Source organism: Molossus molossus, unplaced genomic scaffold (assembly GCF_014108415.1).
Source record: "Molossus molossus isolate mMolMol1 unplaced genomic scaffold, mMolMol1.p scaffold_m16_p_10, whole genome shotgun sequence".
Classification (NCBI taxonomy): Eukaryota; Metazoa; Chordata; class Mammalia; order Chiroptera; family Molossidae; genus Molossus; species Molossus molossus.
In genome coordinates, this window is record NW_023425345.1 from 78,639,626 (window position 1) to 78,695,597 (window position 55,972).

At 56.3% G+C, this 55,972-nt stretch overlaps 1 protein-coding gene across 2 annotated transcripts; it reads left to right on the forward strand.

Annotated features, from left to right (window-relative positions):
• Positions 1-18,339: 18,339 nt before the first annotated feature.
• KRT80 (keratin 80) lies at positions 18,340-40,997 on the forward strand. 2 transcript variants are annotated; one of them, XM_036252997.1, is made up of 9 exons: positions 18,340-18,738; positions 24,420-24,628; positions 29,367-29,427; positions 29,690-29,785; positions 36,109-36,273; positions 37,353-37,478; positions 38,140-38,360; positions 38,842-38,897; positions 38,988-39,084. In XM_036252997.1, the coding sequence occupies exons 1-9, from the start codon at positions 18,439-18,441 to the stop codon at positions 39,020-39,022; spliced, it is 1,269 nt and encodes a 422-aa protein (XP_036108890.1). In that variant the 5' UTR covers positions 18,340-18,438; the 3' UTR covers positions 39,023-39,084. The 2 variants fall into 2 exon arrangements, with proteins under 2 accessions (XP_036108890.1, XP_036108889.1); XM_036252996.1 differs by having other exon boundaries at positions 18,341-18,738; positions 39,023-40,997.
• The last annotated feature ends 14,975 nt before the right edge of the window (positions 40,998-55,972 follow it).

The window sequence follows — 55,972 nt, forward strand, 5'->3', positions numbered from 1 at the left end:
GGAAAGTGAGGGAAATGCTCTGGGAAAGTCCCCAAGCTGGAATGTGACGGATGAGCCTGTCACTCAGGGCCCAGACAAAGCCAGGGACAATGCCAGGCCAGGAGGCCGGCGGAGGGACGCCCTAGGTGACTAAAGCAGCCCGGTAATGATGGCTGCCCCTCGTTAAGCACTTACTAAGTACAAGACTCCAAGCTAAGCTATTTATAGACGCTGTCTCAGTTCATCCTTCCCATAAGTTTGTGGGGCAGATACAGTCTTCGTTTTACAGACCGAGAAAGGCAGGCCAGCGAGATGGAGCACCCCACGCGCATCACTGCTAACCAGCGGCGGGGCTGACATGCAGACCCAGACCTGCCAGCTCCAGGGCCTGGGCCCTCCCCATCCCACCCCTTGGCCACCCCAAACTCTAGGTGGGGGTTTCACTTCCCTTCCAAAGTGCCTTGAGGAATCCACATTGCCAAGAGCATAACCTCTCCCAAATGAGGCCTCCACACTCTGGCCCTTGCCTGCATCCTGCCGTCACCCACCCCACTGTGCCTCACATTTCAATCCTGCCCTTCTCCAAGTCGAGCCCTCTGAGCTTAGCTTCTGCTGTTCACTCAGTCTCAAGTGACTGCCCCACTGTACAGATGAGAAACACAGAGGATTAGGAATGTTAAGTAAGTAGCCCAAGGTCATGCAGCAATTGAGCCTGGTTAGAACCCAGGTCATTAGAGCATCAAGTAATAAAGCATTAATTTGTGTTACAGACAATTAGGGAATGGGAATTAGCAGGACATGCTGTTAGTGATGCAGAAGGCAGAGGAGAGGAATCAGGTAGGTTCTGGGGTGGAGGGGGGCCAGGCTAGGCCTTGAGGAACGGCAGGGGAGAAAAGTACAGAGAGGAAGGAAGAGGCTTGTCAATGTCACATGGGGAGGCAACGTGACATGACGGGAAGGCTGTGGAATGGGGGTCAGGAGCCTCACAGTGTCCCAAAAATATGTGTTATCTTGGGCAAAGGCCTCTCCTCTCTGTGGGGTGCCTTGTCTGTAAATGAAGAGTAGAGCCTTGATGATCTCTGGAGTTCCCAACAACACTGACATCCTAGAATCTTGTACATGTTGCCACATCTTGAAACACAGGCTCTGACCCCAGACCCACTGACATGGGGCACAGGCTTGCACACCAAGAGCAGACAGGAGCCAACATGGCACCTGACAGGGCACACCCGAGGGCTGGCCCAGTTACATGCCAGGAGTCATTCGTGCATCCCTCATCTCCACGCATTCTTGCTGTAAGCGTGTGGGGACTTGCTACAGTGGGACCCGTCCTGTGTAGCTAGAACACAGGGGTGAGTGAGTCAAGGTGGAACTGTGGGCCCATGGGGAGGAATAGGATATGCCCACCACTCGCTAAAATTCTAGACCCCGTTCATGCTCAGGAAAGAGGAAGGGAATAGGGGTCCTTGGGAAAAGGGCAGAGAAAACTTCCTGTGATTAAAAGTGGGGATATTAGGACTAGAAAAAGTGGTCTGCCAGATTGGAGGACATTTGGAGAATGAGAAGGGTTTCCCAATCAAGACAGCATTGCACCCAAATAGAGTACCTTACAGACCATCAGCAAGGGAACCTGTGGGTGTCTATGGGACAGCACAGATGCTGCAGGAGGGCTCAGAGCGCTGGGGGCTGAAGGTGCATCACCAGGGACTGTGGACACCTGTATGTGCACACACACACACACACACACACACACACACACACGCACACCTGCATGAAAACCCCCAAATCAGGTGGTCCCTCTCCCCTAAGACTGAGCCCTTCAAACTACTCTCGCTCTTGAGAAAACATGCCCTTCGTGCGACCATGACATGCAGCCCAGGAAGTCGGAAGGTCTTGCTGTCTCACCTTGCTCCCTCTTGCTTCCTTTCTGACTCAAGATGTGTCAAACAGAAACAAGCCCACCCACCTCTGTGACTGACTTCCACCCCCTGGAACATGAGCTCACCTCTTACGGTTTCTGCCTGTTAACCTCCGACCCTAGCCCTTAAGCACCCTATCTTCTGAATGCTAAATGAATGCTCTGAATGCTAAATGAAATGAGGGAGCACTTGGGGGCCCACACGGTCCTCCAGTGGCCCACCTCCCTGGACCTCAAGATTTGTGGCCGAGCTGGAGACTCAGATGCTCGTACCAGCTTCCCTGCTTACTGGCTGTTCCACAAGGTCATGGTGATTACAAGGGAACTGCCTCCAAATACTCAGCACAGAACAGGACACAGAAGAAGCCCTCAGTGAGGAGTGCTACAGTTGCATTAACATGAACCCCTCATTTTAACTCCCCCTTCCCTATCCCACCACCCCATCTCTTGAGTAGGAAATCCTTCTTGAAGCCTAATCTCAAGCCGTCATCCCATGACACGAGCCAGTGTCCCGCCTTCGTTGGAGTCTGGGGACTGAGGTGGACGAGCCCACATTGGCTGGCTGGAGAAGCCTCCTCCCTGGAAGGAGGGAGATTACAGAGGCGCCAGGCCCAGGGCTCTGCCATGCACCTGCCGCGGCTCCAGCAGAGATCAGGGGCTGGCCAACCTACCCCGCCCCATGATCTCATGGCTGCGTTTGCCAGGTGCTGGCTCAGGGAGCAGGTGCTGACAGCAAGGTCCGGGAATGGAGCCCAAGGACAAGATATGTGGGCCAGCAACAGAGTCGTCCCCACAGGGCTCAGACTCGAGGTCCCTCTGACCTCCACGTGTGGCCTTTGGCTAATGACCCATCATCTAGGTTCCTGCTCCCAGGCCCCTTCATGCTTCCCAGTAGCCCCCCCACACACACACTGTCTACCTCTCCCCACAGGACAATGAATGAGGGGAGAAGAGGCTCCCTCTTCTTCTCCAAGGATCAGCCTCTAACTTCTCATCTCTTGCAGTGTCTCTCTACTCCAGCCTGCTGGCCCTGAATGATGCTGCTGTTTGAACATGTGGAGAGTTTGCTGGGCGGGAGACGAATGGCCAAATACTGTCATTCCTGAGGCTGCGGCAGGCACACACCTAAACGCCAGTTATAAAATGACGATGAATCCCCAAATAGATGCCTCTGTCCCAGTTTCGGGGCGTCCCTCGAGGTAAGAAAGGACCAGGAGTTAATCCCAGTCCCAAAGCTCTCCCATGTGTTGATCCTTAACCCCTCCTTCTCCAAGCCACCCCAGGGTGTCCTCCCCAGACGCTCCCCGCCCCACACACAAAATCCAGGGTGGGGGGAGGAGAGCTCACCACCCAGCCCAGCTTGGACAGGCTGCAGCTCCTGGAACTCAGCACAGGAGAGCTGGTGGGACCCCCAGGCCTCAGGCCTCGTGCTGCCCAGGGCGAAGAGTCAGCAGCTCCAGGGCCTCCATCTGCCTCCTGACTCACAGCGGAGCCCTCTGCATGGGCCTGGAGTCCGTCCCACAGCGGCTCTTTCTCTCCCGCCTCACTCCCGCCCCATCACATACACTCTGTCCCATCACATACACTCTGTCCCATCACATACACTCTGTCCCATCACATACACTCCCGCCCCATCACATACACTCTGTCCCATCACATACACTCTGTCCCATCACATACACTCTGTCCCATCACATACACTCCTGCCCCATCACATACACTCGGTCCCATCACATACACTCTGTCCCATCACATACACTCGGTCCCATCACATACACTCTGTCCCATCACATACACTCCCGTCCCATCACATACACTCCCATCCCATCACATACACTCTGTCCCATCACATACACTCTGTCCCATCACATACACTCCCGCCCCATCACATACACTCTGTCCCATCACATACACTCTGTCCCATCACATACACTCCCGTCCCATCACATACACTCTGTCCCATCACATACACTCTGTCCCATCACATACACTCTGTCCCATCACATACACTCCCGCCCCATCACATACACTCTGTCCCATCACATACACTCCCGCCCCATCACATACACTCTGTCCCATCACATCTGCCCCCATCACATACACTCTGTCCCATCACATACACTCCCGTCCCATCACATACACTCCCGTCCCATCACATACACTCTGTCCCATCACATACACTCCCGCCCCATCACATACACTCTGTCCCATCACATACACTCCCGTCCCATCACATACACTCTGTCCCAGCACATACACTCCCGTCCCATCACATACACTCTGTCCCATCACATACACTCTGTCCCATCACATACACTCCCGCCCCATCACATACACTCTGTCCCATCACATACACTCTGTCCCATCACATACACTCCCGTCCCATCACATACACTCTGTCCCATCACATACACTCTGTCCCATCACATACACTCTGTCCCATCACATACACGCCCGTCCCATCACATACACTCTGTCCCATCACATACACTCTGTCCCATCACATACACTCTGTCCCATCACATACACTCCCGTCCCATCACATACACTCCCGTCCCATCACATACACTCTGTCCCATCACATACACTCTGTCCCATCACATACACTCCCGCCCCATCACATACACTCTGTCCCATCACATACACTCCCGTCCCATCACATACACTCTGTCCCATCACATACACTCTGTCCCATCACATACACTCTGTCCCATCACATACACTCCCGTCCCATCACATACACTCTGTCCCATCACATACACTCCCGTCCCATCACATACACTCCCGTCCCATCACATACACTCCCGTCCCATCACATACACTCTGTCCCATCACATACACTCCCGTCCCATCACATACACTCTGTCCCATCACATACACTCCCGCCCCATCACATACACTCTGTCCCATCACATACACTCCCGCCCCATCACATACACTCTGTCCCATCACATACACTCTGTCCCATCACATACACTCCCGTCCCATCACATACACTCCCGTCCCATCACATACACTCTGTCCCATCACATACACTCCCGCCCCATCACATACACTCTGTCCCATCACATACACTCCCGTCCCATCACATACACTCTGTCCCATCACATACACTCCCGCCCCATCACATACACTCTGTCCCATCACATACACTCCCGTCCCATCACATACACTCTGTCCCATCACATACACTCTGTCCCATCACATACACTCTGTCCCATCACATACACTCCCGCCCCATCACATACACTCTGTCCCATCACATACACTCCCGCCCCATCACATACACTCTGTCCCATCACATACACTCCCGCCCCATCACATACACTCTGTCCCATCACATACACTCCCGCCCCATCACATACACTCTGTCCCATCACATACACTCTGTCCCATCACATACACTCTGTCCCATCACATACACTCCCGTCCCATCACATACACTCCCGCCCCATCACATACACTCTGTCCCATCACATACACTCTGTCCCATCACATACACTCCCGCCCCATCACATACACTCTGTCCCATCACATACACTCTGTCCCATCACATACACTCTGTCCCATCACATACACTCCCGCCCCATCACATACACTCCCGTCCCATCACATACACTCCCGCCCCATCACATACACTCTGTCCCATCACATACACTCCCGCCCCATCACATACACTCTGTCCCATCACATACACTCTGTCCCATCACATACACTCCCGCCCCATCACATACACTCCCGCCCCATCACATACACTCTGTCCCATCACATACACTCCCGCCCCATCACATACACTCTGTCCCATCACATACACTCTGTCCCATCACATACACTCCCGCCCCATCACATACACTCTGTCCCATCACATACACTCCCGCCCCATCACATACACTCCCGTCCCATCACATACACTCTGTCCCATCACATACACTCTGCCCCATCACATACACTCTGTCCCATCACATACACTCTGTCCCATCACATACACTCTGTCCTCCCTCCTGCCTCTCAGCCCTCCAGGCCTCTGTCTGAAGGAAGCGGGGTGATGACAGGCCCTTCTTGCCCAGGAGCTCTGAGCGTCCGAGGTTTCTCTCCACTGCCCCAGAGCAGGCCCGGCCCTAAAGCAGCCAAGTACAGGGCAGGCCGACTATGGGCTGCCGTCCTTCCTACAGGCACCCTGACCCCCTTCTAGGGAGATAGCAGGCCTTACAGCATCGCCCTCCATTTCTCTGAACCTCCAACTGTCCCCCAGCTCCCACCCGCACTCCTCTCTCCTCTCTTCCTCCCGACACCCCACAGAGAAAACACCTGATGGACCACAGGCCAAACTGGGCCAGACTCCTGGGAGAGCAGGACCTGGCCCAAGGCTGCACCACATTTCCATGTCATCACCAAGTGGCACCAAGAGGGTTAGGCGGGTGGTAGCTGGACATCCCCACCCAGGAGGCAGGGCAAATTCCCAGGGTACCAGGTCGCTGAGCCAGGGCTCAGGAATGCTGCCGCTGGGATCGGGGCGCCTGCCCCCACCCCAAGCAAGCCGGGCCCTCCCCAACCTGCTGGACACCCCTGCTCCGGGCCTTCCCTGGCCAACCCCACCCAGCTCAGAGCACTCTTCACACGTAGGCCCAGGGCTTTCCCTGTATTCCTGTGCCCCTGCGTGCACGTGGTCCCACGGGTGTTCTCAGAGCCCCATTTTCCACGGCAGTGCTCGTCGCGAGAGTCCCCAGTGTTCATTAAACCCATTTTGCTGGAGGATCAGTCCCTGCCCTTGAGGAGTACGAAGGAAGGCTCTGGGGTCCAAGTCACATCTCTCTATCTGTAATTGTTTTCCTCTGGATAATCAAGCAACTGAAGAAACTCCCCACGATGAGCGAGTTTCTCCTCATGTTTTAGTCCCTGCCTGCCAGGGAGGCCCAGCCAAGGGTGTCTGGGGGCAGGAGTCTCCGGGGAGTACCTGGAAGAGGGAAGCTTCTCCCTTTGGAGCGCTGCAAACGCTTCTGAGACCCGGTGCCCTCTTGCCAGCCTCTAGAACCAGACTGGGTGCCAATGCCTGTCTCCACCAACACTCTCGGCATGTCCCTCAGCCGATACAGCAGGCTGCAGGGAGAGACAGACCTGGGGCCGAACCTCAGCTCCCGCACTTCCTAATTGTGTGGATGTATTTAAGTGTGCTGGCCCTCGATTCCCTATCTGTGAAATGGGCACAATAAGAAAACCACTTGAAGAGAGTGGTCAAGACTGGAGTTGGTACATGTAGATCAGCCTGAAGCGGGAACTATTGCCTCCCCATTTTGCAGAACAGGGCACTGCAAGTCACATTAAGGTCACACAGCCAGTTCCAAGGGTGCATTCCTTAACCCGGAAAACCTTCAGTGAGTCCCTGCTGAGCCAGGCGGAGTACCAGGCTTCTCTGCTTACCTGGGTAAACTGTGGCAGGAGGAGGCAGGCCTGTCGGTGGGAAACACCAGCAGGATGAAGTAGGTTCAAAGCTATGAGAGGCTGAACAACTTGCTACAGACTCACAGAAAGGGGCCAGCAGCCCCTCCCCAGGTCCTCCTTCAAAGTCCAGAAGGCAATTCTAACTTCATTTCAATAACAAAAGACATGTTGTGGGGTCAGTGAATGAGGCTTCAGTGGTGGACTCCACACGGGGTGGCTTGTCCTGGACTCTGTGCCGGCCTGGGCTGCCCAGCGCCCTCACCCCAGACCACGGCAGCCCAGGCCGCCACCCAGCCGCACCAGAGACAGGGCTCCTGCCCAGGAATGCTGTCAGCCCGCTGAAATTCCCAGCCCACACCGGGGCACCTGGAGGGCTGTCCGGGGCTGGGACTTGCTTCTCCCCACCCCCACTGGCACCCCAGCAGGAAATGTGTTGAGCTAGTCAACATCTCTGGCCACAGGCCCGAGTGTGCCTGTGGCTCTAAATGACGGGGCAGAAGCCAGGTCATTAGGCAGGAGAGATGTCATTAGTGCAGGTGATGCCACCGCTGCACAGACAATGGCAAACAGTCATTAACGGCTGTGTCACAGGGGTGAGGCCATGCTGGCGGGGTGCAGGCAGCTGCCGCTCGCCCCCCTCAGGCTGGCAGAGCACACCCTTGCACCCACACGTTCACACGGAGAAAATAGACACCCTCTTGCACACTCACGTGTTGACACACTCACAGACAGAAACACAGAGGCTGACACTGCCCAAAGACATCTCCCATGCACCGAGGAGCAGGGTGCCCGGATCCTTCCCCAGTCAGGTACCCAGACACACAGGTCTCTCCTTGCCCGGAAACAGACACACAGACTGTCAAGGGCCTCAGAGCAGAGACTCAGACCCCCCTCCCATCCCATCCACTCCCTGCTTCAAAGACCCAGCGCCCAGGAAAGAAGCACGCAGAGTGCAGACGCCGGCAGGCTACGCCCTGAAAGCTGGGACCACGTTGGCTTTAACACTGTAGCCCCTCCGCACCCCCAGCCCTAAAGGCCAGCACATGCCCTGCCTCCCTTCACATCCCCTCCAAGAAATGGGCTGCTGTAGGCCTGTTCCTGAGAACTCTTGAGGCCCAGTAGGGGAGCGGCAGGCAGGGGAGGCTGAGATCAGAGGAGGAGAGTACCTGAAATCTAGCCTCTGTCGCAGTTTTGAATCTTCCCTCCCACCCTTGCCTTCCAGTTCAAAGAATGTGGGTAGGGGACAGGAGGAGAGGCAGCCTAGAGGGGTGGGCACAGCGCAGTCATCAGACGGGTAAAGTGGAAGGGAACGAACTAGAGGCTGGGTCCTGGGTTCAGATCATGGTTCTGCCACTAACTGGGTGCATTACTTCCGTTTCTGCTGTAACAAATCACCATGAACTTAGTGGTTTAAAACAGTTCCATTAGCCCAGCCGGTGTGGCTCAGTGGTTGAGCACCGACCCATGCATCAAGAGGTTGCTGGTTCAATGCCCAGTCAGGGCCCAGGCCTAAGTTGTGGGCCCGATCCCCAGTGAGGGGCATGCAGGAGGGGGCCAGTTGATATTCTCTCTCATTGATGTTTCTATCTCTTTCTCCCTCTCTCTTATTCTCTCTCTAAAAATCAATAAAAGAAACAAATTAAAACAAAAAACAGTTCCATTATCTTACAGTTTGGAAGTCAGAAGTCCAAAAAGCATCTCAATGGGCCACATCAAGGTGCCAGCAGGGTGTGCTCCTTCTGAGGCCCTGGAGAGAGACCCTCCCCTGCTCTCCCAGCTTCTGGAGCCACCCCTCCTTGGCTCCTGTCCGTCCTCGGCCAGCGATGGTCAGTAGAGGCTGCTCACGCTGCTCCTCTGCCTCCTCTCCCACAAGGACCCTCGTGATGACACTGTGCCCCCCCAGATAATTCAGGATAATCTGTCTCAAGATCTTTTTTTTTTTTAATCCTCACCCGAGGATATTTTTCCATTTTTTTGTTCAGATAGAGATAGAGAGAGAGAGAAACATCAATGTGAAAGGGACACACACATCAAGTAGCTGCCACCCACACGACCAACCAGGGCCGGAGACAAACTGCAACCAAGGCACATGCCCTTAGCGGAAACCGAACCCAGGTCTCTTGGAACCACAGGCCAATGCTCTAACCGCTGAGCAAAACTGGCCAGGGCTGTATCAAAATCTTTATTGTAATCCCATCAGCCAAGTCCCTTTGGCTGTGTGAGTTAACGCAGTCGTGGGCTCTGGAGATTAGGACATGGACATGTTGGGGTCCATTACTCTGCTACCACTGGGTGAACTTGGACAAGTCATTTAACCTCTCAGAGTCTCAGCATCTTCCACTGTGACCTAGAAATCACCTCTCCCACAGGTGTGGTCTGGGGTTAGCAAGCCCCCTGTGCCTCACACTCGGCGGAGGGGCAGTGCCCTGGACCAGGAACACTGCCCTCTTTTCTGGCTTCCTGAGGGTAAAGGGGGAGCCCGTGCAGCAGGAGAAAGGTGGGTGAGGGACTGCAGGGGTGGTCTCTGTGGGCTTGGGCAGGTGCTAACGGTTGAAGTAGGGGTGTGGGAGTCTGTGAGGGTCCCTGGGCAGCAGTGAGGCCCTGGCACGAGGGGGCCAGCTGCATGGCTGTGGGCACGCACACCTGCCGTGACCTGAGATAAAGGAGCAGGGTGGGGCCAGGGCAGGCTGCTCCTGCTTCTTCCGGTCTTCCTCTCCCTCACCTGCTGCCAGCTGTTTGCAGGCCCCGGGGCCAGAGGGTGGGCAGAAGCCCCAGACCAGGCTGCTATTACCCTGCTAAGTGCAGACTGCAGAACGATGACCCAGAAGATAAACCGCACGTAGAGGAATCAGCCTCTGGAAAACACTCATTAGACCCCAATCCCGCCCAGCACTGTTTGCCCACTTGAGGCAACAGTGGCACTCAGAGAGGAGCTGAGGTCGTCAGATTCCCATCGGCCGGTCCTGCTCCATCCAGTGCCCGGGCCAGGGGCCCAGCCCTGAGCCCTGGTCCCCTGCTCCTCACCATCGCTACCCCTCCCTGGCCCATCCCCACCCCAACTCTTCTCTCATCTCCCAGACCCTAGCTCCTCCCAGCTTCTCCCAAAACCTCAGAGCTATGGGCTAAGACTCTGCTACACAGAGGAAGTTGTGGCTGGGGTTATGTTTGGAGATAGAAGATCCACATGTAAATCCCACACCTCTTGAAAAATGGAGGTGCAGGGTGCCCGACCTGTTGAGCAGCGTTGGGGAGATGAAATCAGGTTACCTGTGTGAGCACCTTTGGTAAGCCTGGGTACCAATTTGGGTAATGGGGACACACTGAAGGACTTCCTCCTCCTTTTGTCCCTAAGACACAGCGAGCAGGGCTGGCCCCAGATTAGCCTTCCACAGCCTCCTGGGAGAGTCCCCACATCCTGCTGCATCAGGAGACCCCCAGAGGTGCGGAGGAAGGAGGCAGAAGGCTGGGGGGGAAGACACAGCTGCCTGCACATGGCAGGTCCTGAGGAGTGGGTTCTGGGTGCGCGGCTCCACCACTGAGCTCCTACTGTGTGCCCAGCACCGTGCTCGGTCCTAAGGATACAAAGATGAACAAGCTATAAGCCACAATAGCTCAAGTTTTAGTTTCCAAGATCCATCCCGAGAGCCCCATGTGTGCCCTGTACGGGCACTGAGGACCCTGGATGAGTGGGACATCTCTGCGTGTGGGGTGGTCTGCGGGCTGGGGGCCACCCCCCTGCCGGAGGCTTCCCAGGGCTGGATGGCTATGTTGGCTGGCGCAGTGCCCAGCACCACTCTGGGCCACTGCCATCCTGGCAGGCTCACGGAGGCCGGGCGCTGATTGTTCAACAGGGAGCAGACTGTGGTTTCGGTCTATTATCAGGGCAGATAAAGGCAGTGGCTGAAGCTTAGGGAGCGGTTTGCGCTCACAAATTAAGACTCTCCAAGTGCCCTACCACTCCCTGTGCCGCCTCAGCCTGCCAGTCCCTCCTTGCTCCTCTCTGCAAGCGGCCAGGGAGGGTCAGCTCCGGAAGGCCTGTGTGCAGCGCAGAAACGGAGGGCTGGGGAGACTGGGACCGGGGGCCCCTGGCCTGGGGGCAGAGGAAACCCAGAGCGTGGGGAGAGCACCCAGTCACCACCTCGCCTCATCCGTGCTCCTATTCACCCCACGGCTCAGTACCCAGGAGAGATGCAGAAAGCATTTCCTGAACAAGCGCACAAATGGCAGCGTAGGCCAGATTGGCCGGTTTCACCAGTGACCAGATTCCAGGCCTCGGGGGACTCAGAGGAGGAGAAAAAGGGTCCCTAGACCCTGTCTAGTGGGGGAGGGTGGTAGAGGGAAAAGTACAGAAACAAGTGCTAAATAATAGAGGGCACACCGTGCACTAATTCAACACCTGCTCTTGCACACCTACTATGTGCCAATGGTGATAGATCAGTAAACAAAACAAGGTCCCTGCTTCATGGAGGCTGCCTTATTTTTTTTAATTTATGCTCACCTGAGGATTTGTTTATTGATTTTAGAGAGAAAAGAAGGGAGAGAGAGAAAAATTGATGTGAGAGAGAAGCATCGATTGGTTGCCTCCCATGCCCTGACTGGGGATCAAACCTACAACCTAGGTATGTGCCCTGACCAGGAATCGAACCCGCAACCCTTTGGTGTACGGGATGGCACTCTAACCAACTGAGCCACCTGGCCAGGGCATGGAGGCTGGTTTTAAGAGCTCTCCTGCTCAAAGGACAAGTGAGGGGCTCTTTGGGAAACTTCCTGCAGGGAGGGAGCAGGGGAGCAGCTGCGGAGCCCACGTGAAGGCTCAGAGGCGGACAGGAGGGTGTGCATGTGGGAGGGAGGAAAACACTCAGCGTGTCTGTCTCAGCGCTGAGAACTGAGGCTTGTTGGGAGGAGCCTTCCTTATGGGTTGAGTAGCCAGACACAGTGGGTGGAATGGGAAGTGGCAGGAGGCCACCGTCACCCCTGTGGCTGGGACCTGGCATTTCCTCCAGGGGAAGGAAGCAGACGAGAAGGTGTGGTGTGTCCCAGGGAACCAAGGGGCCCACTGCCCCCTGGTCAAACTGGGAGGTGGTGAGCCACCAGAGGAAGTGGGAACCTCCTGCCAGTTTCCCTTTGTGCAATCTTCTTCCTGCTCCTCTCCACCCAGAAGCAGGCCTGGCAACTGTGCCAAAATGCCATTGGCATGAACCCAGCACCCACATAGCCAGGCATGGGCTGGGGTTCTCCAGCAGGCTGAGCCTACCCTACACCTGATCAGGAAAACCAACCCCCATATGCTTTATCCACAGGCCGTACATCTAAGGAGAGGGGCCTGTGGCCTTATGGGTTGGTCCCTGCCCTGTCCCAAATGCACGCCTGACCAAATCCGAGACCTAATGGGCCTTCAGTAGCTTAAGGAGGCTTCCTCTGCCTCTTCCTTTTCCAGGGAGGACCATCAATCTTCTTGCTCACCTAAAGCATTTGGCCATGGCAGGAGATTGTCAGAGTTCCCACCCAATGCTGAGCAGGATCTGAAAGAGCAAGATGCCAGGCCTCCAGGTGGTGGTATGTGCCACACCCTAGGCAGGGGACCTAATGTCAGCCACAGGCCCATCCTCGTCAGCCCAGCTCAGCCTGGCCAGTAGGCAGCCGGCCCTGTGGGCTGGCCTCCAGAGGTGGGGGTGACTGCCCATCCGACTTTCCTCCAACCCACCTGGGGCCTGTCCACCTTCACCACCGAGGCTCTTGGTGTATCCTGTCACAACACAGCAGAACAAGGGCCCCGTGCAGAAGGGTACGCTTTTACTCGTTCCAGAAAGAAATGATCATCAAGCGCCCACTAAGTGCCAGGCACTGGGACACCGAGGCCAGGGCACACACACTGCCCGTGCTCACAGAGCTTCCCAGGGGAGGCAGGGCAAGTAAACAACCCACAACAAATCATTACAAATTGGGCTACGCGCTCTGAAGGCAGGAAAGTGTAATTAGCCAGTGCTTACCTCTCCCCGGCTGCAGAGCCTGCCCTCATTATGGAATGTCCACGCCTGCCCAACCTCCCCAGTGTGCTGCTGGCCGAGGAAGTTGGGTCACCTGGCACAGTGAGGGGTTGACAGCAGTTTGAGAAACACTGATGAGCTAAGCTGGAAAACAAAATTTAAATTGTGAAAAACCCCAGCAATTATTCAGGTGGCTGTACAACCTAATTTTACAAACCACTGAGGCCCAGAGTGGCCAAGCGTTTGGCCCCACACCACACAGCTGGTGAGTGGCGAGCCCAGACCATCATGACTGGTCTCCAGGTGCAGCGCTCTGCTGACCCCAGGCTGCCCCAGCCTATCCTGAAGCACTGCTCAGCTCCGGGCCGCCGCAGGTGCGTCCTTGCCGGTCAGCGCTGTCCAGGGGAACTGCGCGATGATGGACATGTTCCCGGTCTGCACTGCCCAACGCGGACACGGGCATCATCAGTGGGTTTGGGGAAATGGGGCCAGTTTGGTGGGGGTGGAAGCTGACCCAGATGTGGAGAGAAGGTGAGTATAGAGGAGCCGAGACCCAAACAGGAAGGACGGCAGGTACAAACCATCTTGTTTGATGTTCCCAGAAATCTACGCCTTATCTTACAGTCCACAGGGAGACACTGAAGGACATTATGGAAAATAATGAAGTGCTTTGATTGTGTCCTCCCTGGGACCCCGAGGTCACTGCTCCACTGAGCTCTATGGCACCTCTGGCCGCCGTCACGGTCACCATCCCCTACAAAGGTGCCTCCCCCACAGCTCTTCCTGCTGTCTTAGCCTGAAACACTTCTGGTCAGTGCTTCCTCTTCCTTCGAGCCTTTGCCCACTGGCCCCACTGGGAAGGCATCGCAGACAGCCTCAGGGGGTCAGTGCCACTCCCGCGTCTCCGCCGCCGGCCTGGCATGTAGAGGGGGCTTAATGAGCAGTTCTAATTTCTTTGTCCTCGCCCACCCCAAATCTACTTTCAGCCCCCCTTGCCCCAGCACTAGGGCCCTCTGGCATTTTTTCAACACAGCCACAGGTTGTCCAAAGACCCTCAGCCCAGGGCCTGGGCCATCCCATTGCCAGAACGTAGCCGCTGGGCAGGGCCACCCCCCGCAGCCGCAGGACAGGCCTGAGAGGGACAGTCCAGAGAAAGGAGGCCAGGTTCCCAGCCTCACCAGGGCGAGGACCCTGACCCAGTGAGCAGAGGTGGAGGTGTGTTTGGGAGCGGGGAGGGGGATGGACAGGAACCTGAGCAGGCTCATCTGGGAAGGCGTCCTGAAGGAGTGGCCTGGCCCTGCCATCATGCCCTGGAGTGCGGCTAGGATGCCCCTGCCCAGAGTCCCTGCCGGTCTGTCCTGGTGCGTGTCCCGCCCCTGAGCCCCAGTGAGGCTGCGATGTGCTCACTGAAACACTCATCCCACAGCTATGCGTTGCTCTCCTGCCTTCTCCCAGGCCTGCCGGCTCCGCAGGGCCCAGGCCAAAGGGCACGAAGTGCAGAGGAGGCGCTGAAACTGTGACAGGGATGCCATTCCCACAAGGCCATCCCACCAGACGCAGGGCTGAGACAGGCAGGCAGCCGGAGGCAAGAGAGAAGAGGTGGACAGGAGTGAGAGGGAGGTAGACCGGAGGCTGGGGCAGAGTGGTGTGAAGAGGGAAGTGGAAGGCAGGAGGGAGCGAGCAGCTGAGAAACCCCCTGCTCCTCTGAGGACCAACTTCCCGAGGCCCTGGGCAGCCCAGCCCAAGCCTCTCCCGTCCCTCACCTCCGGCCGGCGCTGCTCCTCCTCTGCCTTTTCTCTGCCTCTGGAAAGAGCAGGATCCTATCCTGTCACCCGTTACAGGGGACCAGAGGCAAAGTGGGGAGACTCAAGGTGGAGAGAGGGGACTGAGGTTTCTGTCCCTGGACTACGTAAGGACCAACCAGGACAGGCCTCCAGAGCCCCAGAGGGTACAGGATGCTGGTCTGCCCTGGGGTCCCCAAGCTCACACCCTGCCAGAGGCTCAGATTTGTTGATGAGTACACTCAGGAGGAGTTTGGAGACTGCCCAGGTACCTCAACATCCCCAAAGAGACTAAAAATGTTACCCACTCTCTGACTTCTCTCCCCGACCCCTCCCAGGCTTCCCGCTCCCTGAACCCCTAGCTAGGTGGTCTGGGCTCTATATCAAGGTTAGGAGAGGGTGGTATCAGGTCTTCCACGAGGGTAGATAGGCTGGGAGAGGCCTGGACAGTGGAGCCCAGAATGCCAGCGCAGGGGTGGGGGGGGCATGGGGCGAGCTAGGGGAGGGATGGGGAGGAAGGGGTGGGGCTAGGTGCTTCCATGGAGCTGTTTGCTTGGGGCCTTTTAACTGCTCTCCCTGTTTTGCAAGCCACAGCTGTGAGACCCAGAGACACCTCTCTGACTGCTCTCAAGACAGGCTCTGGGGCCAGAGAGGAAGCAGCAGGCGGGACCGCCTCCCAGCCCTGGGCCAGAGCCCCAGGGAGCATGCCTTTCATGCCTCCAAGAGGCCAGGCCACCCCTAGGAAGGCTGCCAGTGCTCAGGCCCCAGGGATGGCCCTGCAATGCCAGCCTCGAAGCCAGGAACTCAGCAATTAACTGTGACCCATCTGAACTCGGGGGCTGGCAGAGACACTCTGAAGAACTGGGCCTACAATTTGAAGAAAAGTAGAAGCGCCCTGGTCGGGCAGCTTAGATGGTTGGAGCATCATCCCATACACCAAAAGGTTGCAGGTTCAATTCCCAGTCCCAGCACATACATAGGTTGTGGGCTCAATCCCCTGTCAAGGCACATACAGGAGGCAACCGATCCATGTTTCTCTCTCTCTCCCTTCCTCTCTCTCTAAAAATCAATAAAAAATATCCTCAGCCTGGCTGGTGTGGCTCAGTCATTGAGCATTGACCCATGCACCAAGAGGTCACCGGTTTGATTCCCAGTTGGAGCACGTGCCCAGGTTGTAGGCCCGATCCCCAATGGGGGTCATGTGGGAGGTAGCCAATCGATGTTCTCTCTCATCGATGTTTTTCTCTCTCTCTCCCTCTTCCTTCCTCTCTCTCTAAAATCAATAAAGAAAAAATAGTTTTATATATATATCTCCTCAGACAGTAAGGAGAAAGCTTCCTTTTTTATCCGCTGCCTTTTCCAGGGTCACCAGGCTCAGAGGCTGGAAAAGAGGAAGGGCTCCTAGCTCCCACTGTCTGGATTCAAATCCAGACCTTAGACAGTCACTGAACCCCTCTGAGACTCGGTTTCCACCTCTGTAAATCAGGCTGAGAAATAAAGCACCTACCTCCAATAGGGTTGCCATGAGGATTAAGGGAGCTAGTCCATGTAAAGCACTGGGACACACCTGACCTGCCAGCTGTCCCTGGAAGGGCCCAAATGCCTTTGCCTGCCCCACAGTGTACAGGGGCAGCTGGGGTGAGGGAGGGCAGGGTGCTGAGTTTGACCACATGCCATTCAGATACCAGGTCAGGGACACTGGGGTGGGCCACGAAGTCTGTGCTGAATGTGGCAACAGGTGTCAGTAGTGGAAACAGACACTCCTACAGTGACCCTGTCACCCAAAAGCACCTCACCAGCCCACCCCCAGCGTCAGAGCCTGGGATCCAGCTTCAGGATAGACCCATGATCTTGGTACCGATTCCTGTGCCTCAGTGAGCCGGAAATGCCCACGGTGTGGACAGAGGGCTGGCCAGGGAGGCAGGAGGCCTGGCACGAGCAATGCGACCCCAGCGGTGGCTTCCATCTCCAGCCTGTTTCTTCCTCCAGTACCAGGGGGCTGAGATCTCTTCTCTCCCTGACCCCTAACTCTCTCTTAGACACACTCCTCTCTCTGCTGTGACCCCACCACCCAGGTGGTATGCCAGGTCCGGGCAGGGTGAGAGCATCCAGGGACACCAGGCCAGGGAGGAAGGAAGAGGCAACCCCGGGGATGGCTGCTCCCTGGACGGGGAAGAGTGCAGCTTCTGGAACTTCAGGAAGGCGGAGGGAGTGTCCTGGGTGGGCCGAGCCTTCTCCTGCCCCGTCAGAGGCCCTGTGGGAGCAAATTGCTGCCTTTCTATTTTTCTTCATATTTAAAATGAAACAGGGGGAGAATATGGAGAAGTGAGAAAGGAGGGATGAGAAGGGGGTAGGCAGAACACATTCTCATGGCCCCCCCAGACTCAGCTCCCAGAAGGCAGGCACTGGTCTCAGCCATTTACCGAGGGCTTTACACCAGCCTCCACTAAGCCCCCTGCACACACCACCTCCTGTGGGGCTGGCGGATTCATCCGCATTTTACACATGAGGACAGAAATCAAGTAACTTACCAAGGTCACACCAGGGATGAGCTGCCAAGCTGAATCTTAAACCCACATCTCACTTGTCTGAAGCCAAGGCTCTTGGCCTTGACCATCTATTTCCTCTCCAGCCTCTGAGACCGTGGGATGCACATAGTAGGTGCTTAATACGTAGTAGATCAAAGGAAGGAAGGAGGGAGAGAGGGAGGAAGAAAGAAAGAAAAGATAAGCCAGGGAGAGTCTTGGGCAGCTGGAAAATAAACAATAAAGGGGTTGTTTTCCAACGCTAGCCTGGCACAGTGCCCGGGATGGCAGCCCTGCACTCAGCCCAGGGAGATGCCCTGCACTCAGCCCAGAGCCTGCGCTTGCCTCATCTTTTCCAGAAGTATGTGGGCCCGGCTACGTCAGCCCTCAGGTATGCAGGGAGGTCAGTGGTGAGAGGCACACGCACACTCTCTCTCCTCTCCTTCCTTGCTGAATCGCCCCTTCCTCCCCGCAGCCTCCCCACCCCCACCCAGCCAGCCCAGACTTGCCCCCCTCCCTGGAGCCAGGCCCTGCTGGGTTGGGGGCCGGTGAACAGCCCCCTCAGCGAGGCAGATCCCTGGGTCTGGAGGAGTGGTGTGGGGGAGGGGCCAGAGCACCACATCATCTAACAGGTTGGTCGGGCTGGGAAGTGTCCCGCCCTCATGCAGCTAATGAGCACTGTGCGACAGGTGTTTGCCTCTCAGTCCCCAGCCTGCCCTGCTTGAGACTGGAGCCAGCTGCCAACGCCACCCCACAAAGTTTCCCTCGCTCATCCCGGCACCCTCCGCACTCCAGGCCCGGGGGCCGTGATGGCCTGCCGCTCTTGCGTTGTTGGCTTCAGCAGCCTTAGCAGCTGTGAAGTGACTCCAGCGGGCGGCCCCCGGCCTGAGACCTCGGAATGGAGCAGCTGCGGAGTCCCCAGGCCGGGCTTCAGCTCTCGCAGCCTCACGGGCTGCCGGTCATTTGGCACCATCCCCAAGGTGACGGTGAACCCCAGCCTGCTGGTGCCTCTGGACCTCAAGGTGGACCCAGCCATCCAGCAGCAGAAGAACCAGGAAAAGGAGGAGATGAAGGTGCTCAATGATAAATTCGCCTCCCTGATTGGCAAGGTAAGCAAAAGTGGGAAGAGGGTCAGGAAAGCTAAGGACTGGCAGGTGGCTGAGTTCCTTATTTCTGGAGCATCATGCCCCACCCCTGCCCGCAGCCAATGGGGAGCCGGCATTGCGAACTCCGCGTGCTAGCTCCGAGCAGAGAGATGCGGAGGGAAGTCCCTGAGCCATTCTGGCTGGGGGGAGAAGGAGACCCCAGGATGACCTCTGAGGGGTGTCTGGATAATAATGTGCTGTGTGGCCTGACGTCAGCCTCCAGATGTGGACTAGGGAGGAGCTCTGAGTGTGGCCAAGAGCATGCTCCCTCGTAGGAATAGCTGATGTAGGCATGGTCTGCAGTCCTACCCCGAAGCAGATGGACAATGGAGATGATCTCCCCAGGGCCCACCCTCCTGTCCAGGCCTCTGGCTCCGTTTAGCTTCCGGGAGTCAGGAGCACCGGCAGAGCCTAGGGGGCTTACGGGGCTCCCGGAAGGAAGGAGGCTGCAGAGTGGGGTGCAGCGGTGGAGTCAAGAGATAGGAATGCAGAGGATGGATGCTGGGAGTCAGAGCCTGGCAGCCAGCCAGGCACCCACCTGGGTAGAGGGAGTGAGTCTGCAGAATCCTGACGTCCTAGACCTCAAAGCCACGGCCAGCATGCTCCAGGGCAAGGGCTTCCGGAGCTTCGAGGAAGGCCTGTCCACTCAAACTGCTCCTCACTCACCTCCTGAAAGAAACCGCTCCTGACCAGCCCCTGGCTCTGCTCCCTCCTGCCCTGCCCAGGAATGGTAGTCACAATAGTAAGAGCTGCAGTTACTTAATTGCTTATTATGTGCCAGGCAGTGGGCTGGGTACTTCCATATTTATCTCTATTTCCTTCAACAACCTTAGGAAAGAAGTCGTATTATGCCCATTTTACTGATGAGGAAAACTCAGCCTTCTTGCTCCTGCGCCAGCAGACCAGAGCCCCACCTCTCTGCCCTGACTCGGTTTCCCCTGCACCTTGCTCCCCCTGCTTCGTTTCTCTGCATGTCAACAGTGTCCCCAGGAGGTGGGCACTCCCAGAGCAGGGCAGAGGAAAGAAAGGAAATGTGTAGAGTGTCCACTGGTGCCGGGCTCTCTGTGGGAACCCTGCACAAGTGTGTCATCTAGCACACACAGTGACACCCCCGGGGCTAGTTCCCCTGCTGTGCACATGAGAAAATTGCCCATCCAGAGAATAAGTGCCCTGCCCAAGGTCACTCAACCAGCAAGTCTGTAGGCTGGATTTGAACTCAGATCTGTGAGACACAAAGCCAGTAGTCTCTGAGATGGGAACCATTTCTTCCTCCCACCATGTGCCCAGAGCAGCATTCCTGCACCCACACCCGGAGCGGAGTGCCTGGGTTGGGGGTGGAGCATCCCCTTCCCCAGCCCTGGCTGGCTGCAGAACCCTGAAGGGCTGGGCTGTTGGCCCCAGGAAAACAGCCGATGCCCTGGGGAGGCAGGTCTCTGCAGAGCCACCTCCTCTCCAAACCCAGGTTAATCCCTTAAAAGGAATGCTTCATGAGCTATGTAATTTGGCTCAGTTGGGTGGCTTTTTCCCTGAATGCCAGAGCTGATATTACCCTGTGCCTCTACCATGGGGACAGGAGGGTGAGTAGGCACAGGGAGGGGTCTGAGGGGTCGAGGTCCTGTGCCCAGGGGCCAGGGCAATGCCCTCTGAGGTCTTTAGCAGAACTGGAGCCTCCCAACCCTCAAGCTTGGGCCTTGAGATGGGTGCTCTTTGGGGCAAATGCAGTGAACCTTGGGTGCCAGCCCTTTGGGGGCCCTGACTGCCGGGGCTCTGCCCGAGGAGTCTCAGCTGGCTCACCACCTCTGCGAAGATCTGTTAGCTCAAGTCCCTCTCCGTCTCCTTGTAAAGGCCACGAGGGCCCAGGTGGAAGTACTTAGCAGTTAAGAGTATGCAATCTGGAGCCAAATTCCTGCGTTTGAATCCTGGCTCCACCTCTGACCAGCTGTGTAATGTCAGGCAAAGTATCGAACCTCTCTGTGCCTCAGTACACATCAGTGTAACGGGCTTGTCATACTCAAGTAAGATAATTTTTGAAACTCACTTATAAAGCACTTTCCATCTACCAGGTACGTTCTGTTTATTAAATTAAAAACAACATAAATGGGTCCGGCCCTTGATGCTCTTGAACCCAGTTAGCCCTTTCCAGGCAGGAGCCCGAAAAGAGGGAGGGAGAGGCCCTGCTGGTGGGAGGGATGGAGGGACTTCATGGGTAGGGGTGCAGCATAGAGATGTGTGGGCACGGGGATGAGATGCCTTAACCAGCGCAGGGGTGGGGCTCTAGGCAGAGAAGGGAAAGGCAGGGGCCCTGCAGCTTCACAACCCTTTCTGTCTCTGAGGCGTGGAGAGAAATCAGAGCACCGAGGTGGAGGAGCAGGGTTATTGGCAAAGACCGCCAGGAGGTGGCAAGAGGCTCTGGAGCAGTGTTGGTTCTCCCACGCGCAGGCTGTGTTTCCTGGGGCAAACCACTTACCTCTCTGTAGCTCATTTACCTCCTGCTCTGAGGGTGGCCTGAGCTCATGCCAGTGGAAAGACTGGTACAGAGGAGGGGGATGAGCAGAAGCAGGAGAGGACATGGAGGGAGGCAGGGAGAGGCAAGGTCCCGTCCCATCCCGCAGAGGCAGCTGGGTTCTCTCACCTTTGCATGCACATGAGAGAGGGGATGATGAGACAGACTGCCAGCCCTCAGTCTAAGCGGGCTGTCTGGAAGGAACCCAAGAGGGGTGGTGAGATGCCTGGAGACAGATGGATGGGCACGTCTTCCTCCAGGCCTCTGTGACCTCCGGAAGTCACTGGAGCCACCGCCTGCCTGCACGCAGGAAGACACAAACCAGCCCTTCCTGGCCAAGGACCCTGAGGCTCCCTGGGCAAAGCCAACCTCCGACTGAAGGCCGGGGATCTGAAAAGGCCCCCTTGCCTGAGGAATAGGACCTGCATGTCCAGGGACACCACCCTGTATGCTCACCTGACTGTAGTCAGGGCCCACGGGTTGGGGACCTGGGCTGCTCAGTTCCCTACAAAAAACATCTCTCTCCCACCCTGGTCTAGGCCGCCCAGTACCATGGAGTTGAGTCACAGTGAGTTCTGTGCTTCTGAGCCTCAGTTTCCTCATCTGCACAGTGGAAGGCATGTAGACAAGGTGTTTGCTCCCTGAGCCCCTCCTAGAACTGCCACTGTGTGATCTAAGAGCAGGGGGGTCAGTCGGAATGGGGAAGGAGGTGAATGAGAGGTGACTGCTTAGCAGCCCTGGGAAGATGGTGACATTAACCTGGCACCTCCTTGAGCCTTTGTTCTGAGAGGGAGGAGCTTCTCTGCAGGGAAGGTCTTGGGTGGAAGTTCAGTTCCATCCCCAGCTGCTGAGACAACAGGAAGCTCCTCCAAGGGCAGCAGGGGAGGGGGCTGCCCCAGGTCCCCCACAACCAAAATTCCCTCTGGCAGGACTGGCGGCCAAATGCGCTCCATCTCCCAGCAGACTAGTGCTGCAGCACAGGGGGCTGAGGTTAGACTATAGGAAAGACTTCCTAGGGTAAAGGGTTTTTGTGCTGCAGCATAGGGGGCTGAGGTTAGACCATAGGAAAGACTTCCTGGTGTAAAGGATTTTTGTGCTGCTTATGGGTGGAGAAAGGAGCCTCACATCTCCGCTCTCACCCCACCCTCAGTGTAAACACGGGCTTCTGCTTGTCAAAACGGAGCAAAGGTGGGGCAAGGAGATGCCTCCCCCCAACAAACTCTCTCGTACACACGCGTGAGACAGAAACCCTCTTGACTTCCATCCCTACTAAACCTGTTTGGCTGCGACTACAGCAGACTATAAGCTTAGGTCAGCTTCAAGCAGAACTTACCGGTACAATGGGAGTGAGCAGGGGAATGACAGCCCACAAAGGCCATCAGGCAATACTCCTGCTGGCTCTGGCACTGGGAATGCCAGGGGGGCTTCCCAAGGGCATCAGAATGTCTCAGGGAAACATGGGGGTGTGGGCAGGACAGAGAAAGAGGAAGGAGGGCCCACCTGGCACAAAATTCAGGAGGAACAGGGAACCCTGAAGGTCCAGAGTAGGCAGCCACCGTCGGATGGGCTTGTCTGGAACACTTGGCCACCAAGTTGCTGTGTGACACTGGACAAGTCACTTGACTGCCCTGGGCCCCCATCTCCTCCTCTGTAAATGAAGAGTACACACCAGCTGATCCAAAAGGCTCCTGGCTGTGATTGTGGTTCTCAAATTACAATTCTGGGGGCTGCTGCCAACACTCGCCTATGGCCATCGGGACATCACTGGCTGGTCATCACAACGCCCTCGTGACGACCACCCACGCTGTCCAGAAGCCAAGCCCCAACCATCCTTCCTGCATCAGTGGCCTGTCCCTGTCCTGGGAACCGAGGCGTAGGGAGCCCAAGAAGGGAGCAGACGGCTGTCAGTCTAACAGGGAGGGTGGTAGGTCCGGACAAGTGAGGAGCAGATCAGCTGAGGGCCTCATACTGCAGGGAACAGGGGAGGCTTTTTGCAGGAGGGGACCTGGGGGCACATCTGGGGAGGGACTAGGACGGTGGAAAGGGTAGTACCCAAGCGAGGTCTGGCTGGAGAGGACGGGGGGCAGGGAGGGGAAGAGGCAGGGGGAGCCCCAGGCTGGCTGGACTGGGCGGAGGGAAGAAGGGACTCAGGAGGGACGCTGACAGCCTGCTGGTGGCTGGAGGTGAGCTGAGGACCATGGGAGCCCACGCAGCTTTCGAAGCAGGAGAGCATGAAGGAGGCAGGGTGTGAGAGGAGCCGCCTCAAGGCAAAACTGGCCTAACTAGAGGCAGAAGCCAATGAAGAAGGGCAGGTAGGTCCCAGGGCCCACAGTGACCCCAGCAGCAGACAGGAGGCCTAGGTTACAGTCATGAAAAGATTTTAAACCCAAATTCACTGGGGTCCACACCTGGCTCTACCACTTGCTAATGTGTGACCTTGGGCAAGTTCATTACCACTCTGTGCCTTGTTTCCTCATCGGTACTGTGCAGCTCGTAACAATAGCCCACTGGGTGCTTGTGGGGATTTAACGAGTTAAACATGGCAAACCTTAGAACAGCCCTGCTCCCCAGAAGGAGCCACATACTTGTTTGCTATTATTTCTGTTCTAAAGCACACCCCAGGCTTTTCTCCCAACAGCCCACGGCGGTAGGCAGGGCAGGTGATCTTATGCCCAACTTCTAGCTGAGGAAACTGAGGCTGGGCAAGGCTACAAGTCCACAGTTGCTGGGAGGATTAGCATTTAAGTACTAACCAGGCCCTACCCTACGTTTCCAAAGCACGATGAGACCAGGCTTGTCAAGTGGAGTGGCAGATGGGCTTCTGACACCAGGGTTCCCTGGGGTCTCCCACCCAAGCCGCAGGTGGTCACAAAGAGCCTGTCACGTTCATACCCTCGCTCCCTCTTCCCTCATCCAGCTGGGCCTGCTCCTCCCCTCGGAACCCTGCGCTCGCTGACTCCACCTCTCGATTCCCTCCTTATCTCACCATCTGACGTGTGAACGATCAGTAGTCTGAGATGCCATCTGAGGTGCTGAGATGAGCTGCCACTTCCCAGGGGAGCCCCAGTCGGGGTGCAGGGGCTGGCCTGGGGCCTCGGGGCCTGCCCCTGGCCCTCTCACCGAAGCCCTCCTGCTCTGCCAGGTGCAGGCCCTGGAGCAGCGGAACCAGCTGCTGGAGACCCGCTGGAGCTTCCTGCAGGGCCAGGGCTCCGCCGCCTTTGACCTCGGGCACGTCTACGAGACGTACGAGGGCCGGCTGCAGGAGGAACTGCGCAGAGTGAGCCAGGAGCGGGGACAGCTGGAGGCCAACCTGCTGCAGGTGCTGGAGAAAGTGGAGGAGTTTCGAATCAGGTAGAGTGCACCCCGGGGGCTGTGGGCAGGGGCCGTGGGTGAGGACCAAGCTCCACTCAGGTACAAGGTCCCGGGCACTCAAGCCAGAAAAAGGGGAAACTTCTTTAAGGAACATTTCCTTACTCCAGACATACTTGTTGAGGACCTACTCTGTCTCAGGCGGTATTCTGAACTTTGAGGGGATATGGTAGTGAATCCACAGTTCCCCCACCCCCAAGTAGTGATGTCTGACAGCTAAGCCCTGTGCGTGGCGGCCCCCGGGCCCTCCTCCTGTGTCCATCAACACTCTTGCTCTCATCCAAACGCCCCACTGGCGATGAGAAATTCTGTCACCAGCCAGAGCAGCAGATAGCTCCTGCTTTGGGTATGGCTGGGATTCCTATCGCCACTGGGCTGGAAGGGAAGGGAGCAGGTGCAGGCAGAAGGCAGAAGCAATGGCTTTGATAGAATCAAGAAGCTGTTCTCCACAGGTAGTTCGAGGGGGATCCAGAGAGAGGAGGAAAATGCAGCCCCAGCCTGCAATACGCTTTTACAACTTTGGGGGACACACTGGCAGGCAGTACAGCCTTCATCCCACCCCAGCTCTGTGACCTCGGTCAAGTTGTTCAACATGTGAGTCTCAGTTTCCCCCTGTGCAGAGCAGGAAGGATGATGGCTGATACCAACGAGGGCTGGTATGAGAGGGAGTCAGGACCTCAGTAAGGCCGTAGATGGCCCCTCTTCCGTCCCCTGGGGGGCTGGGGGGCTGTCCACACAGTGCCATCCCTGACGCCGGCTCGCCGAATGGGTTGGCCAGTCTAGAAAGGCAGACCACACACTTGGGTGGCTCAGAGGAGAGGTGACCCTCTGACCAGACAGTGGCCAGGGCTTCACAAACAAGGAGGCTGGGCAGAGCAGAAGCCTCCTCGGGTCGGGTGTCCAGCCAGGGTGAGGGGCGGACAAGGTGTGGCTGAACCCCCCTCTCCACCTCCAGTGTCTGGGCCCTGCCTCAAGCCCTGCTGACCTGAGGTGAGGCCTGCTGTCTCCAGAATGTCTGGGCAGACTGTCCAGGGACCTGGGCTGGGGCTTAGCTTGCCCCTCGCCTCTCTGCATAACCTCCTCTGTCCAGGCCACATTCAGAAGGATGGTCACACGGGACGCTCCTCACTCTGGGGCCTCAGTTTCCTCATCTGTGGATCTGCCTGGAACTTTCCAACCAACAGGCATGATCCCAGCCCTGGCCTTGACTGGTCCTTATGGCTGGGCCTCTCCCTGGCCTGGGGCCACCTCTGCCTGAGCCCTCCTCCCAGGTCCTAGGGATGATTGCCCATTCTGACCGTAATGAGGGGAATTGTGCTAGCGCACCAGAATCTGGGACGTTAGCTGACATCTGGTAGGTCTTTGGCCCTCAGCAGATCAGAGAATGGCAGAGCTGGTGGGAGGCCTTGGAGTATACTTAGATGGGGAAGGAAACACAGGCCCCGAGAGAGCAGGGGCTTGTCCTCAGTCACATAGCCATGCGTGCTAAAACCCATCCCTACCCTATGTCATCCAGGGTGAGAGGCTGCTCCCATGAGCCCAGCCAGATCACATCTGTGGAGATACTTTGTAACTGGAAGTTCTGTACAAACACTACTTGTTCTAATCTGGCTCAGCCCCCACATTTGGCCTGCTGCCTGGTTTCCGTCTGCCGCCTGATGTTACTGTTCAGGCTCAGGGCTTCTCTGCCTCTCTCTGGGTGGGGAACCCACCTGAGTTGGGAGAGCCAGGCCAGAGAGCTTCTGGGTCTGCAGGCCAGAGCCCGGGAAGCTGCAGCCTGGCTGCGCAAGCCGGGGGCCCCCAGGAGCCAGGAGACGCCAGGCCAAGCCCTGCCGGGGAGGGGTGTGCCCTGCCTCCACCAGGCTGATGAGATCAGCTTCACTCCTAGATATAAACAAGTTGGGTAGAGAGGGGGGTGTGGGTGTGACGAGCTGAGAAGGGCTGAGAATGGGTTTGGGAGCTGGTGGCTGGCAGAAGATGGGGGTGAAATGAAGGATATGGCATACATAAGCAAGTCTGTAGGGATGGAGACTTCCCAAATCTTTGATGTAGCTGGGACCCCAAGGACCAGCTAGCTAAGAAGCAGAAGCCCAGCTGGGGGAACAGTTTGCCGAAGGCCACGGCATGTGACCCCAGCACACGGCGAGCATTCGTGCGAGCTGTTCACTGCTTGACAGCATCTGGTGAGGGGTGACCTGGGGCTGAAACCCAGCAAGAAGGGAGGAGGGGGGGCTGCACAGAATGATAGGAAAGGCAGTAAGGGGTAGGAGGAGCTTGGCACCTCAAAGGGCCGACCGGACTGCTCTCCCCAGCGTCCTGCCCCCAGGTGGGCAGGACTCTATCCAGAGGGGAGGAGAGCAGGGGAGAGGTTTGCCCACCGGGCTTATGTGGGGAGGACCAGTCAATAAGGGTCTTCTCAGGTCGGGGCTCCTCGGATTGCAGAGGGAAGCCTGTTCCAGTCAGCCCAGCCCAGGGGCTGTGCGAAGGACGTACAGGGAGTATCTGTGCTCTCTCTGCAGTGAGGTCTCCCCGTTTCTCTTCGGAAATGCAGGAGGCCAAGGCAGAGGGCTGAGGGCCCGGGGCTGCTGTTGGAGAGAAGGGAGCTTAGGTGATAATAGAAGTTGGTTTAGTGGGTGCCACACACTGCTGTGAGCACTTCGTGTATTTACTTACTTCATCCTCACAACGTCACTGTTCTCATGAGTTAGGCACACACAAGTAGCTTATCCAAGGTCGCACCGCCAGTGAGCAAGGAAGCAAGACAAGCCCAGCCTGCCTGGCTCTGGGGCCCTTGCTTAACCAGCACACACACGAGCCTCCAGGCCCTTCTCTGGGCCTCCATTTCCTCGTCTGTGAAATGGGACCTGCAGAGGGGCCTCCCTGGCTAGGGGCTCTGAGGGTCACAGGAGAGGGTGCAGGTAAACCCTCTTGGGCCTTTTGCTCACCCTGGCGAGTCCTGGACCGCAGCACAGTCTCCCGAGCCCACCCCTCCTCTGCCACCATGACCTGCACCCTCCGCGCCCTCGAAGACTGTTGGAAGTCAAGGCGGCGGGCAGGAACGTGCACACAGCACACAGCTCCAGAGACCAAGTGCCCGGCAGGCTCTCGCCCCCTGGGTCTGCTGCCCTCAGCGCCTCAGGGAGGCAGGTGGAAAAGAAGGCCTTAGGGGCGGCAGGTCCGGCCAGCGGATGTGGGTGATGTGTGACGCTGCCCTGCTGTGAGGTCAGGGACTGGGGCAGGCGGGCGGCTGTAATTAGAGCAGCCAGTGATTCAGGTATTCCCTGGAGAGGAGGGAAGACAACAGGAAGCCACAGAACCTCACATCCGCTGAGGGGGTAGGAGGTGGCTGGCAGACACCCACCCGAGGAGCCAAGACAGACGTCTTGACTAGGGGAACGGGGTAAGATTGGCCCAGGGATCCCATCTCCCACCTAACAGTGTCTTTGTTCCAAACACAAGGTGGACTTGAGCAAAGGAGGTGGCAAATCTGAGCAGAGAGGGGCCACCTTAGTTGAGTACTGAGTGTGCTTGTCTGTCATTGCATCAGGGGTGGACAAGGTCAGCCCTGCACACACACACACGCACAGGCACACGGGCACAGCCCTGACAGACCAAGAGTTCAAGGAAGGAGGGGTGAAATTACCCGAAACCACACTGGGGGTTGTCTGACTGTAAAGTCCACATTCTTCCTGTCCACCCTCTGGAGGAAACACGATAAAATGGTGTCCTACCATCTAGCAGAGGGGAGGGGTAGGGCTGCGAGGGGGCAGAGGTGGGGGAGGGAGAAGGGTGAGCAGGATGCTGCTCAGTGCAGACCTGACCAAAGGCAAAGCTTGTTTGAAACTGAGACTCCCAGGGGAGGAGCTAGGGAAAAGACGAGGGAGCAAAGTGTCCAGGGGAAAAGGCTACACAATCAGAAGAGACTTCCTGGGGGAGGTGAATGTGGAGCAGAGCCAGCAAGGGACAGACACCAGGAGAGGACTGACTGGTCGTCAGGAAAGAGAAGGGGTTTACCTGCTTCTCCAGAGCCAACACTAAGGTGTCACCGGGGAACGGGGATGTGTCCTAGAAGAGGAGGGGCCCATGCACCTAAAGAAAGGACTGTTCCTTTCTAATTGTCACGAGGCACCAGATGAGACAGCAGAAGCCCTACGCCCAGCCCTGGGAGGGTTAACGCAACCGCAAGCTGCCACCTCATCCAGCTGAGCAGCCTCTGTCTCTCTCTCTGTCTCTCTGTCTGTCTCCCTATCTCTCTTTGTCTCTCTGTCTGTCTGTCTCTCTGTTTCTGTCTGTCTGTTTCTCTGTCTCTATATCTCTCTGTCTCTCTATCTCTGTCTTTGTCTCTCTGTCTCTGTCTCTATCTCTCTCTGTCTCTGTCTCTCTGCCTCTATCTCCCTCTGTCTCTCTCTGTCTCCCTATCTCTCTTTGTCTCTCTGTCTGTCTCTCTGTTTCTGTCTGTCTGTCTCTCTGTCTCTATATCTCTCTGTCTCTCTATCTCTGTCTTTGTCTCTCTGTCTCTATCTCTCTCTGTCTCTGTCTCTCTGCCTCTATCTCCCTCTGTCTCTCTCTCTGTCTCCCTATCTCTCTTTGTCTCTCTGTCTCTGTATCTCTGTCTTTGTCTGTCTCTCTGTCTCTGCCTCTATCTCTTTCTGTCTCTATCTCTCTGTCTGTCTCTCTGTCTCTCTGTCCCTCTGTCTCTCCCACCCTCCTCACCTCCCAGGTATGAAGATGAGATCTCCAAGCGCACAGACATGGAGTTTACCTTCGTCCAGCTGAAGAAGGTAGCTTTCCCAGCCTGCCCCAGGGGCTCCTTCCTCGTGGACCCTCTGCCTGCTGCCCTCAGAATCCCCAAACGAACCCCTCAGAGGCTTGAGTCTCAGAACCACAGATAGATACCCGTCCCCCCTGCTCCTCCTTCCAGGCTCTGAGCCAGGTCTCCTCTGGGAACCACCCCATCTCACCCGGGAAGCTAAGCTCCCCGCCCAACCCTGCCCTGGGACCCCTCAGCTCCCTCTCCCATCACTCACCCCTGCTCCCACCCAGGACCTGGACACAGAGTGTCTTCGACGGACCGAACTGGAAACCAAGTTGAAAAGCCTGCAGAGCTTCGTGGAGCTGATGAGAACTGTCTACGAGCAGGTGAGCACACAGGGCCACGAGCTGGCTGGTCCGTGGCGGAGGGGCGCAGGGCAGGGAAGACGTCCAGTGGGACGTGGAACCTTCACAATCACCCACGGTTTCTGGCCACAATTGTAACGAATTCCTAAACCCCTCTTGCACTGCTGTCAGTGATCCAGCTTGTCCCTCGTCGCTTATTCCATGGAGCGTGGGCAGGATGGCTGGCCAAAGGCCTCTCGGGGAGAACCGTGCCTCTGTTGTGCTGATTGCTGAGGGCACAGGGGACCAGATGCATCTGGACATGGGTCTGGAGGGGGCCTCAGAGCAGGGGACCAGGGACCTGAGCACCCATCTGACTGAACAATCTATTCCCACAGACTAAGTTGCAGGTGCCACAGTCCCAGCTCTGACAGTCACCCATTTCACCCTGCCCTGTTTTAAACCAAGGCAGGGCAGACCTGTAGTCAGATTCTCTGGTTCCCAGACCATACTAGCTTCTACCAAACAAAAACGACCCAGTGAATGCAGACAGAGGAGCCTCCAGACACACTGACGTGTGTCCCTCCATCCTCAGCTGAGCCTGGGGAACGCTGGCCCAGCAGGCCTAGCACACTGCAGGGCCGCCAGCAGGTGGGCCCGCTGCCAGCTCTGGATGCCGCCCTCCACTCCACTCTGCCCCTGCACGTCCTCCGGGATATGCGTTCTCTTCTCCACACCTGCTGTTTCAGGGGCGAGGAGTTAGAGGGGCGATGCTTCAATTCAGCTATGAGCAGGCAGCACCATTGTTGGGATGACAGGACTTGGCAGCCTAAGTACTGCCAGCAACTGGTGCCAAGCTATGGCCACACAGCCAAGGGCAGGGCAGGGATCGAAGTCACCAATGTGATAAAAAATAAATTAAAAAAAAGCTAAGATGCCCTAGGGGCTGCTGGCCCCAACTTCATGGCCTCATCCTGTGGAGAGGGAGATTGGGCGTACGGCTGACATGGGCCGAACGTCCCTCCAGCAGGCTCAGCCCCTGCATTGCTTCCATAAGCCTCAGGCCTGTTTGTGGCCATGGGAGGTGCAGAGCAGAGAACACCACAGCCCTTGGGAACAGGGGGGAGGAGGCCTCCCAGGCCAACCACCCACATCAGCCCCCTGAAGAGCTTCATGTCCCTGGCAGAATCCTCCACAGCCAGGCCAAGCCCTGTATGAGTGACCAGGGGTGCCACTGATTGACTGGAGAATGGGGTTAGGGGTACAGCCTAGGCAGACGTTAGCGAGATCAGTGTTTTCAGATCCGCCCTCCGCTCTGCTCTGCCCAGAGCCCAAGCGAAGCCAGTTCAGAGGTCCCCCGGTGTGGACTATACCTCGGACGCCAGGCCTCAGTCACAGCCCCAGAGCATCCTGGCTCCTGCTCCACTTAGACTCTGTAGCCCTTGGACCCCAACTCGGACTCTGCCTTTTTTACCATTTCTTTGACTTTGAACAAGTTATTTGTCCATTCTGTGCCTCAGTTTTCTCATCTATAAAAATGGAGAAAGTTACAGTACCAGGCTCACGGGGCTGTGATGAGGACTAAATCCATTCATCCAGCTACCTAGCAGGGCTCACTGCATGCCTGCCAGGTGCCCAGCACAGCGGCTGGGTGGGACGCCAGCGTCCCTGCTCTCGGGGCACAGCTCAGCTAAGAGGGACGGGCAATCGCGCCGAAACTAGCATCTGAGGATCAGATTGGAGGTGAGACATGTTGGGCTGCAAAAAACCGGGGATGCCGTCATGCTAGAGGGAGGGAAAGTAGAGCTCTCGAGGCCAAGGGTGTCTCAGAGGCGGTGCAGGTGAAGGCCCACTCCGGGGAGCTCAGCTCAGTGTAGGTTTGAGGAGGCGCAAGCAGCAGGAAGAGCTGCGAAGGAGCCTCAGGCAGGAGTGAGTTTGCTGATGACGGGAAGGAAGCAGCAGCTGGGGCTGGGGCAGAGCGACAGGGGCCAGACCACGGCGGGCCTTGACCCTGAGCCGGGCTCTGGGCCTTATTCTAAGTGTGCCGGTGGCCCTGGGGAGGGTGCTGCGGAGGGGAGAGGGGCGTGCTTGGGCTCTGGAGGGGTGTACAGTGCTCTGGAGAGGGGCTGCAGCCAGCAGTCACCGAGACTTCAGGAGACAGCAAGGTGCAAGCTGGTGCCGGGACAAGACGTCTGCGTTTCTGTCCCTGCACCACCGCCGGCTGAGGCAAAACTGACTCTGCTAAAAAGATTCCCCACACCGTGAGTCTCCACGCCAGCACTATTAGAAATCTAATGTGAGCCACATATAGCATGTATTTTTTTAAATATTTTTTTCTTTATTTCAGAGAGAGAGAAAAGGAGAGAGAGATAGAGACATCAATGAGAGAGAACATCAGTGGCTGCCTCTACATTCCCCCACTGGGGATCAGGCCCACAACCTGGGCATGTGCCCTGACCGAGAATCAAAGCAGGGACCTCTTGGTGTGTGGGTCGACGCTCAACCAGTTAGCCACACCCACCGGGCTTAAGTCATCTTATACATATTACTTAATTTCATAATATTATCATGTTAAGTTTTCTAGTAGCCACACTATTTTAATAAAAAAAACTGGAAAAATTAATTTTAATAATACATTTAACTTAATGTATCCAAAATATGATTATTCAACATGCGATCAATATTAAAATATTAATGGGCTATTTTATATATTCTTTCTCATACTAAGTCTTCAGAATCCTATGTGTATTTTACACTTATAGCTCATCTTGGTTCTGACTAGCCACATTTCAAGGCTCACGACTACACATGGGTAGTGGCCACCACATCAGACAGGCAGGTCTAAGCAAAGGAAGGTGCAGCCATGGCCACCTCAGGTAGAAGAAACACACGGCAGATGTGAGTAGCCCCAGGAGGGCTGGACATACTGGTTTTACCATTGGAGCAGACAGCAAGTCAGCAAAGCACGAACTACTCATGTGTCCCAGGACACAGCCCTCTCGTCTCCCCAACACACACTCGCACACACACACACACACACACACACACACACACGCAGGGATAAGGCCTGAAAGCCTTTCCCAGGAGCCAAAGGCCACAGACTGCTCGGGGCCTCATCTACACACTGCAGCCTCCTGGGCAATCCCCCTGCCCCTCGCCTCCAGCAACACAGGCTGACGGAGGCTCACATGTCCCCTCAGCTTCCAAAGTGCATTGCAGATCTGAACACCACGGCCCCACCCATGAATTCTGGTGCCAGGGAGATTAGCTGAATCCGAGGACCACCCCTGCAGCCAGGCACACCTCCTAGGATGCAGAGTGCTGCAAAGAGAGCCTGCTGAGTCCAGGCTGCTTGGTGCCTGCCCCCGGGGCACCGCAGAGAGTCTGCTCCAGGAGCAGGCTGCTCTGCCCTGGACATTACCCCTGGCACCATCACCTTCACAGCTTAGGGAAGTAGCCCTAGCTACTGTTTATTGAGGGCCTTCTGTACCCCAGCACCTGTAAGTGCTTTCCACATATAATCTCATTTAATCCTCACAACTCTATGAGGTAGGGATAATGATTAAGGGACCCTGGTTGTTAGAGCAGCTTGGATTTGAATCCTGGCTCAGTAATTACATGAACTTAAGCAGGTTCTTTTCTCTCTCCATGCCTCAGTCTCCCCATCTGTAAAATAGGGAGAATAATAGCACTTAGCTCACTGGCCTGTTGTGAAGATTCATTTTGTTACTATATCCCAAAGCCCTTAGAACAATGTCTGGCACATGAGAAGTATTTGTAAACATTAGCTATTTTCAGTTCTATAATTATGCCCATTTTACAGATGGAAAAACCAAGGCTCAGAGAGGTTTAAAAACTTGCCCAGGGTTACCCAGCTTATACGTGGTGGTGGTATTCAGAGCCTACTGCCATTGCTACATTTTACTGTGCAGCACTAAGTGACCCTTCAGAGTCACCGTCTACCCATGTAGCAGCCTCCTCAGCCACGTGGGTGACCACCCTCCTCGGGCTCGGGCTCCCTAGAGAAGCTCTAAACTGTACTTCAGCTTAATTCTTCCCAGCTTGGAGGTGCACATCCCTCCTGGGGGCCCATTCCATAGCGGCGCCTCCACACCATACAGGCAGCATTGTTCTACCCTTTGCACCCCATGGGGCTGGCGTGTCCGAACAGGTCTGCAGATGTTCTAAGCGCTCCATTTCCTGCTTCTGTTTACCAAGCTCCTGCATACCCTGCCTCTGTCCAGGAAGGAGCTGAGGCTGCTCTAGCATCTGTGTTTTGCCAATCCTTTCATCCTGGGGGAAGCCCTCCTACGGGGTATTCTGACGGTGCCCTGGCCTGCTCCTGAACCGAAACGAAGGTCAACTTCAGCCTGAGCCAGAAGTGCTAATAGAAGGTTTTATCTAGAACTCTGCGTGCCCACTGTCCCCCCACAAATAGGGGCCGAGGAACCCCAAAGCTGCATCTCTGAAACCACCCCCAATCCAGCAGCCCTGGCAGATGTTGGTTCCGTGTGGGAAATGTCAGTCAGGGGCGGCATAACCTTGTTCTGTCCTGGGCCGGGCCCTCCCTTGCTTTTGCCCAATGATCTCTGTTCACTGGAAGATCAACTAAATCCCATCAGAAGACCCCAAGGGGCAGCTGACCACTAGGCTCAGGGTCCTGCCAACTTCAAGGTAGAAACAGGAGGCCCCCAGAGAGGCTGCAGGATGCCTGCCACTGCCCAAGCTTCCTTCTCCAGGAGCTGATCCTTGTCAGCAGGGATGCTAGTGGGTGGGTTGGGCAGTGAGCAGCCAGTGGACCGGTGGCCTTCCTCAGCTGGCTTGCTCAGCTGCTCATGTGGCGCTAGCTGAACCCCAAGGCCCTGCAGTCTACAGCTCCGGGGTGCACGCTGCAGGTCAGGAGTACCCACCTCAGCAGGTACAGAGTCCAGAGGCTCAACCACAACCTCTCTGACCATGAAGACAGAGGAAGGGTCAGGAGGGGGCCCAAGTCAGGAAACAGGGTCAGAATTTGGTCATGAGGCCAAAGCTAAGCCTGGATCCGAGCAGGCCTCCAGATCCAACTGCCAGTTTTCAGAAAGGCAGGGGCAGAGGAGCCTGCGAGACAGCAGCACACAGAGCAGCCAGTGGAAGGCAGACGCGGGGCTACAAGGCCAGCAACCAGCGTTTCCTATTGTAAACTCCAGCAAGGAAAATGACAGAGAGAGATGGCGGGGCTATCTGTGTGTAGAGCCGGAGAGACTTAGAAACACGTGGACCGATCGTGGCGCGTGCACTTTGTTTGGATCCTGATTCAAACAAGTTAAAATATATACAGGTATGTGTCAGAAAAGAGAGATCCCTGACCAAAATTTGATGACTGAAGTAGGGGTCAAGGATGGACTGTGAATGCCAGTAGCAGTAACTGTACATCTGCACCCGGCACCCTCCCTCCTCCAGGAGAGCTTCCCCCCACCTCCCGGGGTGCCTGCCCCCTCCCTGCCTCTAGGAGGCCTCGGCCCCCTGACTCTCTCTGTGCGATGCTGGCCTCCTCCTCTGACCAGGTGCTGGCAGCTCCTTAGCACATCCAGGGAAAGCAGCCCAGGGCCAAGGTGGTGACACCTTGCAGCCCTTAGGAAGACCTCTGTCCCCACCTGCCTCTCGACACACCCCTGAGCATTCAGGCCACGGGCTGTCAGGTGTGCCAGAAAGAGCCAGGCTGGGGCTAGAAGCACAGAGGCTCAGCTGCTGCCCCCGAAGGGAGCTTCACAAGAGCAGCAAAGGGCTCTGCGTTCGCAGTGTTTCCGTAACCTCTCTGAGCCGCATTTCCGTCCTGTCCGTGATCCGGGGGCAATACCCGTGCAAGCCCGAGAGGGTGAAAGGTGAGGCCGCCCGAGAGCACTGGGCACAGCCGGGCCTGCACACGCCTGGCCAGTGGGAGGGCCTCCACTTCGGGGCTCGGAGGATGCAGCCTGGCATTTCCTGAGCAGAGGACAGAGAGGAGGGACAAGGAAGGATCCTGAAGGACAAGGACAAGAGGAAAATATTGAGGCTGTTGCTGGACAAGCCCCTTAGCTGGATGGGGAGAGGCAGCAAGTTTCAGGGTGACCCCGACGTCACCTGGCCTCAGCCTCTGGCAGGGGTGGGGAGTGTAGGCTTATCAGCCTCTAGCCCTGCTCCTGCCCCTTCTCATTCATGAGCTTCCACCCCAACATTTATTCAACTAACTGAGACGCTTCCTTGCCAGATGGGGGGCCCTGGAGATGAAATGGCTCTGCCAGACCCTCAAGGAGCCCCCCATCTAGCCCACCCTCCACTTACCTTGGGGATAGAGGGACTATGGTGCCCCACAGCAGCCCTGAACCCCCACATCTATGCCCGACCAGGAGTTAAAAGACCTGGCAGCACAAGTGAAGGACGTGTCAGTGACCGTGGACATGGACAGAAAATGCCACATCGACCTGAGCGGCATTGTGGAGGAGGTGAAGGCCCAGTATGATGCCATCGCCGCTCGCAGCCTGGAGGAGGCTGAGGTGTACTCCCGGAGGCAGGTACGTGGCTGAGCGTGCAGGTGCAGGTGGGGAGAGGCAGCCTGGTGACGCACTAGTGTGGCTGAGGTCACCTCAGGTGTGTGCAGAGACTCGGGAAAGGGGAATAGGAAGCACAGGTGCAGGAGACCACAGCAGTTGGTTCACAGACAGGCATGGAGAGGTAGAGCCCAGCGTGGAGGGTTAGAGCCCAGCGCGGAGAGCTAGAGCCCAGCGCGGAGGGTTAGAGCCCGGCGTGGAGGGGTAGAGCCCGGCGTAGAGAGGTAGAGCCCGGCGCGGAGAGGTAGAGCCCAGCGCGGAGGGTTAGAGCCCGGCGTGGAGAGGTAGAGCCCGGCGTAGAGAGGTAGAGCCCGGCGCGGAGAGGTAGAGCCGAGCGCGGAGAGGTAGAGCCCGGCGAGGAGAGGTAGAGCCCTGCGAGGAGAGGTAGAGCCCTGAGAGGAGAGGCAGAGCCCAGCGCGGAGAGGTAGAGCCCAGCGCGGAGAGGTAGAGCCGAGCGCGGAGAGGTAGAGCCCGGTGCGGAGAGGTAGAGCCCAGCGCGGAGAGGTAGAGCCCAGCGCGGAGAGGTAGAGCCGAGCGCGGAGAGGTAGAGCCCGGCGCGGAGAGGTATAGCCCGGCGCGGAGAGGTAGAGCCCGGCGAGGAGAGGTATAGCCCAGCGCAGAGAGGTAGAGCCCGGCGAGGAGAGGTAGAGCCCGGCGAGGAGAGGTATAGCCCGGCGCGGAGAGGTAGAGCCCAGCGTGGAGGGTTAGAGCCCAACATGGAGAGGTAGAGCCCAGCATTGTGCTGGGCCCCAAGGGGTTTTGTGAGTCAGGAAAGCCCACAGTCTATACCTTCAGAGACCCAGGGTGGTTCTGCCACCAGCAATGCTAGGCCAGGAGTGGGCACAGCTTGTGGGCTCAGTCTAGGGCAGCCAGTAGGAGGACGTGGTGGGGCAGGAGAGGGGTAGGAGGGCAGTCTGGCCTGCAGTGGCGGCTGCAGTGGAGGGGCTGAGGGTGAGAGGAAAGGAGCAGCAAGATGTGAGGAACCGAGGGTCTGGGAGGGACAGGGAGCAGCCCCTGACCACCACCTCCGCTGCGCCCTCCAGCTGGAGGAGCGGGCTGCCTGCTCGGCTGAGTATGGGAACAGCCTCCAGATGAGCCGCAGTGAGATTGCCGACCTCAATGTGCGCATCCAGAAGCTCCGATCCCAGATCCTCTCCATCAAGAGCCACGTGAGTTCGGGAGACCCGCCTGGGGGTTGAACAGGAAGGAACACCGAGACACACGTCGTCGTCCCCCTCCTCCCTCTCTCTCTCTCTCACACACACACACACACTCACACAAGCTGAGTACATGTAAGAGGACATGACCTAAGTGAGCTGGGCAGGTCACTGAGCACCTCTGTGCCTCAATTTCCTTCCCTGTTCTCCTGAGATGGCTGTGAAAATCACATGAGCTTGGCCTGTGACAGTGCTCTGCAAACTGGCCAGAGCTCTGGGGATGTTAGAGAGCCCCCCACCACACACACCCAGAGCCCACCACCTCCTGCCAGCTATACAGAGAGAAGGGAGTGGAGTCCTCAGCCCCAGCTCCCAGCCAGGATGAGCCTTCAGAGCAAGTGCTGCCCTGTGAGAAGAGCTAAGACAGGCTCCTCTGGGGGCCTGCTATTCCCTGCTTAGGGGCCTCGGAAACTGTCTTCTCGGGTCTCTCTGAACTCCCTCTCACTGCAGTGCAACCCATTACCACACCCAGGAATGGATTGCTTAGCCCGCCCTCCCCCAGCCCCTCCCTGTTCACCGCATCAAGAGCAGAGTAGGCTCCTGGCCCTGGCCCACTATCTCCCTCCCTCCCACCCTGCTCACTGGCCCCTTCCCTCTGTCCTCCTGGCTGCAGTGCCTGAAACTGGAGGAGAACATCAAGGAGGCCGAGGAGCAGGGTGAGCTGGCCTTCCAGGATGCCAAGGCCAAGCTGGCCCAGCTGGAGGAGGCCCTGCAGCAGGCCAAGAAGGACATGGCGAGGCAGCTACGAGAGTACCAGGAGCTCATGAACACTAAGCTGGCCCTGGACATCGAGATCGCCACCTACCGAAAGCTGGTGGAGGGCGAGGAGAGCAGGTGAGAGGTGGGGACAGTGGGGTGGGGCTAGGGGAGAGGGAGAACGGAAGGACCAGCCCCATACAAAGCCAGCTTCTCCCTCCAGCAGGATACTGTGAGCATGGCAGTCCTGAGTTTATGTCCTGGCTCAGCCACTTACAAATTGAGATGTTGGCCCAGCTCCTTAAAGTCTCAGTTTTCCCATCTGGGAAATGGGCTGATCATAAACATGCTCCACCTGTGGTGAGGAGGAGGGTTCATATGATCCTGCATCCAAATGCCTGTCACAAATAAGTGCTCAGTAAATGTTAGCCATTTATTCAAGGGAGAGGGGACAGAGGCCCAGAGAGGACAAGCTGGCCAACCAGGGTCCCACAGCAGGGCAGCCCAGGGCTGGAAATAACAACCAAGAATTTCTCCCTACCTGTCAGTCCCCAGGCCCCAATCCCCGGAGAACATAAGCCACAGGCTTCTTTCTCATCCCATTTCCCTCCTTTCCCAGGATGGACTTGGCTTCGGCCGCCGTGGTCAGCACTGTGCAATCCAGATCCAGAACTGGTGAGTCCTTGCCCCATGGGGGGGGAGGGGAGCAGGGTCTGGGGGTCTTGACCCTAAAAGCATCATTTTAAGTGGCTCCCAAACCTCCAGCCCCTTCCCTCCCCCACCCTTTATGTTCCCTGTAGCTGCCTCCAAGTCCCACCTTGCAAGAGGCCCCTCTCGGAAGAAGAAGAACAGCAGAGGCCCCGTGATCAAAATCACTGAAATGTCAGAGAAGTTCCTCTTGCAGGAGTCAGAGGCCTCAGAATAAGGCAGCTGGACCCCAGGAGCCCCAGGTCTCTCCCCTGCAGCAGGAGAGACTTAAACTAGACTCAAGGAAGCAGCTTGGAGCCTCTAGGTTGGGAGGGGAGGCAAACCTGATTCTGAACTGAGAGGAGCTCAAAACAATAAGTGTTTTCCTGTGGGTACCAGGGGTGGAACAGGACTGTCACCAGCTTTTCAAAGTCACTCTACTCCACATCAGTATGTCACAGTCCCAGCTTTCCAACCTTCTGGTCAGAGGTTTCCTGCCTGGATAAACTGGAATTGGGGTCAGTTTTATCTCCAGCTCCTCACTCCTCGGAGACTCCTCCCCAACAGAAGGCACTGACCAAGGTCCCTTTGACCCTTTGCCCAACCCTTGCCCTAAACTACATCTCAAGCCTTGCCTCAACCTCCGCACCAAGGCTGGTGCCCTCATTCGCCCAGTCCCAGCCACGGACCAGCGATGGATGAGGACTGCTTAGCCTCCCCCACCCTCAGCCCGCATCTTGAGTTCCTGGCGGGGGGTTGGGGAGGGGCATGCTGGGGGCTGGGTGCCCCTGGCTTTCCTGCACTACCTGGGCTCCCCAGAGGCCTAACAGTATTAGGGGGTGAGAGAAGGAGGCTCCCTGGGCATTTGGGACCTGAGCCTGCACCTCTGAGATCCTCCCAGACATCTGTGCCCCTTCTCCCCTCCCGTGGGGTCCTCCCAGCAGGTCACAGTCAGAAATGGACAGGCTGCCCAAGCAGCTCCCAGCACCATCTCCAGAAGCCATTCTTGCCATAATCAACTCCCTGTGGGAAGGTTGGATGGCAGTTTGAGACCAGGTAGCGAATCCCTTCCCCTCCCTGCCATCCTGGGGTTCACCACCCTGCCTGGAACCTCAGCTCTCTGCACCCCTCACCACCACCACCCACCTCTGCCCAAGTGATTCCCAGCCTGAAACCGAACTTTGGTGTACCAGGCTCCTAGCCCCACCCCCTCCTGGCATGAAACCCTAGGCCCATTTCCCATGAATCCCTTCTCAGGGTATCTGTTCTCCCATCAGGCCAGACAGCCTGGCCCTGCCCTCCTCTGCATTCATCGAGGAGCCCAGGAACACCCCATACCTGTGGGGTTACAGCTCCTCCTTTTCTTCCCCCTCGGCCCTTCTCCCTCCGTTCCCCTGACTCCGGCGTGGCCATGACGAAGGCACAGTCCCGGAAGGTCTGGGAGCTTCTGAGCTCTTGAGGCCAGGCTGGGGAGCCCCAGTGACAACCAGACAGAAATTCTGCATCCAACAAGATTTGGGGCTGGAAGGAGCGCTCCTCTTTCTTCCTCTTGGTTCTTACCTTTGTAGATTGCAGGGGGATCTTGGCAGCCCTAGCCTCCTACTCCACAGGCCACCTCCTCTCTCTCCCCCTCTTCTTGCTACCTGCCCCTGGCCCTTCCTCTTCTAGCCTCAGTCTTTGACTCATTCATCTTCTTTTCCAGGAGGCTTTGGCTCCTCCTAGAGCTCAAGGTCCTCCAGGCCTATGGGGGGTGCTGAAGGGCTACTGACTCTCAGGCTAGAGGGAACTCAGACATACTCATCACTGAAGTCCCAAAGGGTGCTGATTACTGCTTTTTCTCGGCCTATTTATTGGTTTCCAAGGGAGCAAATCCTCAGTGGGGATACAAGATATATAAAATATATATATTATTTTCATAAGTTATGTGGCTTTTAACTTATTGCTTCCCTTCCTGTTTCTGCATAATCAGTGCTATGTACTATTTGAATAGATAACACATATCCTAGCCACCCCACTCGACTGGCTGACTACCTTGGGGCAAAGCCCCCTTCTCCCTGCCAAGGGACGAATAAAGTACTACGATTTGTTCATGGCTGAAGCTATGTGTCTGTTTTTATCTCCCCTCTTGGGGTTGGTCAGTCTCTGGTCAAACAGGTTGACCACAGGACTTTAGGGATTCTCCAATTATGAGGAAAGTTGGCCAGGGACCTAGTTACACCTTCAGACCAATGCCACTTGGACATGACAGGTCCCCTACCCCACCATCCTACAAGGAGACATTACCATTGTTGACCTACATTCCCAGTGCCTCCCGACATGTCCAGGCACCATGTGGCTGCCTTGGCACAGAAACAAGGAACTCCCCCAGTGGTGGCGGGTTCCCTCTCCAGCACAACTGTGGGGGTTGGCACAGCCCAGAATATATTCTGATGGGTACAGGCCTAACCTTGCCAAATCAAATTCTAGATCAACAAACAAGGATTGAGGACCTTCTCCAAGCCCAACCCTGCGCTAGGATACCTACGATTGTTCCCCACCCTTCCACCTCAGGAAGCTCACAGTCAGCTTGAGATAGCCATTCTGGACTTCCTAGCCAAGTGAAGACGGTCCGAGAAGACAGGGGCTTGTGCAGGGACCCCGGGATCAGAGCAGGCTTCTTGGGGGAAGTGGGGCTTTGAGTGAGTGTGAAGGAACTACACAGACTAAAGGAAGAATGGGTGTCTCAAAGACAGGAATCTGGGGGCAAAGCAGGGACTTTGAAGCACTGAGACCTCAGACATATGAGCCTCGATTTCTTCACCCGTCAGATGGAGCCTACACTTTCCTACGTGCCTAATAGGGCATTTGAGGACCTGACACTGGTTATGTTCATTCCTATAGGAGTAACACACCTCTTGTTTTCGGCCCTCTGAACAGCTCAACAAATGTAAAGGATTATCAGTGATGTTGTTATTGTTACTACAGCAGATATTATGGATTAGAGACAACTCACTGGCTGGAAGACCAAATACAGGCAAATGAGCCTCAGGCTGGTTCTCTCAAGACTCAGGAGAGACAGACAGATAAACCACATTCCCATCCTTGAGCCAAGATCAGCTCTCTACTTATTTTATTTTTGTTTTCTATTCTAATTTCTGAATTGTGAATTTGCAAATACTAAATTAAATTTCTGAATCTGAATCTGAATCTCATAGTCAAAAACATCTAACACATTGCCCTGGCTGGGTGGCTCATTTGGTTGGGACATCATCTCATACACCAAAAGTCTGCAGATTGGATTTCCGGTCATGGCACATGCCTGGGTCGCAGGTTCATCCCCAGTGGGGCATATATGGGAAACAGCCAATTGATGTTTCTCTCTCTCTCTCTCTCTCTCTCTCTCTCTCTCTCTCTCTCTCTCCCTCCCTCCCTCCCTCCCTTTTAAAATCAATAAAAACACATTAGGAAGGAAGGGAAACCACCACTTTCCTACCTAAACAAGGAAACTCTCCTGCCCCTCCCTGCTGGCAGACCCCGGACAGTTCTCTGGATCTGAGTCTGGTCCCTGCTCCTAGTGCAAGCTCCCTCTTTCTTCTTCCCACTCCTGCCCTCCGAGGAGAGTCCGTGAATACTTGGCCAAGGGTGCTACCCCTGCTCTGAGCACAACAATAAAAATAAGCCCCTGCCTGGGTTTGGGTTTTTCTTCTCCTTGCTCTCTGGTCCTGCTAACCACCTGTGAGATGGACAGAACAGGCATCATTAGCTGAGGCCCAGAGACGCCAAGCACTGTAACTTTGGTCACCCAGCAAGTAAGAAGAAGCATTTGGTTCCATGGAACCATATTTTGACCTGCGGACTGCCTGCCATAGGCCAAACCCAGAAGTAGGTAAAGGGGAGAATGAAGGCCCCACCTTCAAACAAAGGGTGGTGGGGTTGACCAGGTGCCCAGCCTGTGTCCCCCAGCTCAGCATGGAAGATCAGGGCTCAGAGGTCTTGGACCAAGACTGGCATGTCAGTGCCCTGGTGGATCCAGAGACAACTTCCTATAAGGGGTCTGGTGCCAGAGCCAAAGGCAGGCCCTTTGTGCTGGGAGGTGACTGCACAACCTCCCCGCCTGTCCCTTCTGCTGGTCTGTTTCAGCCTGAGGAAAAACAGAAGAAAAGTGGTCCCTGTGTTGGAGAAGCCCCAGATGCAGGGGTGGGGAACCTTTTTTCTGCCAAGGGCCATTTGGATATTTATCACATCATTTGAGGGCCATACAAAATTATCAACTTAAAAATTAGCCTGCTATATTTGGTCAGGCTAATGTGGGGAGGCGTGTAATGTTAGCTGGTGTCGATTTTGAGGGCCTTATATAGCCCACCCCTGTGAAGCAGGGGGAGCTAAGAGAAGACCCACAGAAATAGAGACAGAGAGAACCAGAGACACCTGGGTAGAGAGAGCTCAAGACTCAGCACAGGGAGCTGCAGATCGGCTGGGGAACTTTAGTCCAAGAGGACTTCCTGGAGGAGGGGAGGGAGGTGGCTTGGAAAGAGGGGTATTGGGACTGGCAAAGAAGGGAGTAGAAACGGCCTGGGGGAGGAGCAGGGAGCAGATTTGCTCAGCCTCCAGCCCAGACAGAGAAGAGGTACAAGTCACCAGACATGAGCTGAGGAAGCCCGAGTTGAGAATGAGGAACACTATGGGAGCACATGCCGTAATGTGTGATACTCCCTAAGCCCCAACCAGGACGTAACCAACTGTGTGCGGGACTGCGTCTCATTCACCTGGGCACCTAGTGTCTGGCAGGGTGCCAGCACACAGTTGGTGCTTACTAAATGCTGGACAGACAAATGAAGGAATGAGTGGCAGGTGACTGCAGCTACTGAGGGATGGAAGCTCCGCCCATCACGAAGGACTTCTTGAGCACCTGCTCTGTGCTGCAGCTGTGCTAGGCACAGTAGGGGAGGGAGGAGGAAATAAAGGGTGCAATGGGGTCCTTGCCCTCAAGGGGCTAGGGGCTTCTGGCTTCTGGCCAGGATCCTGCTCACCATCCTCTGTTGAGCTCAAGTCCCCTCTATTGGGGTCAGCAGCCACATGCTCTCTGTGTCCCCTCTTTGCAGCTGTTTCTTCATCTGTAAAACAAAGGTCTTAGATGAGTGCTCCTGCAGATCCCTTCTGTCCCCTCCCTGCTCGCCTCAGTTCCCTGGGCAACAAGCCCACTTGTTTCTAGCTGTGTGGTCTTGGGCAACCTCCAAGAGATGGACGACCTGCCTCACAGATCTGTTGTGAAGCTTTAAAGAGATGACGCACAATGTAAGAATTGAGCACAGTGTCTGGCACAGGCTAAGTGCTTAAATATAGCAGTAACAGCAAACGTGCGGATTGGGAGAGCCTCCCCTTATCCCAGTGCGGTGGTTACGAGAAGGACCACACCATCTGCCCAGCTCACCTACACCTGCCCCACCCAGTCCAGGATTAGAGAGGGCATGGAAAGTGGCCCAGCCCTCCCGTTCCCTGCAGAAGCTGAGGGCCCGCATTCCATTAGAGAAAGGTCAGTGCCAGGCCGGAGTGTGCCAGGCAAACACTGCCCTCTGCCAGCTGGGCCAGACCAGCACTTCTTAGGAGCCTGAGTCCGTGGAATTTCCCCTCGTCCGGGGAGGAGACTGGGCCATGTTTCCAAGCCCTAAACCCAGAACTCAGGTCCCCACACTCTCAGCTTGGATATCAGAACTATGTGCTCAAAGGCTCCCAGCCTGAACCCCCAGAGGCTGAGCCACAGGTGGAGACATCTCCCTGCTCCTCCCGGATTCCCGATTCCCGCAGGGGCAGGCTTAGCACCTTCCCTGAGGGGCTGTCACAGTCCACAGGCCTCAGAGAACCTGACCCCACCAGGAGTAGTCACCTCACCCCCCAGCTCCAGCTCCTCATCTGTCAGCTTACATGTCACCTCCTCAGAGAGACCTGCCCATCTAAAATCACCCCTACTGCCTCTGCACTACTTTTTATTTCCTACTTTGTCATTATCTGTCTGTGTTCTTCACAGCACGTGGCCCGGCCTCCTTTGTCTTGTTGATTTTTGCTTCTCTTGTGTTTCAGCTGATCCAGTCAGGAAAAGAGAACCCGGCTACATATCTCAAACCGAGGGGATTCCGTGCAAGGAACTGGCAGCGGGTGTTGAAAGCATAAAGAACAAAGCGGGGTGCTGAGGTGTTCTAAAGTCTAATAAGCACAGCGGGCAACCACCCTGAGCTGAGAGAGGGGCCTTACCCAAACCGGGAGCTCAGGCGAGGGCCCCAGGGGACTGGTTCTGGAACACGGGGGCCAGGGCTTGACTCTACGGGAAGAGTTGGGACTTGAAGACGAGGAGACTGTTCTGAGGAGGTGGCCAAGGCCCATGTGGGCTTCCACGTGTAACATCTGCAAATCCCCTGCAGAGACCCCTATTCAGAAGCAACAAACACCCCCCCAAAAGTAAACAAGTGGGACTGATACCATTAATAACCTAGCTATTATTAACAGGAAAGGAGTAAAGGGAAGACTAGATAGTACAGGCATGCCCTTTGTGTAGCTTTGCCAGGAAGCTGCAGTTAACACTCTCCAGGTCTATTCCCTGCAGATTGTAGGGGGAGAGACTGGGCAAAGGCAGGTTAGACACACGCCCAATAAAGTCTGGGTGATGTGGGAAGATGCTGGCCTGTCGGTCACACCTGAGAACAAGTCAGTGGCCAGAATAGGCGTGGCTACTGCAAGGGCTCAAAATCTGAGGAATTTAACTCCTAAACAAAGGAAGTTCCTTCTCTTGCCTCTTGGCTCTCTTGCTCTCTTGGGACCCCTACTGCAGTGGGGAGCCCTCCTCTGTGTTCACCCACGTGGCCTGCGGCCATGTGAACTCCATACAATGCACTGATGGACTGAATCTAGCCTGATGCTCTGCCAGACTCAACTCCACCACGGAACAAAAACCCTGGAACCCGGCCCTGTTTCTAGCTCTGCTAAAATCCCCGTCTTCCAACACTGGGCTAAGGGAAGTGAACTTCGGAACCCAAGGAAGAGAATCTCACACACACAAGAATCACTCATTCTCCCACACAAGTCTTAGACAATTCATTTTCTCAAGATCCCCACTCCCACTAATGACGGAGAAATTTGGCATCTAACTAAAAAGCATCTGCTGCAGCAAACCATCAAAAAATGAAAACCAGCCCTGGCCGGTTTGGCTCAGCAGTTGGATCACTGGCCTGCGGACCAGAGAGTCCTGGGTTCGGTTCCCACTAGGGGCACATACCAAAAAATAAATAAATAAATAAATAAAAATGAAAAACAACCTACTGGATGGAAGAAAATATTTGCAAAAATATATCTGATAAGGGATTAACATCCAAATTATATAAAGAACTCATAAAACTCAATAGCAAAAAGCCAAACAATCTAATTTACAAAATGAGCAGAGAAACTGAATAGACCTTGTTCCAAAGAAGATACATAGGTAGCCAACGGGTACATGAAAAGGTGCTCAGCATTACTAAGTATTAGGGAAATGCAAGGCAAAACCGCAGTATGATATCACTTCACACCTGTTCGAATGGCTATCATAACAAAGACAAGAGATGTGTTGGTGAGGATGTGGAAAGAAGGGAACCCTTGTGCATTGTCGGTGGGGATGTAAATTGGTGAAGCCACTATGGAAAACAGTATGGAGGTTCCTCAAAAAATTAAAAATAGAACTACCATATGATCCAGCAATTCCACTTCTGGGTAGTTATCTCAAGGAAACAAAATCACTATCCCTAAGAGATAACTGTGCTTCCGTGTAAATTGCAGCATTTATAATAGCCAAGACGTGGAACAGCCACGTGTCCACCTATGGATGCATGGATGAAAACGTGGTGAGATATATATACAATGGCGTATTATGCAGCCATAAGAAGGAAATCCTGCCATTTGCAACAACATGTTTGAGCCTTGAGGGTATTATGTTAAGTGAAATAAGTCAGACAGAGAAAGATAAATACTGTATGATCTCATATGTAGAAGTTAAAAAAACACACACACACACACACAGAACAGAGATGAGGGTGGTGGTGTAGGAAATGGGAAGGAAAGAAGAAAGAAATATAGGAAAAAAAAGAGGGAGGGAGGGAGGGGAAAAGAACATGTCCCCTCCTTTGACTGCTAGATTTTTTTATGTTTTTAATTTTTGTTGTTGTTGTTAATCCTCACCCAAGGATATTTTTTCCATTGATTTTTAGAGAGAATGGGAGGGACAGAGGGAGGAGGAAGGAAGGGAGGGAGGGAGGGAGGGAGGGAGGGAGGGAGGGAGGGAGGGAGGGAGGGAGAGACATCGATTGGTTGCCTCCCATAAATGCCCTAACCGGGCAGGGATTGAACCTGCAACCCACTGACGAGGAATCAAATCCATGACCCTTCAGTGCATGGGCCAATGCTATAACCACTGGGTTACACTGGCCAGGGCATGTTTTAAATTTTTTTCAAGGGGAGAAACCTGCCTCTCCTCATCCTAACTAAAGCATGGGATTCAGCCTTAGTTAGGTGGATGTTACCATAGCCACTCAACTTCTATCCCAAAGAGAGCAAAAAACAACCAGAATCCTGCCTTCTCCCCCCCCTTAGCGCCTAGTCTTCCTGCCCCTGCCTGTGTGGCTCGGCTGTAGCCTCTAAGTCACCTCCCTGTCATCAGCAACCTTCACCAAGATACGTTCCACCTCAGAGTCAGCACTCAGCATTCACTCAACAAATATTTATTTGCCTACAATGTGCCAGGTATGTTTCAGGCTCTGGGTGTACGGCGTGAACAAATCTGCCCAAATCCCCGATTACATGGAGTTCGGTTTTCAGGGGGAGACAGACAAGAAAGAAATGCATTGTCCAGGAGAAGTCAGCCAGATGGTGATAATAAAAGCTCTGGAGAAAAATAAAGGAGACGCGTGCATGGGGCAAGCCAGGGACAGCCTCACTGAGAAAGGAACATGTCATCAGAACTCAGGAGGCGGTGAAGAAGCAGCCAGTGGACGCTGGGGGCCGAGCATTCAAGCAAAGTCCAAAGGCCCGCAAGGAGGCCAGTGTGGCTGCAGCGGAGGGAAGAGGAGAAGTGGAGGAGGGGACTGGTCAGAGGTGGGCCCAGCCCGTGCCAGGTATCCGGGTCATTGCTGGACTCCCGCTTTGACTGAGATGGAGGGTGGGGGTGGAGAGTTATGGGATCTGACTTCTGTGGTGAGAAGCCGAGGGCCAGAGCAGAACATAAGATGTGGAATTTTCCCAGCCCCGCCTTTGACAACAGATAAAAGAAAAAGGGCCTTCTCTGTCAGTCTTTCATTTACCCCATAATTTCCATCTCAAGAATGGGGTGGGGGGGGGATAGTTTTCATTTCAGCAAGCCCTAGGACACCTCCCCTGCCACTGGAATGCAGACAACACTCCGTGTACCCCCAGTGCCTCCTGGAGGCTCTGCTGGCCCTTAGCAAGGCTCATTGAATACCGTTGTGGGAGAAACCAGAAACCGCGGGCTGACCGGTGAGGAGGCTCTGGTAGCTCACAGTCACCTCCATGGCCACTCTGTGTGCCAATGTCTATGCTTGTCCCCCAGCAGACATCACCCCCATTTCAGGAGAGGCTGAGTGACTTGCCTAGGGTCACCCCAAGGCCGAGCCGGACCAGACCTCACCTGTCTGCCTCCAGAGCCCTTGCCCCCTCTCCCCGGCACAAAGGCCCAGCACACCCGTCAGGCAGGGTGGTCCCTCCCACCTCCATCCAGCTCACCCGGAGCTCTCCAACAATAGCCCGGAATGCTCCCCACGAGGAGGGAACTGTCCTTTGATGCCTGTCTCTCTGAGGGTCTGTGAGTCTATTGGGGGGGGGGGGTGGAAATCAGTCCCCTGGAGGACAGGGCATATATCTGGCCCTCTGGGTGTCTGGCCCTCTGGGCGCAGAGTCCGTGCCCCCACTCCCACCCTCAGCTGCAGGTGGGTCTGTCTGTACCAGTGTTTCTGCGCCACCCTCCGGATTCCCATCCTGCCTGCCTGCAATGCTTCTTCCCGCCATCCGCGGACTCCGAGCGCCCCCTGCTGACCCTGCCCTGCCTGCACCTCCATGGCCCGCAGGAGCCGCAGAGCAGTGTAAAGAGGTGGTGCAAGAGGTAGTTCCTGACGCTGGAATTTGGCCTCAGCCCTTCTCCTCCACGTCCATGAACCCCAGAGGATTCCCATCTTGAGCTGCTCTCACCCGTCTATTTCCTCAGAGGATGATGGGGGATTGCTTGGCACACACAGATGTGGGACAGATGCGTCCTTGGGGCCCTGAAACTCTCCTGCAGGCTCCCTGGAGAAGCTCCCTGGAGGTGGAAGGCTGAGCCTTGGGAGAGGTGGCTAGAGAAGACGGGGGCAGGACCAGGGCTCTCTGGGCGAGTCCACAGTGGGTCCTCTGCCCCTGCTTGGGCCCTGAAGAAACCCAGGCCGGTCTCTGCCCCCAGCCTTGTTCCCTCTCATCCCATCGGCCTTTCTCATGTTCAAACCCCATCCCTGCCAATCCTAGCTCTCTCCAGGAGGCCCTTTCTCCAAATCCTCAGAAGCTCCAGTGCCATCTACAAGGCCATCCCACATTCCGCCATGGCACCGATTCATGTTCTGAGTCAGGACCCTGAGAAAGGGACAGAAGGTGGGGAGCCGTAGAGCCGGGTCAGCCTTTGGAGAGGACCATGCACAGGCACACAGCTATGTGCAGACATCTGTGCACACACATACACAGCATGTGCATATGTGCACACATGAATGCTGGTGCACTTGCAGGTGTGTATATGAAGACACACATACACGAATATGCACACGTGTACCCAATGTGTTTCACATGCTCACACATGAGCATTGGTACACACCTCCATTGGTGCACAGGTATCTACACCTACAAGCAGGCATCCCTAAGCAGATACAAACAAATGCAGGCCCACCATGAAAGCCCATATCTACACACAGCCAGCCGTCGATGCTCACATCACACACGTCATACACGTCACACATGTCACACATGTCCCCATGCCTGGGGTAAAGCCACTCCCTGGAGTCAGAGACCTCAGTTGGAATCCCAGCTTGGCTTTACCACTCACTTGCTCTATGACCATGGGTACATGCAACTTTTCAGAGCCTCAGTTTTCCTGTCTACAAAAGTGGGTAACCGGGGTGCCTGTTGGCGTGTCGGGATGAAAGGAGCTGAAGAGTGAAGCGGACTGGTACCTAGCAAGCACTCAGCAAGTGTCAGCAGGCAGAACCTCCACCCTCAGGCCTGCGTGTGACTGTCACTGAAGTAGAAAGAAAGGCTCCTGTTCGTGGTTTGAAGCAATGGGTCCCCTGAGCCTCAAGGCCCCAGCACAGGTACACACGTGCACGCACACGGTGGCGGCTTGGTGTGTTTCTGCTGTTTGCGCAGGCTGCTTAGCTACGCGCTGAGCTGACGAGCACGTGGGCCCATGCGGAGCCAGCCCTCCCACCGCAGCCTGTTGGGACAGGGCCTGGCCAGGATTTCTGCATTCCTGCTGCCTTCCCTCCTTCTCTTGGCCACAGATGGTGGGGTACAAAATGGAGGACTCAGGGACACACTCACCTCCCCAGTCACCATAGGCTTGCCCTGCCTGCAGTGAGTTGGAGGGCCTTTAGGGGGCCCTCGCTAAGACTGGGGGAGTCCAGGGGTCCTCCTGGGGGCTCTCCAGTGCCCCTGACCTCCTCCTCCCCAACTCCATCTCCCCACAAGCCCAAGGCTGGGCTGCCAAGACTATGCTCTGGTGGGATGAGGTAGGGTCCCTGTCCCACACACACACTCCCAGATGACCTCCCGGAAAAAGGAAGCCAGTCAATATGCCAGCGGCTTCCTCTCCCTCACAAAACTCTGCCCCGCCGAGCGACTCCCCTCCATGGCCACCCAGTTCCTGGGCCTGGGAGGAGGAGCTCCCTGTCCTGGTCCAGGGCAGAGTACAACCTGGACTGATAAGCTAACTCTGAAGACCTTCCCAGGGATCAGAGGTGGCCACGTGGCAAGTCGCCTCTTAAAAGTGTGCCTTTCAGCCCTGGCCAGTTTGGCTCAGTGGTAGAGCATCAGCCAGTGGACCAATGAGTCGTGGGTTCGATTCCGGCCAAGGGCATGTACCTCGGTTGAGGTTTGTCCCCAGCCCTGGTCAGGGTCATAAGGGTGGCAACCAGTCAATGTGTCCCTCTCACATAGATGTTTCTCTCTCTCTCCCTCTCTCTCCCTCCCACTCTGTCGGAAGATAAATAGAAAAATAAGCTCGGGTGAGGATTTTTTTTTAAAGTGTGCCTTTCAGTCCCAAGTTCCCAGTCTGTCAGGCCCCACGTGGATGATCTGGGACTCTTCCCTGCCTATCCTCACCCCCAGGTGGGCAGGGTGCACCTGGCAGCAACCGCTGCCACACTTAGCCGGCAACAAGAGCTCTTTTGTCCTCTGGAAACTAAACTGGCACAAAGGTGGCACCACTTGGACCCTTCCCCTTCCAGGTCCCTCCAAAACAGGCCGGGGCCACCGCATGCTTCAGGCCTGGAGATTTAAAGGGCATCATAGAGGTCCCAGGGGAGACACCCCAGCACATGAACAGAGCCTACTGCCTCATTTACAGAGGGAAAAACAGGCTCAGAAGAAGGGCCTTGCTCTGAGCCACACAGTGGAGGTGGACTTTATGCCAGGAGCTGGGCCTACCGACCCTCCCCACCCTCTTTGGAGACAGCCAGGGCTCTAGCTAATCTCCCACCCTCACCTCTGCTCTGGGTCCTGGGCTGCCCTTCCGGTGGGGTAGAAAGGAAAAGAGGGCACACACACTAAATCAGCTGACTTTCTGTTGGGAGGGTAAGCAGGCTATATGACTTCTTCCCGTGGCCCAGCCTCAGGGTTGACAGGATTAACAATGCCCACACAGGGTCCTTTCTGGAACTTCTGGGGCCTGGACCATGACCAGAACGAGAGGGTCACTGATGTGATCACAGACAAGCTTGGGCTTGGGAAAGGGGACCCTGGAAATATTCTGAGACCCACACCATCTCCACCACTATGGCTCTGTGGTTGTAAACCAACCCCAGATATGTGGGTAAGGACATGGAGAAAGAACACTGGACTGGGAGTCAGGGGCCTGGTTCCGGTTCTCCTTCTGCCAGTAACTCACAGGGGAAATCGAGGCGCAGTTCACCCATCTATCAAGTGGACATGGAGTTTGTGATCTCCCTGCTCCCCACCGCATGCTGCCGGAACTGCCCCCTCAAATCTGAGGCTCTCCGTCCAAGCCAGGAATGTGTCTCCCCACTCCCGGTCATGGCCCCGCTGACCAGCGGCAAGGTCCGCGGAGGGTGAGGGGCTGAGCCCTCTCCAGCCCCCTCCAGGCTCCATGTGCTTTGTCCTCCACTCAGAGAGCAGACAGCAGAGGCTGGTAACCCGCCTGTTCCCAGCACAGGCCAAAGCTTGCATTTCACTTCCAGCCACTCTGCCTGCTCACCTGTTCACACCCACTCCCAACCTGAGGGCCCCCACCAGCTCCATGTGAGGTGCAGGAGACCATGAGTCCCCTTCTGAGGATCCTTGCCCTGGGGGTCCACATCTGATTGGGGAGGTGGGCAGGGGACATCCTTTACCACTGTCCTGGGCCACTATCGGCAAGCCTCTCCTACGGTCAACGCTCACAGCAGTACTGTGCGACAGGGTCCCCGTCCTCTTGTAGCAGATGGATAAGCGGAGGCCCAGGGCCCCCATTGCCTTCAGCAGGACAGATGGGAGGCCACAGGAGCTGAGGCTAGGGGCCTGCCGCTCCCACCCCACAAGCCACCCAAACACCCCCAGCCGGGCAGGTGTGTGACATGCTGCTGCCCGCGGAGGGTCCCTTGGACCCCGAAACTCTGGAATTCTGTGCCCATCCCCGCAGCGCCCAGACGGGGGCGGGGCCCGGTGTGGCGCCAGGTCCTGGGGCGGGGCTCGGAAGCCTCTGTTCAGCGGCGCAGACACCTGGTGTCCGCCCGCCCGCGGGCTGGCGTGCCTGGGCAGGGAGGCTGCTCCGGGCCGCCCGGGCCGGAGGAGACGGGACGCGGGCGGCGCCGCCACATCTAAGCCCCACCGCATTCCCGGGCGCCCTGCCCTGGGAAGGGGAGGAGGAGCACCCCCAAAGCCGGTCGGGCACCGCTCCCTGCCGGCTGTCGCGGGCTGCTGCAGGTCCCCGAAAAGGTGGCGCAATCACAAGGTTCCAGCACCCCCACTAGTCACTCATCAGACCCCCCTCCTGTGCTGGGGCAGGAGGTCCTGCTGAAGGAGAAGCCGGAGCCGTGTAGAGGCCCCCTACCCTCTTTGACCTGCCAAGTCTCTGAGCCACACCCTTGTACCCCTTAGACCACAGCAGCTGCAGAAGTGGCCCCCAGTTTCTGGACTCCCCTTGCCCAAGAAGTGAGCAGAGCTGGAGCCTCCTTCTCTCCCTGCTCTGAGCTGCTCACACACCCTCCGAGCCCACCTGTCATGCGACACTCCATGCCTGCCCGACCTTCTGCCACCAGCAAGCCAGGCATGTCCACCCACTCCTTGCCTACCTACTCTAAGACCCCTCGAAGGGACACAAGCACAAGGCATGTGCAGCTGTGCACTGTTCTGCCCTGTGAACATCGCACACTGAACACCTGCCTGGCCCCTGCTTCACACTGACACATCCCTTGAGCCTGTCCGTGCTGTAACTCCACACCCCGAAGTCTGGGCTTCTGTGGCTCTGCTGTCTGGGCCCCTGACCACTGGCAATTGGGCTTCAGAACATTGGACACACCACCTGGCCTTCCCTTGGCCACTGTGCCCAGTACTAGGCAGCTCTGTGGGCACCAGGTGCTGGGGAAGGAACAAGGACTCTGGTCCCAGCCACCACGCACTGCTGTGTGGCCCAGGGCAGCACATGTCCCTCTCTAAGCTCCAGGTCTCTGAGTTGGTTTGAAGGGGCCATTTCTACAGCCATGTCAGACCTGCCCGTCTGGGGAGTCAGGGTGGGCCCCGACTTATTCATTTCACATGTGCTGTCCTCTCTCGGGGTCACAGTGTTTTTATACAGTAAGTGCTCACTGAATGCATGAACTAAGAGTTGTTCACAGACTGTGACCCTGCTCTCAGCCCCTCTCTGTGCCCAGGACCCAGGAGGAAACACATCCTCTGTCTCCCATGCCCTGGCCCTCCTGGCTTCCAGAACTCACTGATATATTCTGGTCCAGACCCAGAAAAGTCAGTGTCCCGGAGGAGGGGTGGTCTAGGAACAGGCCTGGCAGTCTCCTCCTCCCTCCAACTGTCCCCAAGGCCTACCAACAGCCTGAGGCCGAGAGACAGTCCAAGTTCCCAGGTGGTCAGATGCCCCATCAGAGCACTACGGACCAAAGGTCCCTGTGGCTTGCGCCTGGAGTTTCCATCTGGAAAGTCAGGGAGAGTCAGCTGACCATGGTTTTCAGCGCATACTTGAAGAGCTGCCCTTAAGAAGACACATTGGGCAGCAACTCATGTCGGGCACTGCACAAGGCGCTGGGAACACAGGGTTGTGTGGGACACAGAGAAAATGCTGGAACCAGCTCAGATGCAGAGTCAAGGACAGAATCTGGGCCAGCAGGTAGCACTCCTGGGCAAGGGGAGTGTGTGCAAAGGGTGGGGGATGGGGAGCAGGACAGAGCCAGCAGGTTGGGGAAGGGGTGTGAAGAAAGGCATCCCCAGTGGGAATTCAGACATAGCCTCAGGTTTCCCCAGACCCTGAGGTGGAGGAGAGCGTGCGGCACTCGTGGTCCTGGCGTCCAACTCACTGTGGCCTGAGCACGGGGCAGTCTGCACCCTCCAGCGGACAGGACAAGAGAAGGGGTGCAACACACAGCAGGAGAGACTAGAGCCAGACAACAGACAGAACTTCCTGCTGGAGCTGTCTGAATTCCAAGTTGGCAAGAGACTGAGGGGTGGGTTCCCTGACCCCCAGGCTTTCGAGAAGGGGTGCCACCACAGAGGCTTCAAGAGGGGTCCTGTCTGCATTCAGGTGGGGGCTGGAAGCCGGCTGGGAATGAAAAAGGCAGCTCAGCCCTTCTCACGTGTTCCTCCTTGTTTTCTTCACACAGCAGAAGCTGCTTTGTCAGCTCCCTGGAAAACGTCTGTGCAATTACTGTGCTAGGAGTAGGCAGGTCCGGCGCCTTCGCCAGAGCAGAGGGTGGAGGGAGAGAGAGGCCAGGGCCCGGCTCCTCCATCAGGCCAGACTCAGTACCTGGCCCCTACCCTGTCCTCTCCCAGCTGAGCCACCTGGGTGCACTCACCAAGCAGAACCCAGCACCCCTCAGGCCTAGGCCCAGACGGATGGGGAGGAAGGGGGAACACTCGCTCTGCCCCTAGGAAATGCCGTCTGCAGGACTGGGGGTCAGGAGTCCTGGGCTCCAGTCCCAGCTCAGGGACTTAGTTCCCACGCTCCACAGCGAGGGGCCAGACCAGATAATGAAGGACACTCCTCGCTCCTATAGTTCTAGGACCAACTAGAAAAAACACTCCCTTCCTTTACTGTGCCCACAAGGGGTCGGGGCCGAGCATGGGCTGTCTCCAGGCCCACCTCTGCCCCACCACGCTGTCGAACCTCTCTGCTCAACTCGCTTGCCTATGGGTCCTGGTAGAAGGGCTGTTGCAAGGGTCAAATCAGATAACGTTGGAACGCTGTGGGCAGGTCATCGGGCTTCCGTCTCGGGTGTGGAACCCCAGGACGGAGCATCTGGAGCCCTCAGAATGACCACCCAAGGCGATACAAACCATGGCGTGCCCAAGGGCTGGGGCGCATGGCCACAGTGGATTGAGTGCTTCCCGGGAAGGCCAGCTTCTCAAGGGAGCACCAGCTGGAAAAGGGAAGTGGAGGTGTTACAGGCACGGAGACAGGTCTAAGAGGGGACACCCCACTTCTCAGAAGTCGGCCAGCTGAGCCAGGCTACCCCACCTGGAAAACTGACCAGAACTGTCCTGGAACCCGAGCTCCCTTGGAACAGAGAGAGGGGGCCTTTGCCTAGGGAGCCCCGCTGGGCAGGGAGGGACGGTCCTGGGCTTGGAGAAGGGGCCAGGGCTGTGCCTGGGTG

What these genes read in the sequence shown, in the direction of transcription:
- KRT80 (XM_036252996.1), top strand. Translation starts at nt 18,439, where the DNA reads ATGGCCTGCCGCTCTTGCGTTGTTGGCTTCAGCAGCCTTAGCAGCTGT. An exon ending in TCCTCTCCATCAAGAGCCAC is followed by an intron (nt 37,479 to 38,139) that starts GTGAGTTCGGGA and finishes TCCTGGCTGCAG; the next exon opens with TGCCTGAAACTGGAGGAGAA. An exon ending in GCAATCCAGATCCAGAACTG is followed by an intron (nt 38,898 to 39,022) that starts GTGAGTCCTTGC and finishes TGTTCCCTGTAG; the next exon opens with CTGCCTCCAAGTCCCACCTT.